Source organism: Saimiri boliviensis, chromosome 16 (assembly GCF_048565385.1).
Source record: "Saimiri boliviensis isolate mSaiBol1 chromosome 16, mSaiBol1.pri, whole genome shotgun sequence".
Lineage (NCBI taxonomy): Eukaryota > Metazoa > Chordata > Mammalia > Primates > Cebidae > Saimiri > Saimiri boliviensis.
The window spans coordinates 64208150-64269097 of record NC_133464.1 but is presented as its reverse complement, the minus strand read 5'-3'; the positions used below and the strand labels follow the sequence as shown (position 1 = coordinate 64269097).

At 45.0% G+C, this 60948-nt stretch overlaps 1 protein-coding gene across 1 annotated transcript; it reads right to left on the bottom strand.

The window, feature by feature from the left end:
* Positions 1-497: 497 nt before the first annotated feature.
* On the bottom strand, positions 498-58106 carry ERICH6B (glutamate rich 6B). Its single transcript, XM_074387350.1, has 13 exons — positions 57446-58106; positions 52014-52065; positions 48450-48616; positions 42046-42113; positions 41378-41414; positions 36577-36665; positions 31631-31767; positions 26940-27001; positions 24655-24812; positions 9741-9826; positions 9405-9557; positions 3616-3841; positions 498-692 (listed from the first exon to the last, which is right to left on the bottom strand). The coding sequence occupies exons 1-13, from the start codon at positions 58104-58106 to the stop codon at positions 498-500; spliced, it is 2091 nt and encodes a 696-aa protein (XP_074243451.1).
* Between the last annotated feature and the right edge of the window lie 2842 nt (positions 58107-60948).

Below are 60948 nucleotides of genomic sequence, written 5' to 3'. Positions count from 1 at the left end.
TGTGCGTGCATTAACTAATTTAATACTCCCAACTCTGTGGTGATAGTTGCTATTTCTAGGCCTATTTCACAGAGGAGGAAACTGAGGTAGAAAGCTATTTGCCCGAGGTCTCACAGCCAACAAAAGACAGAGCTTTGAGCACAGTCGTTGTTCCAAGGCCGGTTCTAAAAGCCACATAAGAACTTCTGCAGAGCGAGTGACTGTGGGAGCAGGCAGGACAGGCATTGACATGTCACTGAAATGACAACTTGGGTCCGTGCTGTTGATCAGGGCTATGAAGCCTTTTCTGTGCTCAGCCAGAGATTCTGTCAGTGCCCCCTGCCAAAAACGTTTATTTCAAACCAAGGAGCTATGACAGGTCCCAAATTACAAACCCCCCAACCCTCATAGCATGTCAACAGGTTTTTGGGGTTTTTTCCCTGGAGCTCCCAAGGTCTCCACCTTCCCAAGACATTTGCCAGAAAAGCTCCGCCCTAAAACTAGGGTTGAGAGTGCAACTACTTCAGGCACTTGTTGTCCATCAGCGATATCTTGACGGCCTCTGTGAAGTTTTCCAGATCAGGGATCGTTACGTAATTCAGGAGCCTGTTCACTTTCCCTAGAAGGACCCGGATCTTCTGGGCCGTTGGGCCGGGTTCCGCCTCCAGGATGGCTGTCTTCTTCATTTCATTCAGCACCTCTGGGATCACAAACTGTGGGGATTCACAGAGGACTGTTGCGGATCCACGCTGCCTGGGTACCGTGCCCTCTCCCTCCCCAGGCCAGGCCTCCTGCGGCCAGGACCAAGTGTTCCCCGAGCCTTCACCCGAGAAAGCAGATCTGTGTTCCCAGCCCTGCCACCTGCCGCCTTCTTGCTGCTTCCAAATATACTCACTTGGCTGGAGTTGTGGTCACATGGACCATGGTCATGTGGGCCGAGGCCACACCCACACCCGGCCCTAAACTGGAGGGAAAGCAGCTCCAGTGCCCTGGCATGACATGTCCTCCAAAGGCCCTGCTCTCCTGGGGCAGCCGGGCTTCTCCCCATGGGGTCCTGACCATGGGACTGAGCTGGGGCCCTGGGAGGGCTGGGATGCCTCACAGTGGCTTCCTGCAAGTCCCGCCTCCACCTTCAGCTCCTTGGGAGTGTATCTGAGTTTTGTTGAGAGGAAGGCCTGGCCCAGGGAGGCCGCCTCTGTGCTAAGTTCTGCCTAGGTCTGCAGCCTGCAAAAGACCAAGGATGGAGTCTCCTGGAGGGGATCATACAGGGCGATACCCGTGTGCTCCAATCCTATGACTATGAAATGTCTTCACACAATATTGTGATTGTTTTAGCCACACAGTAACCTATGTCCATCTTATAGAAGACTGTGGGCTCAGACCACAGGCCAGTGTCACCCAGGAAGTGGAGAGGCGAGGCACAGAGGGGCCTGTTCTTCCTTGGGCATGCTGCTGCCCGCCTGGGCTGACCCTGCGCCAGGCTCTGTCTCTTTTCTTTGGCTCTGATTAGTTACATTGGTGCTGATTTGCTTCATCTGGGACACGCCCTGTACAGGCACAGCTGTCCCTCCCAGGGACGCCAGCCCTCCAAGGTGTTAGGCTCCCTGGTCTCTCTGTCCACTGCAGCCCTTCATGCACTCTTGCTGGGCACCACCTTCCTGTCCCCACCCTCCTCCCTCCACCATTCAAAGGCTGGTGCCCCGGGCCCTCATGTTGTCCAGCCCCAGCAGGTCCCGGCTGTGGCAGGAGTACGATGCTGGCATCTTCACTGGATTGGCTGCTCTGAGAAATCCAGGCTAGGCAAGGACGCTGGGATGCCATTATTCACCTGCAAAATAGGAGGCCTTGGCAGGCAAGGGAACCTAGTGGGGCCGGCAGGCCAGACCTGTTTGGAACTTTCCCAGTTTTAGCACTCAAAGTCCCATATCCCAGAAAACTCCTCCGTTCTGGGCAAACCAGGGTGGCTGGGCACCCTAAACCTAGCAGACTCCCTCTTCTCTTCTCAGATACTCTGTACACAGCTGCATCTGTTCTGCCACAGTCTGCTGTTACCAGCTTGCTGCTTCAGCTGCTTCACTCCCAGGGGCATGTCTGTCCATCTGTTTGCCCAGGCAGTCCTGCTCCCAGGGGCCTCTCTGGAGGGGGGTCTGTAAGTGGAGCCTTCCATGTGGATTGGGTTGGGGGAGCTGAGAAGGAACAGAACCTTGCTTAGGCCTCATTGGGAGAGCCAAAGACACCCTCATTCTGCTCCTTGAATCTGGTACTCAGGAAGGGTCTCAGGAACCTGCCTTCTTCCCCCCACCCCCCACAGTTGGAGCTCTGGGGGTCCAGCCTCAACATTTCAAGTAGATGGAACTGTGTCCCCCAAAAGCGATGCCTAAGTCCCAACCCCAGTGCTGGTGAACATGACCTTATTTGGAAACAGGGTCTCTGTGGATGTGATTAAGGCTCCCAGGATGAGCTCCTTCTGGATTTAGAGTGGGCCCTAGATTCAATGACTGGTGTCCTTTTAAGGAAAAGGAGAAGGAGGTTTGACACAGACACACAGGATAAGGCCACATCAAGGTGGAGGCAGACACTGGAGTGATGCCACCACAAGCCAAGAACACCAGGAGCCACCAGAGCTGGGAGAGCAAGGAGGTGTCCCCCAATGGAGACTCCAGAGGACGGTGGGTCCACGGACACCTTGATCTCAGACTCGCCACAGAGTCAGAGAGAATAACCTCCTGCTATTTCAGGCCTCCTAGTTTGTGCTGATTTGTTCTGGCAGCCCTAGAAAAAAAAGACATCATTGCTCCTCTCCTGCCTGCCTGGGCAGGTGCCTCGGATTTCCAGGGGACCATCTGTTTAGAGATGAGCGTGTCCTGGTGGGGGAGGAAGAGGACACAGCAGCAGGGCTGGGGACACAGATTCCCGCCCTTGTTTCTGGCCCTGACTTCTGACACGGCTGCTGTGTCAAGTGAGATAATGCATGTTGACAACTTCTATTGTCGGGATCATATGCTTGGCTCAAGTGACCCTCCTGCCTCAGCATCCCGAGTAGCCGGGGCTACAGGTGTGAGAGCCACCATGCCTAGTTAATTTTATTTATTTATTTACCTATTTATTTTTTGAGGCAGGGTCTTGCTCTGTCACCCAGGCTGGTGTGCACAGGTGTGATCTCAGCTCACTGCAACCTCTGTCTCCCAGGTTCAAACAATTCTCCCAACTCAGTTTCCTAAGTAGCTGGGATCAAAGGTGTGAGCCACTGGGCTCAGCTAATTTTTTTAATGTTTTCAGTAGAGATGAGGTTTCAACATGTTGGTCAGGCTGGTCTCAAACTCTTGGCCTTAAGTAATCTGCCTGCCTTGGCCTCCCACTGTCCTGGGGTTACAGGTGCAAGTCATTCTTCCCAGGCTAGCCTGAGTGTTTTGATGCGAATTTCCTCAGAGCCTCAGGCCACAGTGCTGAGAAGTTGCATGAATGCATTTGTATGTACTTAAACATCAGGCAAAGCAAAGTGGCCTTGTTTTTGTATGGGTTGGCATATATAGAACAAGCCTGGAGACCCATGGCATGGGCCAGTCCAAGCCAGCAGTGGCCTTTGTACAGGTGAGCACCCTACCTGGTGGAGGGTGTAGGGAGTTTTGCCCTTACCTTGTACCTGGTGCCCAGATTTAAACAAATCCGCTTCTGTTCATAGGTGAAACAGAAGATGATCTTATCCTGGCTCCGTATTTGTACCTGGATGTACTCATTGATTTTCATGGAGATGGGCCAGACAGGGGGTGCGTGGACATGGATGTTCAGGTTCCACCAGTTCCAGGCCTTCTGGTGTTTGTCTTTGGGGAAGTAGTAGCCCAGGTTGGAGCTCAGGTTCAACCTGGACCAAGAGAAAGCACGTCAGGCAGCCAGGGCGCTTGGCCTGGGCTGCTGCTCCTCCTCTCCTTCCCTTTCTTTCCCCCGACTTGGCCGCAGAAAGACTGACAGGGACTTGATGGGTAGGAGAAGCTCCAACATGGACAACCAACCCAGCACCAGGCGCTGCCCTCTGCGCTGGCCTCACCGTACGGCCCCGCCCCGCCCTCCTTCCCTCGCCTTTAGTTTCTGGCACATGCAGGCTCTTCCTGCTCACAGCTTTGCCATGCTGTGACCTCTGTTTGCAAAGGTCCCCTGCCTCACGTGACATGGCTGGCGCCTACTTGTAGGTCTCAGCTTAGATGTCACCTCTTTGGCCTGAGCAGCCCCCCATTCCCTACAGGACTCTCCGTTGCCATGCCTTGTTAGTTTCCGTCATGTAATTTAGGAATAGTTACGGTAAATTCTCGTTCACTGAGTTAGGTTCTAGAAAGCCAGTGATTTAGCAAATATTGAACCAACCCATAGCTCCTAGGGAAAATACACACACACACACACACACATGCACACACACGCACACACACATCTCACATAGGTTATCATCTTAAATCCTGAAAGCAGCCCATCCTGCTAGATACTGCTTTTCTATTTATTTTGTTTTTTGAGATGGAGTCTCACTCTGTCGCCCAGGCTGGAGTGCATTAGCATGTAATCTCGGCTCACTGTAACCTCCGTCATCCAGGTTCAAGCAATTCTCTGCCTGAGCCTCCTGAGTAGCTGGGATTACAGGTACCCACCACTACACACAGCTAATTTTTGTATTTTTTAGTAGAGACGGGGTTTCACCATCTTGGCCAGGCTGGTCTTGAACTCCTGACCTCGTGATCCACCCACCTTAGCCTCCCAAACTGCTGGGATTACAGGCATGAGCTACCACACCCAGCCCGAGATACTGCTTTAAAAAAAAAAAAAAATTCTGCCGGGCGTGGTGGCTCAAGCCTGTAATCCCAGCACTTTGGGAGGCTGAGGCAGGTGGATCACGAGGTCAAGAGATCGAGACCATCCTGGTCAACATAGTGAAACCCCGTCTCTACTAAAAATACAAAAAATTAGCTGGGCATGGTGGCACGTGCCTGTAATCCCAGCTACTCAGGAGGCTGAGGCAGGAGAATTGCCTGAACCCAGGAGGTGGAGGTGGCGGTGAGCCGAGATTGCGCCATTGCACTCCAGCCTGGGTAACAAGAGTGAAACTCCGTCTCAAAAAAAAAAAATTCTATTTTACAAAAAAGAATAGGAGGCTTAGAAGTGTCATGTGACTTTCCCGAGGATATCCCAGTAATGGTGGGATGCCGGAGCTGGGATTCAAACCCTGTCCCACCAGCCCCAGAGCTGCAACTTCTTGCACTACACTGTCCTGCCCCCCATACCTCTGTCCTCTGTTTGTCTCTGCAGGAGAGCTGAGCAGGAAGGCAGAGCCTGGCCTTGTTCAATCTCAGCCGGCAGTGTGCACACTGGGAAACTCAAACTTCCCCCTGCTCTGGGCACGCTGTTCCACATGAGTGACATATATATATATATATGTGTGTATATATGTATGTATTTCCCCTAGGAGCAAGGAGTTCCGTTCAGTGTCCTCAATGACTTTATAGACTATAACTAATACGAATCATGAGAACTAACTGTATTTGTCCATCATGTGTTCTCTCTCACTAAAACACAAACTTCTGAGGGCAGGGACCTTGTCTGTCTGCTGCCCTGCTGAATTCCTGCTGCCAGCCCTATGTGGCACCCACATCCATAGGTACAAGGGAATGGAGGGTGGATGGGTTCCTCTCTCATTCATTCCAGATCCTACTCTCTTGGGCTTGCCTGCCTTCTGAGCCATCCTCTCTTGACGTTTCAAACCCACCGTATCCCTCTGGCCCTGGCTTCTGCTTTTCCAATCCCAACAGGGCACGTCCTAGAATTGGTGCCCTTGGGGAAGCAGCATCTTCGGGGAATGACATGAGGAAAGGAAGCGATGCTGAGGCCTGGGTTAGTCTGGAGAAGGAGGGCTTGGGGAACTTGGGTTATTCAATCTGCCAGGCCTTGTTTGGGCTGTCCAGGGCGTGGCGATGTACTATACTTTATCTAGAAATACCTATTCACTCTAAGTTTTGCCTTTCTTTGAAAACAACTCTTGATGTTGTTGCATACATGATAGGCTTTGACGCCCATAGCTGGGCTACACATTCCTTCCAGAGCATGTGTACTTTTTTCCCCAAGATGCAGGGCCTGGGTCCGGGAGGTTTTGATGTGGAGATCTACCTGTCTTGCATCCACCCTGGACCGTAAGTCTGTCTGTAAATTCCCTGGGAAATTACCGTATACAGACAAACTGGATTTGTTTGCCTCGTTCTTTGGTTTCTCAGCTCCCTCTGCATTTGGGGGTCACTTTGTATCTGTGAACCTTTACAGAACAAGGGGCGTCACTGGAGTGAGAAGGTGGCTCCGAGGCCTGCTGCGGGCAGCCTTGCTCACCTCCGGGGGGAGCACTTCCCGTCACTCAATCCCAAGTCTTCCTGTGGCTTCCCACTGCCCGTTGAACAAAAGCAAACCTCTTAGTCCTTCCATCTTGAGGCCCCAGTCTCTTCAACCTCATTCCTCCTCTAAATCAGAGGCTGTGTACACAGTAGCGAATTAAAAACCTGGGCTCTTTGGTACCAAAATTATAAAAATAGCAAATGAACAGACAAAAACCTGGGCTCTGGAGCCAGGCTCTCAGTTCAAAGTCCGGCTGTGCCACTTGCAAACTGTGACCATGGGCCAGTCACCCCACCTCTCGATGTCTCTGTTTCCTAAACTGTAAAATGCAGATCATAACAGTGCTTTGTTCAGAGGGCTGTGTAGGGATTAAATGTCTATACACGGCAATAACTGAGAAAACATGAACATTTCCTTGTTATCATTGATGGAGAGGAGAGCAAAGAGAGGAATCCTCTTCACTTTGGGGAGCAGATCCTGCTAGCTTTTAACCTTTTAAATGGCTCCCATCAGAGTTCTCGGAGATGGGCAGGCTGCTTGGTTCCCAATTTTAAGGTGGTCTGGAAGAAAAGAATAAAAGCCCCTCTCTCAAGCTCTAGCTTAGCTAACTCTTAACCAGTCAGTAACAAAAGACCAAGAAGCTCCTATTTCGGGTGGCTATGGACTTCCCTGAAGCCCTTAGACTTAAACTCCAACTTACAGTTAGCCTTTCCTTATTTTCCTGCTGAAAAGCACACCTGGGTGGGAGATTTAAAGTGCTAATGCTACCTCAGGTGAAGGAAGGAGCATGTTGAGCCACGGTGGCAAGCACTAGAAAAACTGCCCCTATACATGCCCTGTCATAACCCTTCCCTATAGACAGACCCTAGAAAACCAACCCACACGTTACACTCAGGGAGTAGCCCATTCCTTTTCTTAGTGCTGGCTCCCTTGTGCACAAGCTGAAATAAACTTTCCTTGGCTGCTGTGTTTGGGGATCTCTCTTGATTTCTATCCTGGGAAACCCAAAGAACCTAGGATTCCAGTAGCAACACTAGGCCATTCCCCACTCCCTAGGAAATAGATAAGGCAAATTCTCATTGCTTAGGAATAGATATGGTAAATATGGGTGCCCAGCTCTGGGCTAAGTCTCCCTTAGGAAGATGGGGTCAGAAACATCTAGGAATGGTCAGAATTGGGAAGTTCCTGCTCAGGGGGTGAAAAGATCCTGACGTGTGGAATGAATAGAACCCACCCACTGAGGACCCTGGGTTTGGACAGGTCTCAACACTGTGTGGGATCCTGAACCCAGGTAGGAAGCCTGGCCTGAGACCCCTTGGGCTGGGAGTCAAAGGCAATGCTGAATTTTAGTTTCCACACACCTGGCAAAGGAGAGCCACGGCTTCCATATTCCCTGAGGAAATGAAAATCAAAAGTGACCTAAGAAGTATTCAGCTCTTGAAATAGTTTGGCTCCAAGACCCTCCCAGTGCCCGAGGTACCACGGAGAAGCCCTGTTGGTGCTGAGGAAATTCTAGCAGTTAGGGTCGGGGCCCTGGCCAAGTGGCTTTGTGTTGACAAATGACTCTGAGAGGCTTTGCCATAAAATCTAGTGTCGATGAAACTGGAGTTTTGCTGAAGAATTCCCTCAGAGACCAAGCTCTGTGGGTAACATTTTTCTCTGGAGCAGCTGCCCCTGGGGAAGGAATTGGTTTGGGTGGGGCAGCCTATTCACAGAGGCTGGCCCTGTGGTTTGACTTTTGCGGGATGACGGGTGCCGTGAACGGATACACAGGGACCATCTGTCTGTCATCCAGATGCTCACGTGCAGAGGTGCCGAGACGTGCCGGCAGGACTGAGGGGGGGGCCCTTCCCTTCCCGATGTTGGCTTGCTTGATGATCTGTACCAGATCCTCTCTGAGGTAATTAATGAGAGTTTCTTGCCCCGACTCCTTTGTGCTTTCTGTACCCAAGATTTTGGTCCACTTCTTAAAGAGCATTTTTTATATACAGGGCGTTCAGGGGAGGGCAGATACTTCCACGAACAAGACAATCAGGAAACGGTGTGTAAAAAGGCTCACAGTAGAGAAAGTATTGTTAAAAACCAAACTCTGCAGCTTGAAAATCCTTTTTTTTTTTTTTTGGAATTATGTTTGGCTTTGACTAGCAAGAAGAAAGTATAAAGTTGATCCAAGATAGTTTAAGTCCCTTTGGCTGGGCGTGGTGGCTCACGTCTGTAATCCCAGCACTTTGGGAGGCCAAGGCGGGTGGATCACCTGAGGTCAGGAGTTCGAGACCAGCCTGGCCAACATGGCAAAACCCCATCTCTACTAAAAATTCAAACATTAGCCTGGAGTGGCAGAGCATGGCTGTAATCCCAGCTACTCAGGAGGCTGGGGCAGGAGAATCGCATGAACCCAGGAGGCGGAGGGTGCAGTGAGCCGAGATCATGCCACTGCACTCCAGCCTGGGTGACAGAGCAGGATACCATCTCAAAAAAAAAAAAAAAAAGTATATATAAATCCCCACACCATGACCACTTAGAAGAGGAAGGGAAGGAGAAAATCCTGAAAAGAGAGTCCTTGCCTTAAAGAGATGGGGAAGCATTTTGAAGTGACTGAGCTGTCTTGAATTGGTAAGATGGTTTTCCACCATTACTGAAATGGGAGCTTAAGAACTAAGTTCAGTTATAGTGAAATATTTGGAAGTCACCTTTTGGACCAGGGACTCTATGCATGTGTTCAAACCCCCACCAAACCATCCTCTCCGAGGCACCCAGAACAGGGAGGCACTGGGTCTTCCTAAAGTAATTCTCCCAAGGGTGACTCTCAAAAGGTGCTTAGGAGATGCAACCCATAGAATGTGGTTGCTGTGGAGCCTTGACTGCTGTTTCACCCACAGGGGAGCAATGGTGACCTACTGTGCAGTCAGGGACCTGACAAACTGGTCCATCATGGTGCTCATTCTCCCATTTCCAACACGTGGAAGTCAGGCATGGAGAGAGGAAGTTCATCCAATCTGGGGCCTCAATTTTTCCAGCTGCTGCTCCATGGGCAGGAGTATTAGGGACTCATGATCCAAGCTTACCAGATGTCTCTATTTTCATCATAGAAGGTGGCATTGCCTGAGTTGTTGATAAGGGCCCGGATCCGCCCTTTTAGACTGTCTTCCAGAATGATGTATGTGAACTTTTTCTTTTTCACATGTAAGATGAGCATAGCCAGGTTTCCTGATGGATAACTGGGAGAATGTTAAGGCACAAGCAGTCAGTCCTTGTGATTCCCTAGAAAAGGAAGGGCCCTGCAGATGATCCAGGCCTCAGTCAAAACTCCCACCTCAGTAGTCAAACCCCACGCCCTGAATCACAGACATTTTAGGTGCCAATATATGTCAATACAAGCATTCCTGTGCTTCTGTGGATACTATATCTGGCCTGTCCCATCAGGAAACAAAATCTGATAGATATTCTCGTTGGGGTAGAGAATCAATTTTCCATCACCTTGATGCACCTGGGAAGAAAAGACAAGCCTATGAAAAGTGGGAAAAGTGCATGGGGACCAACTGTCCTACTGCAGAGCATGGTGTGGACCACATTGGCTTGCTCCCTGATGCCACATGCTACCTCACCAACTTTCTGGGGAGCTGTGGGGCTTTCGTTTACTTGTCTAGACAATGGGGAGGCTGAACTGGATCTGTGTGTGTGTTTAGGTTTTAAACTGCCATTTCAGTCACCCCAATGATTATTGATTGTATTAGTTTCCCAGGGATGCTGGAACAAAGTCTCACAAACTGGGCAGCTTAAAACTACAGAATTTTTTTTTTTTTTTTTTTTTTTTAACGATGGGGTTTTACCATGTTGGTCAGGCTGGTCTTGAACTCCCGACCTCAGGTGATCCAAAACTACAGAAATTTAATCTCACTGTTGTGGAGGCTGGAAGTCTGAAATCAAAGGATCCCCAGGGTTGGTTCCTTTAAGAGGCTTTGGGGAAGAATCTCTTCCATGTTCTCCCTTAGTTTTTGATGATAGACAGAGATCTTTGACGTTCCTTGGCTTATAGATGCATCACCCCAACTCTGCCTCTATCTTCATGTAGTGCTCTCTGTAGCCTCACGTGGCAGACCTCTTAGGAGGCCACTATATTGCATTAGGGGCACACCTACTTCAAGGTGACCTCATCTTAGCTAATGATATCAGCAAAGACTATTTCCAGATAAGGTCACATCCTGAAGCACTGGGGGTTAGAACTCCAACGTCTCTCTTTCAAGGGAACACAATTCAACCCGTAAAATTGGTATACTCAAGATTTTTATTTCTTCTTTAATCAGTTTTTGCAAACTATTTTTCTAGAAAATTGTTCATTTTATGTAAACGATCAAATTTATTGTCATAACAATTTTAAATTGATACTGTTTTAAAGAAATCTCTACTGTCTCTGTCCCTGTCCTCATTTGCTGTATTATTTATACCTTCTTAATCAACCTTGTCAGAAAGTTTGTCTATTAGTCTTTTCAAAGAACCAAGGTTTTTTTTTTTTTTTTTTTTTGTGGTATGGTCTTATTAAATTTTCCTTATTTAATACCCTCCTTTTTCCAGTTTAGATTCTGGATTCTCCAAGACTGACTCTTCCTCTGAAATCCTAAATTCAACCTTCCTACACTCTGACATTTCTTATTCTTTTAACTTTCATTTTATTATTGCCACATCTATTATTTAACATTATAGAAACATGTTCTTCCACTTATTCTCCCTGTTTCTCACAATCAGTACTTTCAGTTATGTCATTTCCTTCGTGGCTCATGACTTCAACCACTCTCTTGCTAATGAATTTAACTTCCTTGCCTAGATGACCTGCTATCACATTTTTCTGGCAAAAACCCAGCCCAGGCTTGCTAGGCCAAGCAGCTTAGCACTACTCTAGCGAATCACACAATTGTACATATTGGTGCCACTACAAATCCATTTGTGATTTTCTTTTTTTTTTTTTTTTTTTTATAAAGAAGAGGAAGAAAGAGAAAGAGGAAGAGGGAGAGAGGATGGGGGTATTGCTTTATTGCCCAGGCTAGAATGCAGTCTAAATATGGGTATGCCTACAATTGTCCTCAATAATGGTGACATGAAAGAAAATGAGGGAAGAGAATAACAAACAAGGAGCCAACCAAGATTTCATTTAAACCTCTAAATTGATATGATGTGGTACTGATGAGAGTGTATATTTTGTATATTTAAAGTGGAGAGTTCTATAAATGTTAATTACATTTACTTGTTCCAGATCTGAGTTCAAGACCTGAATATCGTTGTTAATTTTCTGTCTCATTGATCTGTCTAATATTAATGTTGAAGTCTCCCACTATTATTATGTGGGAGTCTAAGTCTCTTTATAAGTCCTGTATGTCTGCGTATTCCTGTATTGGGTGCGTATATATTTAGGATCTTTAGCTCTTCTTGTTGTTGCATTGATCCTTTTATCATTATGTAATGTCCTTCTTTGCTTCTTTTGATCTTTGTTGCTTAATTGTAACTTCTATTTTTTATTTATTTATTTTAGCTCTCTGTTTGGTTGGTAAATCTTTCTCCATCCCTTGTTTAGAGTCTTTGTGTATCCTTGAATGTGAGATGGATCTGGATGCAGCATACTGATGGGTTTTAGTTTTTTATTCAAATTGCCTGTCTTTGGATTGGGGGATTTAGTCAATTTAAATTTGGAATTAATAATAATATATGTGAGTTTAATACTGTCATTAGCTGGCTATTTTGTCCATTAGTTGATATAAATTCTTCATTATATTGATGCTCTTTTTGATAATTTTTTTAGAAAGGCTGATACTGTTTGTTCCTTTCATATGTGTAGTGGTTCTTTCAGAAGCTCTTGCAAAGCAGGCCTGGTGGTGATGAAATCTCTGAGTGCTTGCTTATTCACAAAAAACTTTATTTTTCCTTCGCATGTGAAGCTTAGCTTGGCTGGATGTGATATTCTGGGTTGAAAGTTCTTTTCTTTAAGGATGTTGAATATTGGCCCCCACTCTCTTCTGGCTTGTAGGGTTTCCGCCGAGAGATCTGCTGTGATTCTGATAGGCTTCCCTTTGTGGGTAACCTGACCTTTCTCTCTGGCTGCCCTTAGTATTTTCTCCTTCATTTCAACCCTGGTGAATCTGACGATTATGTGCCTTGGAGTTGCTCTTCTTAAGGAATATCTCTGTGGTGTTCTCTGTATTACCTGGAGTTGAATATTATCCTGCCTTACTAGGCTGGGAAAATTCTCCTGAATAATGTCCTGAAGCGTATTTTCCAGCTTGGATTCATTCTCTTCGTCACATTCAGGTACACCTATCAAGCGTAGATTAGGTCTTTTCACATAGTCCCATATTTCTTGGAGACTTTGCTCGTTCCTTTTTATCCTTTTTTCTCTCGTCTTGTCTTCTTGTTTTATTTCAATGAGTTGATCTTCGACCTCTGATATCCTTTCTTCTGCTTGATCAATTCGGCTGTTAAAACTTGTGCATACTTCACGTAGTTCTCGTATTGTGTTTTTCAGCTCCATCAATTCACTTATTTTCCTCCCTAAATTTTGTATTCTTGTTGACATTTCGTCAAACCTTTTTTCAAAGTTCTTAGTTTCTTTAGATTGTGTTATAACAAGTTCTTTTAATTCACTGAAGTTTCTTATTATCCACGTTTTGAAGCCTGCTTCTGTAATTGGAACCAACTCGTTCTCCATCAAGCCTTGTTTCGTTGCTGATGAGGAATTGGGATCCCCTGCTGAGGAAGAGGCGTTCTGATCTTGGGTATTCTCAGCCTTTTTTGACCGTTTTCTTCCCTTCGTTGTAGATTCATCCATCTGTAGTCTTTATAATCACCGTCTTTGTAATTGGGTTTCTGAGTGGACGTCCGACTTACTGATTCTCAGCGCCGAAATCTGAGCAACCCACTGCACCGACTAAATCAGCGGCGTTAAGATTGATGGTGCTTTTCCAACTCTGCACCGAGAACCGACGCTCCGAGGCGCCGGCAAAACCGCCTCGCCGGTCACAAGAGTCGCGCTGGCGACCCGTGGGGCTCCTCCGCTGGGAATCTCCTGGTGCGTAAGCAACAAGAATTCATGTGAAGGTGTGGCGTCCTCTCCTTCTTTGCGCTTTCAGTGGGAGCTACAATCCCGAGCTGCTAGTTATCAGCCATCTTGGATCTCTCTGTTTTTGTTTATTTCATTATTCCTTTGTTTTCTATTTTATCAATTTCTGCTCATATCATTATCATTTATATCCTCTGCTTTCCGTGGGTTTTCTGTTATTCTATTTTTCTAATTCCTTAAATTGAATACTGAACTCTTCTGCTTTTGTCTTTCTTCTTCTTTAAATCTTCCTTCTCCTCCTCCTTCACCTCCTCCTCCTCCTTAATTAGATAAAGCACTTTAAAAAAAGCCTCTGGCACCCAATATTCCCAGGCGGTCTTCCATCCAAGTAGTAACCAGGCTCAACTCTACTCAACTTCTAAGATTAGACAAGATTGAAACCATTCAGGGTGATATGGCTCTAGATTTTAACATGTGTGATTAAAGCTGTTATGATTTGAATATGTTCCCCCAAAAACATGTTGGAAATTTAATCCCCAATGCAACAGTGATGGGAGATGGGGGCCTAATGGGAGGTGTTGAGGTGATGGCACTGGGACCTCATGAATGGATTAATATCAATTATAAAAGACCCTGATGGCCCAGCATGGTGTCTCACATGTGTGATCCCAGCACTTTGGGAGGCCAAGGTGGGTGAGATCGAGATCATCCTGGCCAACATAATGAAACCTCATCTCTACTAAAAATACAAAAATTAGCTACGTGTGGTGACACATGCCTGTAGTCCTAGCTACTCGGGACGATGAGGCAGGAGAATTGCTTGAACCTGGAAGGCGGATGTTGCAGTCAGCTGAGATCATGCCACTGCAATCCAGCCTCGTGACAGAGCGAGACTCCGTCTCAAAAACAGACAAACAAAAAACAACAACAACGAAAACCCCCCACCAAAATAATAAGATAAAAGGGCTTGAGGCTACGAGTCTGATCTCTCGCTCTTGTTCTCTCTCCCACCCTCGTTTTGCTTTTCCACCGTGGGATGATAAAACAACCCCCTTGCCACATGTGACCCCTCCATCTTGGACTCTCCAGCCTTCAGAACAATAAATTTCTGTTCACTGTAAACTACCCAGTCTGTGGCACCTGTTATAACAGCATGAAACAGACTCAGAAAAAAGCTGTAACATTCCCCTCAATTTACTGTTTTAGCTGTTTCCCTTAAGTGTATTTACCTTTCATTTTACTCCATTCTAAATATTTTCAAATTTGACACATAAGTTATTTATAAGGATATTCTTAAATTTGCCAATGTATAAAGCACTTTTGGTTATGTTATTACTATTCTTGATTAAAAGTCACTGGGGCAAGGAAACATAGGCTGTACAGAATCAATTCTTTTGTGTTTGAAGAGATTTGTTTTGTGACCTAGCATGTGATCAGTTATAGTAGATGTGCCGACCCTCTGGCTCACACTTGTAATCCCAGCACTTTGAGAGGCCGAGGTGGGCAGATCACCTGAGGTCAGGAGTTTGAGACCAGCCTAATATGGAGAAACCCTGTCTTTACTAAAAACAAAAATTATCTGGACATGGTGGTGCATGCCTGTAATTCCGTCTACTCAGGAGGCTGAGGCAGGAGAATCGCTGGAACCCAGGAGGTGGAGGTTGCAGTGAGCTGAGATTGGGCCATTGCACTCCAGCCTGGGCAACAAGAAATTCTGTCTCAAAAAAAAAAAAAAAAATTATAGTAGATGTTTTGCATGTACCTGGAAAGTGTGTGTGTCCTCTAATTGTCCCCTGTCCCCATGCTGGTGTTAAAACCCAAGCCCCTGGATTGTCAACAGCCATTGTTCCCCTGCTTCCCCGGCACACACACCTGGCTCACATGCTCACTCTTCTGGTTTTGTAGTTTTTCCATTTCTGGCACTGGCCATTTCCCTTACTTTCTTATATTATCTGTTCTGCATTGAAAAGGATACTTGTGAAGTTTTATTTCAATTCCCAGGTGTTTGAGGCAGGAAGGCTTTGCAGACCATCTGCTATCCCACGTTAATCTAACTAGAAGTCAGATTAGGGATTTTCAAGCCATTTTTATTTTTTTCAAAGAAACAATAGTTTATTTTTCTAATCAAGTGGCCCAGCTACTGAATCTTAAGGCCTCAACAAATGTTGCCTCTTACTGTCATTGAGCAATAAGGACTCCTATTTTGATATTCCAGGGAAATAGAGATTTTTGTCTCCAGTGGTTTTCATTTGCCAAACAGTCATGAGAGATGGTTTAATATGGCAGCTACCACTTTCAGGGTATCTTATCAGATGAGTACTCATTTCTAGTGCAATAGTTATTGGGAATTTTTATTGAAAGTTCATCAGGACTTCTCTATTGTGGTTGGGCATGGAGTCCTGTCTGGCTACTGAATGATATTCCTGAAATCTCACGGATATTCTTTGCATTATTTAAAAATATTTCTGTAAGCAATGTTCTGAGCAGGTGGTCTCTTCAGGTTTTACTTCTCTTGTGAAGTCTCTAACTCAGTTAAAAAAAGCAGTTTTCAATAAATTTCTTGTAGTTACAAGGCATTCTGTAAACTGTTTTATCTGATCAGATTCTGGTATTTGTGCAGCCATTTTCTTTTGGTATGTTTATTAGTCACTGTTTTTGACACGTGAGTTTCCTTTGTGTTCTGGAAAGGTAGTTGTCCAATCTTTGCTTGAATGTCTCCAGTGAGACCCGATTTCTTAGTCAAGTGCTGACTTTCTCTTCTGACACTGGTTTGAAGCTGGGGACCGCACTGCCAGCGGCATTTAGGGATGGAGGGTTGGGGTTATGGTAAGCGCTGTGGTCACTGGGTGGGCTTAAATTATTATTGTAAGAAGCTGAATAATTCTTTGTCCAAAGAAAGCTTCTAGCAGAATGCAAAATTTAAGGTGATAAGAGACAGAGATGCAGTTGTTTGAGAGAAAGCAGTCTGTTGGCTTCCACCTAGACATCAGGTAGAAAGCACTCCTCAAGGTGACGATGATGATGTAACCAACATACAGCGGCTATGTCCTTATGCCCAGCACTGCACTAAATACTTTAATTTCACAGTATACTGGCCTTACAAAATATGCATTATCATTTATTCCTGTTTGAGAGGCTACCTGACTTACACAAAGTTATGTAGTGAGAAGAGAGCCGGGCTCTAGCAATCTGACCCTCAGGCTTCATTCAGATTTATCTGTGATGCTGCCTCTAACCATTTAGCTCCCAGCCATCTGGGACATTTGGTCTACAAAGCACTGGTTTTTTCTTTAAACCCAAAAGCCCTTTACACGTTTTTCTTTCTTTAATTGACAAATAAAAACTGTGTATATTTATGTTGTACAACATGATGCTTTGATAAATTTATACATTGTGATTGGCTAAATCAAGCTATTTAACATACGCATTACCTCACATAGTTGTTTTCTTATGGTGAGAAAACTTAAAATCTACTCTCTTTCACAAATTTCAGGTGTATTGTTACTAGCTTTAGTCCCCATGGTGTACAGTAGACCTTTTAAACTTATTCCTCCTGTCTCGTGGAAATTTTGTATCCTTTGATCAATACCTCCCCATTTCCCTACTCCTCAGCCTCTGGCCACTCTCTGTTTCTATGAGTTTGAGTGTTTTTTTTTCTTTTTTCTTTTTTTTTCCCTTGAGATGGAGTTTCACTCTGGTTGCCCAGGCTGGAGTGCAATGGTGAGATCTTGGCCCACTGCAACCTCTGCCTCCCAGTTTTAAGCTATTCTCCTGCCTCAGCCTCCTGAGTAGCTGGGATTACAGGCATGCTCCACCACGCCAGGCTAATTTTGTATTTTTATTAGAGACGAAGTTTCTCCATGTTGGTCAGGCTGTTCTCGAACTCCCAATCTCAGGTGATCCACCCACCTTGGCCTCCCAACATGTGGGATTATAGGCATGAGCCACCACACCCAGCCCAAGTTTGGTGTTTTTAGGTTCCACACATAAGTGATGTCATATAATATTTGACTTTCTGTGCCTGGCTTATTTCGCTTAGCATAATCCCTTCCAGGTTCATCTATGTTGTCACAAATGACAGGATTTCCTCCTTTGTTAAGGTTGAGCAGTATTCCATTGTATATATAGACCACATTTTCTTTTTTCATCCATCCTTCAATGGATACTTGGTTTAAAAAGTGCTTTGGCACCAACAGCTGATTTGCCTTGGTAACCTGTTGGAAACGTCCAGATGTTTTTCTTTTTTTTATTTTTATTTTTGTTTTTTTTTGTTTTGTTTGTTTTTTTTTTCTTACGTCCAGATGTTTTTCATGGGTAGAGGGTATTGTCACTTAGGTCTTATTTTCAAAAGCTACCCAAAAGCCAGAATTTCTTGAGATGCTTTCTGCTTGTCGAATTCACTTGTCATGTAATGAAATTTTTTCTGATGATAAGGACCCCATGGGCAAAGCACAGTTTCTTACACAGAGCTGGAGTTGGCATAAGTTCTCTCAATGGGAAATAGATAACAAAGGGCATGTCTGAGCCTGAAGCTCATCAGCATTTGCTTGGGGACAGAATATGAGGCAAGAGCTTAAAATGCAGAGGGAAGATACTTAAAATGCAGAGGGAGCGGGGGCTGTGTCTCATTTGCTCTCTGGCCTTTCCTGCAGTCCTGCTGGAGGAAACACAATGTCTCAAAGGCGGGACCCCGAGCTGCGCCAGAGCTGTTCTGCGAGCTCGCCATGGCTGCTGTGAGGTCTGGGGTCCTGGGCTGGAGGGGTTGGATTCAGCCTGAACACCAGCACACACAGAAGGTGCTACTGCACTCCGCATACAGCTCGGGATTTATTGCCTGTTTGTAAAACAAAACCAAATGTGCCACTCCCTGCCATACCTCATGGGTGCTTGGTGCCACCCAACATGAATGGTAGATGAGAAAGGATCCTCTGCTTAGAGATCTTGGTGAGACTCTTCCTCTTGGCTGCAGGGAGGACGTTTTCAGTGTTAGTGGGGAGGGGGTGCCGTGGAGGGTGGATGGTGCCAGAGTTGGTGAAGATCTGAGGCAGGGTAGGGTTTGGAGTGTGGAAGAATATGGAGTTATATAGCCTAATCAGAGCAATAAGCCAAGTATGCTTTCTTCTATTTATTAGGAGAAGTGAGGCCAGGGATAGGAGGAAGCTGAAGACTGTATAACAGCTTCCAGCATCCTTACCATTGTCTGCTACAACTTGGAGAGCCCCCGTCTTTTGTCCATAGGAGTTCTGACGGGTCCCACAGACTTCCCTTTTCAATGCAGGACAAAGAGCTGAAGGAATACTGAACTTCTCATTCCTTGTCTGGAGGCCAAAAGGGTCCACATCTTGGTTAACCACGTTGCCTTCCTATTCTCTTCCACTTTTGCCACTATTGAGGCCACAGTCATGATGTAAAGATGTCCTATTGCTTTTCCTCTTAGTGCAAGCCGTTCCATTTCCCCCACGACACACAGCAGGAGTACATTTCCCAGCTCTCCTGCAGCTAGCTGCGGTCATGGGACTCAATCTGGTCAGTGGAATTTAAGCCTGGTCCTTGGCTTCTCTTCTTGTTCACACAACTGGACTTAGATAGCTCCAAGAAGGTGAAGACCTATGATGAAAGGACCCAGATCCCTGAGATGCACTTTGAAAGGGAGCCACTCAAAAGAGCTACAAGGCTTAAAATAGACATGACACAAGAAAGAAATACACATCTGCTCATTAAGCCACTTGGCTTTGGGAAGCATTTGCTTCAGAAGCTGGTGAGCATTGTCCAGACGAATACAGCTTTGTGTCCTTGAGGCAGTGGTTCTACCTGACCTGGGCACCCAAGCTAATTTTCTACTTCTTTCCCACTTGCTTATTGCTGTCCTTGAAGCAGAGGCCTCAGGCCTTTGCACTTGTTGGTTCTATCTAGAATGCCCTTTCCCCAGGAGTCTCCATGGCTCATGTCCTCATTTCATACATGCCGAGGCTTAAATGGCACTCGTCCCAACTGGCCTTCCCTGATTACTCTATCGGCATGAGAGCAACTCCTCTCAGCTCAACTGGAGGGCCGCCTCTGCTGTTGCTTCCTTATGGCTCCTAACAGTAGCCGACATAGCACCAAATAGTACTTTGGTGTATTGACTCTCTCCTCAGCCGGAACAGATAAGCTCCCTGGGAGCCGGGGCTGTGTCTCATTTGCCTCTGTATCTCTAGCACAAAGAAGAGTGCCTAGGGCACAGTATGTTCTCTCCTATACACCAACAGCAACCAAGCTGAGAATCAAATCAAGATCTCAACTCCTTTTATAATAGCTGCAAAATAATAATAATAATAAAATACTTAGGAATATACCTAACCAAGGAGGTGAAAGATCTCTATAAGGAAAACTATAAAACACTGCTGAAAGAAATCATAGACAACACAAACAAGTGGAAGGAAACACATCCCATGTTCATGGATGGTTAGAATCAATATAATCAATATTGTGAAAATGACCACACTGCCAAAAGCAATCTACAAATTCAATGCAATTCCTATCAAAATACCACCATCATTCTTCACAGAACTTAAAAAAAAAAACAAAAAAAAAACCTAAATTTATATGGAGCTTATATATCCTAAAATTTATATTTACTCAGGACATGAAGTCTATCATATCTTTTAAATTCCCACCTTGATTTAAATGAGGGATTGCTGAAGGGCATTTGGGTTGCTTCCCTATTTTTGCAATTGTGAATTGTGCTGCTATAAATATGTGTGTGCAAGCATCCTTTTTGTATAATGACTTTTTCTCTGGGTAGCTACATAGTAGTGAGGCTGCTGGATCAAATGGCAGTTCTATTTTTAATTCTTTAAAAAATTTCCACACTGTTTTCCATAGTGGTTGTACTAGTTTACATTCCCACCAGCAGTGTAGAAGTGTTCCCTGTTCACCACATCCATGCCAAAAATCTATTATTTTTTGATTGTGGCCATTCTTGCAGGAGTAAGGTGGTATCTCATTGTGGTTTTGATTTGCATTCCCTTGATGATTCATGATGTTGAGCATTTTTTCATGTTTCTTGGTCATTTACATTTCGAGAATTGTTTATTCATTTCCTTAGCCCACTTTTTGATGGTATTGTTTGTGTTTTTCTTGATAATTTGCTTGAGTTTGTTGTAGATTCTGGATATTAGTCCTCTGTCAGATGTATAGATTGTGAAGATTTTCTTCCACTCTGTGGGTTGTCTGTTTGCTCTGCTGACTGTTCCTTTTCCCATGCAAAAGCTCTGTAGCTTAATTAAGTCCCAGCTATGTATTTCTGTTTTTATTGCATTTGCTTTTGGGTTCTTGGTCATAAAATCCTTGTGTAAGCCAATGTCTAGAAGGGTTTTTCCTATGTTACATTCTAGAATTTTTATAGTTTTAGGTCTTAGATTTAAGTCCTTGATTTACCTCGAGTGTATCTTTGTATAAGGTGAGAGATGAAAATCCAGTTTCAAATCCCAGCACCATTTGTTGAATAGGACGTCCTTTCTCCACTTTATGTTTTTGTTTGCTTTGTCAAAGATCAGTCAGCTATAAGTATTTGGGTTTATTTCTGGGTCCTCTATTCTGTTCCACTGGTCTATGTGCCTATTTTTATACCAGTACCATGATGTTTTGGTAATTATGGCCTTATAGTGTAGTTTGAAATCAGGTAATGTGATGCCTCCAGATTTGTTCTTTTTGCTTAGTCTTGCTTTGGCTCTGTGGGCTCTTTTTGGTTCCATATAAATTGTAGGATTGTAGGATTTTTTTTTTTTAGTTCTCTGAAGAATGATGGTATTTTGATGGGAATTGCATTGAATTTGTAGATTCCTTTTGGAAGTGTGGTCATTTTCACAATATTAATTATATTGATTCTAACCATCCATGAACGTGGGATGCGTTTTTACTTGTTTGTGTGGTCTATGATTTCTTTCAGCAGTGTTTTGTAGTTTTCCCTATAGAGAGCTTTCGCTTCCCTGGTTAGGTATATTCCTAAGTATTTTATTTATGTTTTTATTTTTTTGCAGCTATTATAAAAAGAGTCAAGATCTTGAATTGATTCTCAGCTTGGTTGCTGTTGGTGTATAGTAGAGCTACTAATTTGTGTACATTAATTTTGTATCTGGAAACTTTGCTGAACTATTTTTATCAGTACTAGAACTTTCTGGGAGGAGTCTTTAGGGTTTTCTAGGCATGCAATCATATTGTCAGCAAACAGTGAGTTTGACTTCCTCTTTACCAATTTAGATGCCGTTTATTTCTTCTCTTGTCTGATTGCTCTTGGCTAGGACTTCCAGTACTATGTTGAAGAGGAGTGGTGAGAGTGAGCATCCTTGTCTTGTTCCAGTTCTCAGAGAATGCTTTCAACTTTTTCCCATCGAGTATTATGTTAGCTGTGGGTTTGTCATAGATGGCTTTTATTACATTGAGGTATGTCCCTCGTATGCCGATTTTGCTGAGAGTTTTAATTATAAAGGGATTCTGGATTTTGTTGAGTGCTTTTCCTGTGTCTATTGAGATGATCATGTGATTTTTGTCTACTGAGATGATCGTGTGATTTTTCTGTGTCTATTGAGATGATGTATCACATAATTAAAATCCCTGGCATGAAATCCACTTGATCATGGCAGATTATCTTTTTTGATTTGTTGTTGGATTTCATTAGTTAGTATTTCGTTAAGGATTTTTACATCTATGTTTACCAGGGACATTGGTCTGTGGTTTTCTCTTTGGTATGTCCTTGCCTGATTTTGGTAGTAGGGTGATACTGGCTTCACAGAAGGATTTTGGGAGGATTTCTTCTTTCTCTATCTGTGGAATAGTGTCAATAGGATTTGTACCAATTTTTCTTCAAATGTCTGGTAGAATTCAGCTGTGAATCTGTCTGGTCCTGGATTTTCTTTTGTTGGTAATTTTTATAATTACCATTTCAATATTGCTGCTTGTTGTTGGTAGGTTCGGGGTATCTAATTCTTCTTGATTTAAGTTAGGAGGGTTGTATATTCCAGGAATTTGTCTGTCTCCTCAAGGTTTTCTAGTTTATGCACATAAAGGTGTTCATAGCAGCTGTGAATGATCTTCTGTATTTCTGTGGTGTCAGTGGTAATATTTCCTGTTTCGTTTCTAATTGAAATTTTTTGGATTTTCTCTCTTCTTTTCTTGGTTAACATTGCATATGGTCTATTAATTTAATTTATCTTTTTCAAAGAACCAACTTTTTGTTCATTTATCGTTTGTATTTTTTTGTTTCAATTTCATTTAGTTCTTCTCTGATCTTGCTTATTTCCTTTCTTCTACTTGGTTCGAGTTTGGTTTGCTCTTGTTTCTCTAGTTTCTTGAGGTGTGACCTTAGGTTGTCTATTTGTGCTCTTTCCGCCTTTGTGATATAGGCATTTAGGGCTACAAACTTTCATCTTAGCCGCTTTTGCCATATCCCAGAGGTTTTGACAGATTGTGTAACTATTGTCATTCAGTTCAAAAATTTTTTTAAATTTCCATCTTGATTTCATTGTGGACCCAGTGGTCATTGAGGAGCAGGTTATTTAATTTCTATGTATTTGCATGATTTTGAGTATTCCTTTTGGAGTTGATTTCCAGTTTTCTTCCACTGTGGTCTGAGAGAGTGCTTGATATAATTCCGATTTTCTTAAATTTATTGAGACTTGTTTTGTGGCCTATCATATGGTCTATCTTGGAGAAAGTTCTATGTGCTGACAAATAGAAAGTATATTCTGCAATTGTTGAGTAGAAGGTTCTGTAAATATCTGTTAAGTCCCTTTGTTCCAAGGTATAGTTTAAACCCATTGTTTTTTATTGACTTTTTGTCTTGATGACCTGTCTAGTGCTGTCAGTGAAATATTGAAGTCCCCCACTATTTTCGTGTTGCTATCTCATTTCTTAGATCTGGTAGTAATTGTTTCATAAATTTGGGACATCCAGTGTTAGGTGCATATATATTTAGGATTGTGATATTTTCCTGTTGGACAAGGACTTTTATTATTATATAATGTCCCTCTTTGCCTTTTTAACTGCTATTGCTTTAAAGTTTGTTTTGTCTGATATAGGGATTGCTACTCCTGCTTGCTTTTGGAGTTCATTTGGATGGAATAAATGACTTTAATATTTTGAAACTAGTTTTCATTCAGATCTTTGTATAATAGTATCAGTCTTTATAAATACTCCAAATGATTGATTTTCTTATAGGCTTCATTTGTTTTAGAGCAGGTAATGGAAAAATTGAGTGGAAAGTAGTTTCCACTATGCAATATAGTAGTTTTCACTTTCCAATATGCACAGCCTCCAAACTATCAATGCCCCCCACCCCAGAGTGGTACATTTGTTATAACTGATGAACTACACTGACACACCATTATCACCCACAGCCCAGAGTTTATATTAGGGTTCTCTCTTGATGTTGTATATTCTGTGGATTTGGACAAATGTACAGTGACATGTATCCACCATTGTGGAATCATAGGGAAGAGTTTAATTGCCCTAAAAATCCCGTGTTTCACCTTTTCATCCTTTGTCGCTCCCATCCCCTAGCAACCATTCATCTTTTTACTGTCTCCATAGCTTTGTGTTTTCCAGAATGTCATATAGTAGCTATCATAATATGTAACCTTTTCAGATTGATTTCTTTCACTTGGTAATATGTGTTTAAGTTTCCTCCATGTTTTTTCATGGCTTAATAGCTCATTTCTTTTTAGTACTGAATAGTATTTAATTGTGTGAATGGATAAATAACCACAGCTTATTTATCCATTCACTGTGTGATTGATTTTTGATATGGATTCTAATTTGTTAGGGGGATGGATCTCTATACGTCTTTTTATTTTTAGACACAGGGTCTTGCTATGTTGCCTGGGCTAGAGTACAGTGGCTATTTACAGGCATGATCATAACACACTGTAGTCTCAAATTTCTGGGCTCAAGTGATCCTTCCTTCTCAGCCTCCTAAGCAGCTGGGACTACAGATACATGCCACAGTGACTGGCTGGGGCCTATTTAATATACATTTCCTTTATTCCACTCTCAAACCCATCCAGTTGCCTAATACAGACCTGCAGGCAGAAGACTCTCAATAAATCTTAGTAAAATCCTCATCAGTCTGCCAATAACCCACACACTCAGGTGTACCTCTGATATCTTGGATGCATTTTTGCATTCACATTGTGCGTTATTCCTTACAGCTCTCTGATGGTATGTGCACACCTCACTGGAGCCAAAAAAAAGTCCTGTGCAAAGCAAAAACACCAAGGCACTGCCCCTCTTACCACTGTCTTCTTCTGTATCCATTCCTTATCTCGTTCTAATTTCTTCCTACGACGAACAACACGGCGAGGCTTTTGGATTTTTTCTGTCTCAGGCTTCTGAAGTGTTGGTTGGGTCGATAAAGTAAATGTGAAAGTGGTCGTCTCTCCTAACTTTAGAGCTGCTATTCAATCCAATGATTGCATTGTGTAAGATTTTGGTGGAAAAGAGAAAGGAAACTTAGATCTGTCTCTCTCAAGATGCCAGAGGGGTTTGAGGGTTTGGGAGATCTGCCATTTTATCCCAGTAGGAAGGCTGTCAGGTAGTGGAAAGATTAAGGCCTTTGAAGAGAGAAATGTTGGAGCTGACATGCCAGCTCACTCCGTTTGGTTACACATTCACTCAACATGTACTTATCAAGTGCCTAGTGTGTACCAGCCCAGTGCTAGATGCCTGAAATGACAGTGAAAGTCAACCTGTACAGATGAGGGGGGCATGCGTGGGCAACACAGTGCTATGCCAACTACAGCATAATGACAGGAGCACTTAACCCACTGAATGGTGTGGCTGCTAATTGAAAAAACAGGCTAAAGTCAGAGAGTCATCAGAAAAAGGAAACACACTATAAACATGTTATTGTTACTTGAAACAGAGTGTCTATGAACATGTCATTTCAAAGGTAAGACAAGACGCAGGTCTGATGACTGGGCTCTGTGATCATTTGTGTTCAAATCATACCAGTAATTGATTGACTGACTGAGTGAGACAGAATCTTGCTCTGTCACCCAGGCTGAATTGCAGTGGCATGATCTTGGCTCACTGCAACCTCCACCTCCTGGGTTCCAGTAATTCTTGTTCCTCAGCTGGGGTTATAGGCATGTGCCACCACACCGGGCTAATGTAGAGATGAGGTTTTGCCATGTTGGCCAGGCTGGTCTTGAACTCCTGGCCTCAAAGGATTATCCTATCTTAGCTTCCCAAAGTGTTGGGATTATGGGCATAAGCCACCACACCTGGCTAAGTGTGTGTGTGTGTGTGTGTGTGTGTGTGTGTATATATATATATATATATATATATATATATATATATATATATATGTGTGTGTGTGTGTGTGTGTGTGTTTTAAAGCTTGCAACTTAGTTTTTGTTTCATAGCAACGAGTTTCTTTTTATATTCATTTTGTCCATTTTTATAACAATTGAATTTTGGAACTAGCAAGGACAACTGGTAAAATAAGCCTAGTGCCTTTTGATAAGTGTTTAATACAACAGCGGGAGCCGAGTGGCTGGAGCCATGGTGAGGGGCTTCCAGCTGTGGTATCAGCCAACACGCTCTTGGTGGGAGTGAGGAGTCCCAGCTCACTACCTAAGGAAGAGGTCAGTTAGGAGAGTGCTGTGTGTCCCATCATTGAGGCCAACACAGCCTGCCATGAGAACTCATGCGAGGGAACTTAACCAGGCTTTGATGCTGAGAAGACTTCCAGTGGAAGATAAATCTCTAGCATGTGATGGAGGAGTCCCAGAGTAAGCGCTGTGTAGTTGGAGGCTGGAGTGGGGATGGGTTAATGCTGACACAAGGTTCAGGAGAGGCAGGCAGGGCCCGCAGCTGCTATTCCGTAAGAGTTAGGTCAGGGGCATGAATTGGTACTGGGGGTAAGAGTACTCTCTTGAGAGGGAATCGAGACGAGACAGGGCTCAGCAAGAAAAAGTACTGTGATTGGTTAGCTATGTCTCCCATGAATATTGCTGTCATTTTCAGGTTGGGTCCAGTCACCTGGAAGATATTGCATATTGTAGTTATGAATTTTTAAGTGAAGGCAACTTAGTCCCTTCATTGAATTCTTCCATGATTAGATCCATGAAGCTGGCAACCTCCATGATTTGCAAATCTTAACAGCTGGACACAAATGCCTTTAGTCTCTTGGTAAAGGAGCTATTTCTTTCCCAATTTTTGCATTAATATTCCCTTCCTAGAGTACCCCACTCCTCCAAATCTGTGTTAGATCCCTTACTGTATGGTCCCACAGTGTCCTCTTCCCACAGTCCATGTCACCGAAATGCGAGGTGACTCACTCTGTTTGGATCGCCCACCTGCCCCTGCCACCAAGAGAGAAACTCACTGGGGCCCTAGACTGTGTCTGTCATGCTCGGTATTTCATCCCTGGCAGCCAGGACTACATTAGACCTGTAGGCACTGAAGCGAGTGAATGAGCCCTTCCGTCTCCTCTAGAGTACATGCAGAATGGGAGAGGTGATGGACACGGACAGGAGAGCTGGCACTGAGTGGAAAATTGTGGTGTGGTGCCTACCTTCTCGTCTCCTCTTAATCCATAAGATTGTTTCCTTGAACTTTTCATAATTTCTCTTCAACCTAAAAGTAAAGTGGATCATCTTTAAAAGCCAAGACTAGGTTCATGCATACATGCCATCACACAGTGCAGATGGTACTGGGACCTGCCAAGTCTCTTACGCAGGTAGAAATGGGGCCAATGGTCTCTGTTTCCTTCAAGTCAACGCCCAGGAGTAAAGGGTTGGTTCCTGATATCCACTCAATGCTTCCCTCGTGGTCTAACTGACCCACAACCTGGGCACGTGGCCAAATCCTAAACCCTTTGAAACAAATTCAACAAGGATAATCTTGGGGGCAGTTTACAGGGCAGGGAGGCCCAAATGCAAGTATGGCCCTAGGAGTTAACTCACACAGCTGGATTTGATTTTCTGTGGCTTGTCTATATGCCAGTGAGGGCTATGCCTGGAAATAGCTTGGAAAACCAGCCTCGCCTGTGAACTGGACAGAACCACCTGAAACCCCTTTGCATTTAATAGGACATTTTCAAATAGCCTTGCTCAAAAGGACTTATCATAAAAGCCACACAAGTCACAGCTCTTCAACGTGATCAAGCCCTTTTCTCCCTCTCATGTCAACACACAGAGCGAGTCATCCTGTTCTTGCAGTGGTGTGGACTGTTTTCCTTCCAAATAAGGGTGCTCTCCAGGGCAGCTGTGTTTTCTAGTTCTCAGATCAGAGCCCCTTTGAAGGGGAATGTGCCAGAAAGAGTGAGCTTCCCAGGCTTAATTGGATCTGAAAAGAAAGCCTTTGCCATTGCAGATTTTAAGTCCTTAGATCAGATTCCTTGAAGAGGGCATACTAGTTTAGCCCAGAGTAACTCCAGGAAGCAAACATCCTTTGCTGGAAAGGGCTGCACTATGTTACCTAGCACAGAGCAATGGTCCCCTTATTCATACCCAAGAAGCAATAGGAAAATTTGAGAATGAGTCCATGGTCCATTTGTACCAAATGTTATTCATTTTATATGCAAGGCCTTTTAATGGAATTGAAGTGGTTACCTAGCCTACTGGCACCTGTCAAAAAATAAGGGCCCAGGAATGGGTGGAGTGGGGGCCTATCTTTTAGGCTCAGAGCAGGAAACCAAACACAGACATGAGTTAAACTCCAGTGATGGGATCTAGCCGAGGCACCCAAGGCCCTTTTGGGAAGACCGGCTGTTCCTCTCTTAGTTTTTTGCACACCTTTGCAAGTGAGTGGAATTCCCATCAGCTGGCTCTTCAATACCAGAGACTGGAGTACTCGCTAGTGTATCCCTAGAGCCTAGATTAGCACATAGTAGATGCAGAGGAAATAGCTGTTGAGCAGAAGAAATAGCTGTGGAATGCAATCAGGTTATAATCAGCCTTTGATACAGGTGTAAATGGGACAAGAGGGAGGAAGGGGCACACAGGCAGTGGAATAACGCATGGAGGTGTTGTCTGGTGTTTTTGCTCTTCTGAAAGCTTGAGAGTTCTTTGTGTCTTGCCTTCCCCTTTCCTAAGAAGCCCTGGAGGTCTCTTATCCCATGCCTCTATTGAGTCCACAGTAGAAGTTGCTAGCAGTCAATCGCTTCCTGATTCTTGTGAACACCTGAACTTGCCCACATGATTAGGTAGGGCACCTTGTTCCCCACAGCCTGTACCTGGTGCCACTGCTGGAGACTCTGTGACAGACCCATGGGGACCCAAAGGCATACCTGGCTCTCCAGGTTTCTGACAGTGGATAAAGAAAAGACCAGGCTTCCATGCTGAGAGCATGTCTACACCACAGGTTGGGTGTATGATATGGTTTGGCTGTGTCCCTTCCCAAATTTTATCTTGAATTCCCATGTGTGGTGAGAAGGACCTGATGGGAGGTAACTGAATCATGTGGGCAAGTTTTCCCCATGCTGTTCTCTTGATAATGAAAAGTCTCAAGAGATCTGAATGTTATTATAAAGGGGAGTTTCCCTGTATGAGCTCTCTTTTCTTGTCTGCTGCCATGTGAGATGTGCCTTTCACCTTCTGCCATTATTCTGAGGCTTCCCCAGCCATGTGGAACTGTAAGTCCATTAAATATCTTTCTCTTGTAAATTGCCCAATCTTGGATATGTCTTTTTTTTTTTTTTTTTTTTTTTTTTGAGACGGAGTTTCGCTCTTGTTACCCAGGCTGGAGTGCAATGGCGCGATCTCGGCTCATCGCAACCTCCGCCTCCTGGGCTCAGGCAATTCTCCTGCCTCAGCCTCCTAAGTAGCTGGGATTACAGGCACGCGCCACCACGCCCAGCTAGTTTTTTTGTATTTTTAGTAGAGACGGGGTTTCACATGTTGACCAGGATGGTCTCGATCTCTTGACCTCATGATCCACCCGCCTCGGCCTCCCAAAGTGCTGGGATTACAGGCTTGAGCCACCGCGCCCGGCCCTTGGATATGTCTTTATCAGCAGTGTGCAAAGGGACTAATACAGTGAATTGGTACCGGTAGAGTGGAGCACTGCTTAGACAGCTGAAAATGTGGAAGTGACTTTGGAACTACGTAACAGGTAGGTGTTGGAACAGTTTGGAGGTCTTAGAAGAAGATAGGAAAATGTGGGAAAGTTTGGAACTTCCTAGAGACTTGTGAATGGCTTTGTCCAAAATGTTGATAGCAATATGGACAAAAAAGTCCAGGCTGAGGTGGTCTTAAATGGAGATGAGGAGCTTTTTGGGAACTGGAGCAAAGGTGACTCTTGTTATGTTTTAGCAAAGAGACTGTCAGCATTTTGCCCCTGCCCTAGAGATTCGTGAAATTTTGAACTTGAGGGAGATGATCTAGGATAGCTGGCAGGAGAACTTTCTAAGCAGCAAAGTATTCAAGAGATGGCCAGGCCCAGGGTCCCTGTGCTGTGTGCAGCCTAAAGACTTGGTGCCTTGCATCCTAGCTGCTCTAGCCATGGCTGAAAGGGGCCAACATTGAGCTTGGGCCATGGCTTCCGTGGGTGCAAACCCCAGGCCTTGGCAGCTTCCACATGGTGTTGAGCATATGAGTACACAGAAGTCAAGAATAGGGGCTTGGGAACCTCCGCCTAGATTTCAGAGGTGGTATGGGAATGCCTGGATGCCCAGGCAGAAGTTTGCTGTAGAGGCAGGGCCCTCATGGAGAATCTCTGCTAGGGCAATGTGGAAGGGAAATGTGGGGTGGGAGCCCCCACACAGAGTCCCCAGTGGGGCACCGCCTAGTAGAGCTGTGAGAAGAGGGCTACCATCCTCCAGACCCCAGAATAGTAGATCCACTGACAGCTTGCACTGTGCATTTGAAAGAGCCTCAGGCATTCAATGCCAACCCGTGAAAGCAGCTGGGATGCAGGCTGTACCCTGCAAAGCCACAGGGGCGGATCTGCCCAAGAACATGGGAACCTAACTCTTGTATTAGTGTGATCTGGGTGTGAGACATGGAGTCAAAGGAGATCATTTTGGAACTTTAAGGTTTAATGACTGCCCTATTAGATTTTAGACTTGCATGGGGCCTGTAGCCCCTTCATTTTGGTCAATTTTTGCCAGTTGGAATAGCTGTATTTATCCAATGGCTGTATCCCCATTGTAATTAGGAAATAATTAACTTGCTTTTGATTTTACAGGTTCATAGGCAGAAGGGACTGCCTTGTCTCAGATGAGACTTTGGACTGTGAACTTTTGGGTTAATACGGAAATGAGTTAAGACTTTGGGGGACTGTTGGGAAGGCATGATTGGTTTTGAAATGTGAGTACGTGAGATTGAGGGGGGTCGGTGACAGGATGATATGGTTTGGCTGTGTCTCTACCCAAATCTCATCTTGAATTCCCACATGTTGAATTACCCCATGGGAGATAATTGAATCATAGAGGCAGGTCTTTCCTATGCTCTTCTCATAATAGTGAGTAAGTTTCATGAAATCTGATGGTTATGATAAGAGGGAGTTTCCCTGCACAAGCTCTCTTCTCTCGTCTGCTACAATGTAAGATGTGCCTTTCACTTTCTGCCATGATTGTGAGTTCTCCTCAGTCACATGGAAATTTAAGTCCATTAAATCTTTTTCTTTTGTAAATTTCCCGGTCTCAGGTCTTTATCAGCAGTGTGAAAATGGACTAATACAGTATACAAATGGCATTCTGGAACATTTTGTGATCTGGGGCCTTGCCAGCTAGAAAGATCTGGTGTCAGCGATACAGGTCTACAGTAACCTTACAGGGGCCCTGGCCATGACCCCAGATCAGTGAAGCTCAAGGCTCTCCCTCCTTCAGGATGCATGGAAAAGCATTAGCTCACCTAGCATGAAGCCGAGGAATTTAGTGGGAAGATGTCCCAGGTCTTGACTCCCCAGTGTCTTCTTAAATGCCAGGGGTCTGAACGTTGCTTCCTAGACTTTTGTGCAAGTTCATGGTCCCTGCAAGACATTTTCTTGCCCTGGATTTCCAGCCTCTGCCACCGTCTGCCTTGATCCTATCCTGCACCTCCCATGCTTGCAGAGTCCTTGCTCTTGAGCTCTGATTTTGGTCTGGCAGCTGGATAATTCTGCCCATCTTACCCTATCCCTGTGCTTGGCCTGTGCCTGCTCCTTGACTGAGGGGGACCTTCCTGGCTCTGACTTTGCTCTTTTTCATGGTTGCTCTCCCTGCTGCCACCTCTGGAATACCCAAATCCACTGACAAACCACTCAGCCTCACCAGTTACTTACATAATTACCAGTTTCCATCTGTTTTCACTTTCCAGTAGCCTAGTTACGGGAATGTCGAAATCCTCTTCCAGTTCATTGCGATCAGCCATTTCTTTGACTATTGCTTTAAACACTGCCTGATAGGAGCTGTTCAAAAACTACAAAAGGACCAAAGAATGAAATATTCAGAAAATAGAAATTAATGATTTATTATTATTTTTCTGACTCCCAAAGGTACTGTGTGACACTTCAACATATTCAAAAAACACAAAAATGGGAAGAAGGGGGCAGAGGGAGGGACAGCATCAGGAAGAAAAGCTAATGGATGCTGGGCTTAATACCTAGGTGACGGGATGATCTGTGCAGCAAACCACCATGCACGCGTTTACCTGTGTAACCAACCTGCACATGCTGCACATGTACCCTGAATTTCAAAGTTGAAGACAGAAAACGGGAACCAATGAGTGGTTAGCAAGAATTCCTTTAAAGAGTATTTCCATGATCATCATACCCTCTTCTTACTCCTCTGTTTCCTTAAGAATTTTTTAAAACATCAGTATGCCAAAAGATCTTTGGGGAACATACAATTATCTTCTTTCTCCAAACATGGAGAGATGGGTATGGAATGTAAAAATGCTTCCATGCTTTAAGACCATAATAAGGTTTCGTCATTCTGCAAATGGCCAAGCTCCCAGTGGTGGTTGATTTATTCAACGTGAAGACTGAGTCTTCAGGAAAGTAGCATAGTACCTTGTGCATCACTGTATTGGGCAATTCTGCTTTTAAAGATTCTTCCAGAGTAATGACATTATAAGCTGCCTTTTTTTTTTTTTTTTAAATGGAGTTTTACTCTGTCGCCCAGGCTGGAGTAGAGTGGCATGATCTAGGCTCACTGCAACCTCCACCTCCCAGGTTCAAGTGATTCCTATGCCTCAACCTCTTGAGTAGCTGGGATTATAGGCTCGTGCCACTATGCCCAGCTAAGTTTTGTATTTTTAGTAGAGATGGGATTTTACCATGTTGGCCAGGCTGGTCTTGAACTCCTGGCCTCAAGTAATGCACCTGCCTCGGCCTCCCACAGTGCTGGGACTACAGGTGGGTGCTGCAGCACTTGTCCACAAGCTGCCTTTTTATTTGGCCACTTTGATCATTCCCTCCCATGTCTGTGCTGCTGACCAGGACTGACCCATCGGTGGGTCTTCACTGGAGTTTCTGTTGTGGATCCCTTTTGATGGAAAGTGAAGCTGGCTTCTTGGAGAGGACAGCCAGGGATTGGTCGTGTTTCCTGTTCTTTGCTCACCAACAGGTTGAGATTGCTGTTGTTGTTCAACGTGTGATTGTGGAGAATATACCATTAACTCACTCGCCTCTTACAGGCAAGTGGAAGACCAACATATCCGACGATGCACATGAGCTGGGACAGATAGAAGGATATGACATAGCTAGCCGGTGTTTCTAGGTTGGGGAGAAAGCTGGGGTGCTTTAGGTCCGGTTTGCCTGACTCCTAGCCCCTGAGCCCTGTCTCTCTCTATTTCTCGGGTCAGTGCTTCTGGACAGGTCGAGGAGAAGGACTTTGCTGCCCACATTCCTGCTTCTAAATTCCTCATTGTTGACAATCCCTCCTTTGGGATGAAGTGATTTTCTGTTTGCTTAGGCCAGCCATCTACCCCTATTCTGTCTGCATTTTATGTTCTGTACTCCAGAAAATACAGTATCTGTTGTGGCCTGCTAGATGGCTGACCACCTGGGTGGGTCTAGTTGAGGTTATCTAGACTGTGCCACCCCAGTCTATGAAGCCAGCATATATATGACATCTTATGGGGTTTATTCCATTTGCTTGCCCAGCCTACAGAGTGGAACTACCCCCATCATCGTGGAAGGTGTATTGGGCACCTCAGTGATGAGGTCTTTCATGCCTGGAGACCTCTCCTGGGTTAATATCTGGTTCTTGCAACCAAAAGAATTTTCACAGCAAGGTTTGTGATGCATGAGTGTATCATTGAAATAAGAAATGAAGGCTGGGCATGGCAGCTCATAGCCATAACCCCAGCACTTTGGGAGGCCAAGGCAGGTGGATCAGTTGAGCCCAACTCTGCCAACAGCTTGATTTCATATTTCAAGTCTTCAGAACTGTGAGACAGTAAATTTTGTTGTTCAAGCCACTCAAAGGTGGCACGTTGTTAACAACAGGCCTTAGCAAACTAATACAGATTCCAAATCAAAATCTTTAGCCAACAGCTTTCTCCCAGGACCTAGATTGTATATTTTGGTTTTCAATTGAACTTTATCTGGATATCTTATGGGAACATAATACTGAGTGTGTATCAAACACAACTTTCTACTTCACCCTGCAAATGTACCCTTCTTCTCTTCAGCTTCCCAGCCTATAGAGTATAAATCTACACCAACTGATAGCAGCTGTTCTGGGCACTGCCCTGAGCTGCCAGGCTTTCCCATTTATTCATCTGTACTGCTACATATTACTAATCTTCCTGCCCTCAGCCTCTCCCCTCCAATTTATTATCCACAAAGCCACCAGGGTGACCTTTAAAAATGCAAATTTGATCCTGTCCGTGGAGAAAGAACTCAGTATTGGTGGGGGCTTTGGCTAGATCCCCTATGCCATATTCTTTCCCCCAAATAAATTCCACATAGTTTTAAAGAGATCCCTTGGGGATTTAGAAGAAAACAATGAATGAATTATAAAAATTCTCTTGAAGAGTGAAAAGACCTCTCTACACATGAAACAATACTCAGTAAGCAGAAAAGGAAGCATTGCTACATGAGACTACCTGCATGTAAAAAATGATCACATCATGAAAAATACCAAGAAGAAGTTTGGAAAACAAAATGCAAACTGGAAAAAAATGTACATGTATGCCTGAAAAAGAATTAAGGTCTTTCATATATTAAAAGCCCTTACAAATCAGAAAGAAAGAGAAATAAGCAACATGGGAGAAGAGAAGGCAACACCAACTGGCCAGTCACAGAGAGACACAAATGACCAATAATTGTGAAAATGCCCAGCACCTTTCATAATGGAGGACATGCAAGAACCAATAGTGAGATGCTATTGTCACCCTATCAGATGGGCCAGAATTATGACCCTTGGTGGTTGAGGATATGATGAAGGAGGCATTCTCAAGCCCTCTAGGTGGGAATAGGAAAATGGTACAACGTACGGGAGGTGCCGGGGGTGGAATTTGTCAATGTTTTTTGAGCTAAAGATGAAGATAGCTCTGGGCCCAGCATCAACTGCTAGGAATTTATTCTTTAGATTCATTTGCATTTGTATGTAATATCGATAGAATTCATTGCATTGAAAATTATATATATATATATATATATATATATATATATATATATATATATGTGTATAAACCCAAGCTTTCCAAAATGTTATTAAGGGAAAAGTAAGTTATAGAACAGAATGTACATCATGATTCCATTTGTGGATATGCATTTTTTTTTTTTTTTTGGATATGCAGGTTTTTAAAAGACATATATATGTGTATATGCGTTAAAATTTCCAGGATACATAAATAGCAGTTATTTCACTAACATAAGGAAGTAGAGGCTTGAAACATTTATAGTCTTTTTTACTACTACAATATTTTAAAATGGTGTGCACATGGTAGCTTCCCAATGCAAAATCTAGGTAGTTTAGGTTGTTTGAATCAAAATACTTAAAAAAAAAAAATTGAAAACAAGTCTGATAGTGTCACATTCTTGCCTAAAATCCTTCAGTAGCAAAGCCCTGAAATGGCAAGGTGCTTGTGATGACAGCTCCCTTGCTCAGCCCACCTGTCCCAAGGAAAACTCTGGAACGCTTCCAAATCTACCATGTCCTTCCAGAATCTACATGGAGGATATGACTGTCACCTGAGAATGCAGTGCCACCGGATATAGCAAAACATCAACGGACAGGAGCCTTGAGGCTTTCTGAGTAATTGTGTCTAATTAAAACAAATCCTTGAGGTTTCAACTCTAGTTGAAAAATTTTTCCAAAATGCCCAATTTTACTTTCCTGCCTTTGTAAATCCAAAGCAGTAAATCTAAATTTGTCATTTCCCCGCCCCCCTTCATTGTAGTATTTTAGTATTCAAAAAGTAAATCTTAGTAATACAGTGCTGTGTAGAGGCAAGTATAGAATTTAGGGCTAAATATGAACTGAGATGAGACAATTTCTCAATTAAAAACATTAAAAAATGAAATATCTAGTTTTTTTCCCTTTTATGAATTTAGGAAAATATATCTGCTTAATTTTGGGTTTCAGAGACCCAAGATTGCACTCTTAGGGTTGTAGTCAGTACGTACAATGTGAGAAGTCTTTTTAGCAGTCGAAGACAGGATGAACAATAATGCTTCCCCTCGAATCAGCATGGGGTGTAAGCCCTACAGGTAAATTGATGCAGGAAATCTGAGCCACGAGGCTGCCCCTGCAGGCAAAACATTCGTGTGGCATATTTACAAAATCATAATAAAATTTTTCTTTTAAAGACAAGAAAACATCCAGTGGATGTAAGGCTTATCAAAACCATGATGACGTCCCAGCTCCTCTCTGGTGATTGGAAACAGCTGGGGAGAGCACCCTGTTGAATGTCCAGGGCTGATTGTGTGTCCCTCTGCAGGGTGGTGGTTGTCACAGGCCTGCAAAGATGGGAGAGAAACACCACAATTTGTTGTGTCTACCTGGAGTAAAGAGGTTAGTGTCTGGCGTTGTCTGTCTTGCCAGGTTGCCCCACCTCCACCGAGGGAGGAGGCTTTCCTTGGGGCTTTTCCGTCTGTGTGTGTTGGAGTTTCTGGGTTGCTGTCTTCTCTAACACCCAGTCTGGGATATATGAGGCAAAAAGAAAACCCAGGTCCTTAGACCCCAAGTCCTCAGCCAGCCTGTCTGGGCTGGGGCCACCTTGGTCCAACATTTGGAGGAAGCGGGGAGGGGGGTCTCAGGTTTTTATCCGACTTACATTTTCATCTAAGTCCTCCACTTCCAGCTTGTCAATGGCCTCATCTGTTACACCATCCCAAAAGTCCTCCGTAGAAGCATACTCCGTGTCTTTCAATTTTGGAAGGTGTGTCGAAAGGAAGGGCACGTGGAAAGAAAATCAAAAGTATAAAAAATTAAGAAAAATAGAAATAGATTGATGGTATTTAGCCTTGTCCTTCCAAAAAAAAAATGCAAACATCATCAATGAGATGTTAAATAAGTTAATCACAGGACCTAAAATTCAACTTGGGGTTACTAATAGGAATAAGAGGGTTCGCTTCAGTGGCCGACTTAAGAAAGCGAGTGTGTGTTCCTGGTGGCTGGTGAGGGTCAGTCTGACAAAGTGGTCTTTGAATGAGTCTCAGGTGAAGTAAGGGAGTGTGCAGGCAGAAGGCCATGGATGAGCATTCCCATGTATTCCGGCAGAGGGCTAGGAGGTGCGAAGGCCCTGTGGTTAGTGTGGGAGGGGTGTGTTTGATTCATGGCAGGGGGAACCATATGATATGCCCGCAGTAGAGCAGACATGAAGTTGCACAGCCTGAGGGGAGGTCAGAGAGGAGTCGGGGGTGACTGGGGCAGGGAGGAATAGGTGAGCAGGTGGTGGGCTAGGGCCAGCTTTCAAAGGACCTTGTAGGCCATGGGAAGGACTTTAGATTTTGTTCTGAGGGAGACTTATTCTGAGTGTGATTTTCACTTGGAAATTTCAAGAAACATATCTGTCTTCCACCAGGCTTGTCAAAATTTGCCAATTTCTACAATTGCATGATTCATAATTACTAATCAGAGCATAAGAGATGAATCCCCAAGCCAGTGAGCTGGATGGAGAATGTCTTCCAGAGACAGTGAATGCCTCTGTTCCCAAAGGTCAGCTGCAGTCTGGTGGCTCTCCGGGCCAGGAGAGTGGCTTCGAGCCTCTGGGGAGCCTGGGTGCAAACTGAATTGTGGAATTGATCAGTACAACTTGGGTCTCTCCATACACCTGGGAAGGTGTGGATTCTGAGAGAAGAGCTCAGAGGAAGTGGCTCTGGAATGATAATTGGGCCCCCTGGAAGATGATGGTGGACAATTGTCTCAGCTTCTGGATGACACCAGCCCTTCCCAGCTGGCTCCTCTGGAGAGCCTGGGAACCCTACCAGACTGACTCTGGACTGACATCCTGTTTGATTTTGTGTCCTTATTATGCCTTTGGGGACAGAGATGGGATGTTCTTTGTAATCTCTACACATTACTTTTGTTCTTCTTCCCAGTTTTGCCTCCGTAGCAAAAACTCTGATTCATTCGGGCTCCTCCTGGGATGGAGAATTTTACTGAGCTTGGGCTGCCTTTACCCACACAGGCCTGGAGCCTCTGCTTTCAAACTTCCTTCTGCCGCCTTGGCTTGTGCCTGACAGACTTGCCATGATGTGGTGGGCCCCATGCTTCCAGAATTCCCTGGCAATTCTTTTTCATCACTTCCCACAGGTGCCCACAATGCCACCACCTCTGGGGTACCCACAACAGGGCAAAGGCAAGGGCATGCTCCGCTTGACTCTAAAAACACTGTGTGTTCCCAAACTGTCTGCCGTGGAAATTACCAAGGAGGTTTTAAAAAACCATTCAGGAAAACCGAGCAAGAATCCTTGGAAATTCAAGCAAGCACTGGAGAAGCTCCGTGTGGGTGTCATTAGAGAGGAGAAATGAATGAATGGTAGAAAATGGGCCTGGGAGACCAAGGAGCAGGCTGTCGTGTAAGATGCTCTGAGCCTGCCTCAAATGTGCCTGCCCAGGATGGAGATGAGGATGGCTGTGCCCCTGGTAGCTCAGCAACGCCCCATCATTTGCATTTGCCTTATTTTAGTAGTCTTTTTTTTTTTTTTTTGAGTAATACATAGTTAATTTGATGTGGTGAAAAAGGGGGTATTTATCATGGGAAGAAGGTGAACTTGACAGCACTGAATACTCAACAAGCGTGCTCAGCAACATTCAATTCAACGTAATAATTAAGCTTATTAACATTGCTGGGCACTGTCAACATGTCAGGTGTAAATAAGCGGTATCATAGCTGTAACTGGGGCTGAATGAGAAGGGAAAGCCTTATTTCTAATTAACTTTCCGTCTGGGGACATCTGTCAACCTCTACCTCTCTTCTAGTGAGATCATGATCTTCTCCTGAAGTCACTCCACGGGAGGATGGGAAGGGCCGGGGGGAATGTCAGGCCAAGTTCGAGTGGCAGCCCTGTCATCCGGAACCAGGGCCACCTCTAGCATGTCCCCCTTGCATCCCAGCTCCTTATATGTGCAATGGGACAATAAGACACATCTTGAGGGTGGCTCAGAGGGGCTAATGCAGGTGCCAATGAAGGTCAACGCCAGCACATTCCGTTCCCCGGGTGAAGCATGTCTTCCCTGGTCTGGTTAAGAGCAAATCTTAATTGTTCCTTACTCAAGTGCCTCTCCTCTAACATTTTTCTTTTTTATTTAAAAAAAAATTTAGGGACAGGGTCTCTCTCCATAGCCCAGGCTGAATTGCAGTGTTGTGCTCATGGCTCACTGTGACCTGGAATGCCTAGGCTAAAGCGATCCTCCCACCTCAGTCTCCTGAGTAGCTGGGACTACAGGCACACACCACCATGCCTGATTAATTTTTTAAATTTTTTGTAAAGATGAGGTCTTGTTATATTATTGACCAGGCTAGTCTCAAACTCCTGGCCTCAAGTGATTCTCCATTTGTGGCCTCCCAAAGTGCTTGGATTATAGGCATGAGCCACTGCACCCAGCCTCTTGATATTTTTGTTGACAGAACCATCATTCTTGAATTTGGGATAAATGAGCTTTGTGTATTTGACCTGAGGGCATATACATATATACATATACATGTATGTGCGTGTGTGTATTTTCCACGTTATGTGACATAGTTTCTTTGCTTGACCAAACTTTAGTTAGGCTTCCAAATCTTCTCCTAGGCCCATCTGTACACTTCTTATAAAATCCAGTTTTAGCAAGAACCTGCTAAGTTGGCTAACAAGAACCCCTACCCTTGATATCTGATCTCATTCAATATCAAATGAGGTTCTTCATCCTCCATCATCACCTGGGTAATATCTGATCCCTGACCCATCTTCAGCAAGAATCCTATTAGGTTGGTTTATTCAGAATCCCCCATGCCCTGATGTTTCCTCTTAGTAATTTTCTCTCCACTGACCTCTACCCTGCTCCTTGGCTACAAATCCTCACTTGCCCATGCTGTATTTGGACTAGGGTCCAAGCTCTTTCCCCTCCTGCAAAATCTCATTGCTGTGGTCTCTAAACTTGTCACAGTGGCTCTGAAGAAAGTCTACTTATTGTGCTTTAACAAGTGTCAGTGAATAATTTTTTCCTTAACAATAGATGAGGAAAGGGAGAGAAAAGCAGTAAGTGACTAGCCCAGGACCAGCTCTGAGAAATGAGCATGCCAGTGCCACTGACTGATAAGCACACAGGTGACACTCAATCCTATTTTCACCTCCTCCATGCTTCACAGTAATTCCCCACTATCCTAGGCAGATGGCTAAAGAGCTGGGTTGGGCTGGTGGCTGCTGTGGGCGCAAATCTATAAAGTGTTCTAAAATCTAGCTACTCAAACTGTGGTCCATGGATAAGGGAGCTTGTTAGAAAGATGACAGCTGGCCAAGCATGGTGGCTCACGCCTATAATCCCAGCACTTTGGGAAGCTGAGGAGGAAGGATTGCTTGAGCCCAGAAGCTGAGACAAGCCTGGGCAATATGGTGAGACCTGGTCTCTAAAATAATAAAAAAATTAACCAGGCATGGTGGCATGCTCCTGTGGTCTCCGCTACTCAGGACGCTGAGATGGGAGGATCACTTGAACCTGGGAGGTGGAGGCTGCTGTGAGCTGTCCTCATGCCACTGAGCTCCATTCTGGGCAACAGAGCAAGAAACTATCTAAAGAAAAAGGAAAGGTCAGATTTCAAATCTCAGATCTGCTGAATGAGAATCTGCTTTTAAACAAGATTCCAGGTAGCTGTCCCACACATTAAAATTTGAGCATCACAGCTCTAAAATGCCCATGGAAATGGAATAAGATGGAGAAAACTGCTTACCAGTACCCTTCTGGCGGTGTGATGGGGTGGGTGGGATGCATGCTCTTGAGTTCACAGGAGTTCATTTGATAAGCCATGGTGTGGGAGTGGGGGTATAAGCAGCTGTTGTGTGTGTGTAAGACCTGATCTCTTGCCTGCTACTCCATGTTCAAGTAAAACAGATCTTAGTCCTTCAATTGTGTTCTAATGAGGATGTGTCTGGTTAACTTCAGCCTTTTGTTTTGTGGAGTGGTACTCGCAAGTTGGGATTCTGCTGCCCTAAGGATTCTCCTGTTCTTCCCCCTCGTAGGATCCAACCAACCGCCTCTTAATAAACATGTAATAAACCTCCAATTCGCTCACTGCCAAGATGCCATAGGACCCTGAATCTACCTGGGGAGGTGCCGGAATCCCAATGAAGCCCTGCTCCCAGGCCTCTGGGAATCCAGCAACCCACTGAATGCTCTTTAATGTGGTCCCTATCCCAAGCTTTTGAATAGGAAGATGGACTTTCAGTCCTGTCCCTTCAGAAACCTTCTCTGTTTCTTGTGTTAGCCTCCTCCTTGGGGGGGTTCAGGGGCTGTGTGCCCAGCATGCCCCTCAGTCCCCTCTGGGCCCTGGGACACACTGGATTGGAGAGGGTGCCACCTGCCAGAGGCACCCTTCCCCACAGGGCATGCGGCAGAAAGCAGGGACCTGTGGATATATTATGTGAGACGCTCACCATCTTCCTCTTTTTGCTGTACTTTAGTGTCAACATACTCAAAAAAGAACAAGAAAAATTATCAGAAGGATATGGTATGGTGAACTAGTCTGGACCTTTTAATCCCTGAGGGAATCAACTGAAAAAAATCACCTCCTAGGTAGCTGGGAAGCCTTAGGGTGGAGGGCACGTGTTTTGGGATAAGAGGCTTCCTGATCTTCAGCAGTTGGAGGCCTGCAGCACGTGCTCACCAAATGCTGATTTCCCCCCCTTTTTTTTTGGTTCTCATCTTATCTTGCTCACTAGAGTTTAGGTTCTGAGAGGGCAAGATGGGTTTTGTCTACTTTATATCCTGCCTCATATACAGTAAGGATATAGTAAGTGTCATTGTATTAACTAAGTATGGGTAACACTATTATCTTCCCTCCTAATTGCAGGGATAAATATTGTTTCCTCTCCTTTCAAAACGCCACAGTGCTCTACCCTCTGGCTCAGTGTCTTACCTGAGCCTGGTGCCTAGACATTAAATTCCAGAAATAATGCCTTGGTCATTGGCCTCCATTAACCCTCTCCATTCTAAAACGGCCAACAGCATGCTCTGCTTGGCTGGAGGCAGGCTAATTCTGTACCTCTTACCTTCTCCACGATGGATGACTCACTTCTACAGATCATTTAAAATCATCATAAACTTTACCTCTCAAAGCAGGCTTCTTGGTGGTTTCTTGCTCTGTTGTTGATTTTGATTTTAAAGATTTTACTGTTAAAAGGCGGAAGAGAGTGGCCATTAGTGATTGAAACCTCACATTTTCCAATGGGTTCAGACTGGGAGTTTGGGGTCTCAGGTTCTTTCTTGGCACCCAAGGCTGGTCAACAGTGCAGGGGGTGGGTATCTGAGGCTGGCGGGCACATCCAGCACATATAGATGCCCCACTGCACCCCACCCCCTTTGGCCTTGGTAAATCACTCTAGGATTGCAATAAATTAGAGGTCGGAAAATGTAAACTTGTTGTGGCCTTCTCCTCTGGTTACCATAAGGCTAGTTTGGGTCCTCAGGATAGATGGAAGGGCTGAGGCAAGGTGGGAGGAAGGTTTTAGAGGTACCCCTCCTGCGATGGGAACCATAGAGCCAAGTGGCTCCAAGGCCATGTAGACACACAGTGCGTGTGCCTGTCACTGTACTAAGTAGCATGTCTGTTCGTTGCCAAGAGGTGTGTGATGGGGACTGGATGGGAAACATGGGGACTGTCTAGAATAGATCTGCTGAGATTTGCAATGGGAAGCCACTGTGTGTGTATATACATGCATTTAGGACTTTTGTAAGTTCTTGATCATCCTTGTTTTCTGTCTTTGGAACTTTATGATCCCCGTTCGTTTTTGCCTCTTACCCCCTGGTGTTTGTCTTCCTACTCCTAAATACTAAACCCATGTGCACATGTGTGTGCACACACACACGCAGACATGCACACATACATGCTCTACATTCCATTCTTTTTTTTTTTTTTTTTTTTTTTTTTTTTTTTTTTTTTTTTGAGACGGAGTCTTACTCTGTTGCCCAGGCTGGAGTGCAGTAGTGCAATCTCAGCTCACTGCAACCTCCACCTCCCAGTTGCAAGTCATTCTCCCCCTCAGCCTCTCAAGTAGCTGGGACTACAGGTGTGTACCACCACGCCCAGCTAAGTTTTGCACTTTTAGTAGAGATGGGGTTTTGACATGTTGGCCAGGCTGGTCTCGAACTCCTGATTTCAGGTGATCCACCCACCTCGGCCTCTCAAAGTGCCGTAATTATAGGTGTGAGCTACTGTGTCTGGCCCATTCCATTCTTAATAGTGGGGACTAATAGGCCCATGATGAAAAAGCCAAGTAAACTGCTCCATTAGCTTATGGGAGTGTCCTAAATTCAAGATGGACAGGGTACAAAACCAAAACCAAAACTTGTATGTGGCCTGTGGCATTAAGAGGACTTTGAACACTTGCCATCTCAGTGCCTAATAGTTCTTCAGCAAGAGGCTGGCAGTGCTACAGACAAGGAGCTCTCCAATTTCAAGAAAACTCACTGTTCCATGGCATAGTTCTGATTGTAGGGAATAATTTTCTTTCTTAAAATATTTCCCTTGGATTGCATTAGTGTCCTATTCTAGCCCTTCAATCTGGAGTCTAAGACCCAGGTCTTGGTTTTGTGTGGCCGATTGTCAAATATTTAAAGTCAGTTTTTACATCTCAGAGTCATGTGTCTTCCAGACTTAACCTCCTCCTTTGCTTCAGCAGGTCTTTGTATGTCATAGTCTCCAGGACACCAGCCCTTCTTCTGAGCCCCCATCAAGCTGATTCTAGTTCTCAGAGTGTGGTATCCCCTAAACTGAACGTGCCATTCTAGGGATGGCTCCCCAATGCAGAGCAGAGCAGGGTGAAATCCTCTTTACATAACCCTTCAGTTGCATCTGGTTATGTTAACTTTTCCGGCAGTGACATCAGTTATACTATTGACTTACTGAACTTGAGGTTGAAGAAAACATCTAACAGCAAACAGGGCTTCATCACTCTGCACTTCTCCAGCCTGCTGTTACTGGGGGCCTGATAGCAGGATCTAGTGTCAATGACCAATATCTTTTATCCAGCTAATTCTGGTCTGATGTTTCTGCCTGCCAAAATCTTTTAGACTCTAATTATGTTATCCTCATTATTCAACAGCTTCAGGTTATCTACAAGTATAAATATCCCTTCTAAATCTGCATCTAAGCCTATCATAAAAAATGTACTGGACAGAGCCCCATGGCTCTCTGCTGGAAACCAGGTTGCCTCTGATCTATAAAACAGCATCTCGGGGTGCTGTTCAATCAGTTATTACTGATGACGTCATCTTACAGTAGCACCCAGCTAATATATCTATATCTTGTCCAGGAACATCAGGAAGCCTTTGGAAATAAAATGTCTTGCAGAATTTTGCCCTGTGGGGTTTCCACAGTTCCCTGATCTAATAACCTTGTCAAAAAGTGACCTAAAAGCCAGTATTACGTGATTGACTTCTATTGATCTTAGGCTGGTTTCTTGTGGTGATTTTGCTCTCCATATTTGCCTCAGATTGGTCAGACTAATTTCACCAACTTCCCACAATTCCTCAAAGACCAAAAGCAGGATTCTCTCACTATGTACACATTCCGGAGTATATTTTCTCCAGCAGTTACCATTCTCTTTTGATTTCTTTTCACCAATCTTTAGTTCCTGCTCTTTCTTACCTAATTTTGTTGCACTCTTTTCAGTTTGAGGATAATTTTCTTTCAGAACGGTGAAGTCAAAATTAAATAACAATTGCAGAACTTGACTCTTCCCTGAATCGTTCATCAACACGACACTAAACAGCACTAGCCTGTCTTGATCTTTATGGCTCAATTATTTTTTTAAATGGGCCTCTGTCTTTTGTTGCCGCCTGTATGATCACTATCATTATTATTATTATGTTTTGGTAAGAATGTTTATCCCAGGATTGATTCAGCTTTCCTGACACTATTCTTAAAGTTCACAGCCATTTTCCTATATTTATTGTTGAGAACATCCTCATCTTTTTAACCTCTGCATGTGATCTTTCAAAATCTGAGTCCACGGAAGGAAACGCCAGTTTGCATTTTTGAGAGCTTTTGATCCTCTTCTCCATCTGATATGGTTTGGCTGTGTCACCACCCAAATCTCATCTTGAATTGTAGCACACATAATCTCCATGTGTTATAGGAGGGACCCGGTGGGAGATAACTGAATTATGGCGACAGTTTCCCCCACACTGTTCTCGTGGTGGTGAATAAGTCTCACGAGATCTGATGGTTTTATAAGGGGAAGCTTCTTTCCTTTGAGTCTCAGTTCTCTCTCTTGCCTGCTGCCATGTAAGATGTGCCTTTTACCTTCCACCATGATTGTGAGGCCGCCCCAGCCACGTGGAACTGTGAGCCCATTAAACTTCTTTTTCTTTATAAATTACCCAGTCTTGGGTATGTTTTTATCAGCAGTGAGAAAACAGACTAATACACCGTCTGACCTCTGCTTACACCTCTGCGTATCCTCACTCACGTTTCTACACATACAGTGTCTCTGTGCATATTTCTATCTATAGGGCTCCTTTCCTACTATGACTATTTTTTTTATAGCAGGATATACCCTTTTATTACCATGATCTGACCTTGAATCAGATGAGGGTTCAACAACAATTTCACAAGAATTTAATAAATATTCATGGGTGCTTACTGTGTGCCAGGCACTAAGTCTGGAGGATTTCTGTGAGCATGGATACCATGCTCTGTGTTAGAATTTCTGGCTGACTTGGTTTATGATTCTGCTCTGTGCCTGGATAGAGAGACACATGAGGCCATAACTAGTGTTTCTGGTCATCTGGAGTGTCTCCTCATATAGATCATGAAGCATTTCCTGTGCCAGTTGCAACCTGTCCATGTCAGTCCTGCCACCCTCTGGAGTCACAGGTCTCGAGGATCTGGGTATTTTTCCTCCATATTTGGCCAAAGTCCTGTTTGTCAAGAAAGGCTGTGCCAGGTGGAACACCATTTTTGACTCACTGTGGTTGAACAATCCCATAAGAAAATCATGCTTTAGAAGCAGAAGCCTGGAAACCAATTCATCTTTAACAAGAGGTCCTCCGGTTGCTCGTCGTTCATGTACCTGAGCATCCTCTGGGGATCTGGTTAAGAATGCAGATTCCAGGCTGTTTCAGGCAGGGATTCTGATAAGAGCTGGAAAGCCACATCTTCACAAAGTGCCTGGTGACAGGGACCCAGTTTTGGGCCTCCTGGAGCAGCAGTGCCCACACCTGGCCACCTCTTTGCTGGCTCCTGCTGGCCTCAGCTCCATGTGCCTAGCTCTTTGGGTCAGGTTTGCCACGGTCACCTGTGTTTTCCCAAGTAGCTCGGCAACTTCTTCTCTGGGCTGAAAGCTTTGCTTGTCTTCATCTGCCACGCTTGGGAATCCTTAGTAACGTGTACCTCACCTGCAGGAAGGCCGTTTCCGCTCCTGCACGGTTTTCCTGCGTCCCTTTCCTCCACCTCCTCTTGACTTGGTTTTGCACCTCCCTACCTTCCTGGAGTTGCGTGCTTCCTGGTTCCTCTTTGTCACGCTCCTCAGGCACGTGGCCAGCCTGTGTTTCATACCAAGCACGGGAAGGTGGACACTCCTCAGTGCTTCCTGGTTCATCTGGGACTTGCACCAGAGTAGGTGCTTGTTTGGAATGAGAACTGGAGCATTTCAAAGTCTGTTCGCAGGATGGCTTGGCAGAAAGCATGGGGGCTCACAGGACCGGGGCTCCTCTGACCCTAGAAGGCTGCCATTGGAGGTGGATCTTTCTGTGGCTTTCTTGGTCACTGACTGGCTGTCTAGCTCATAAACATACTTATGACATTTCGTGGTTACCCAGAGCCCAGGAGCTGCTAAATCTACCTATTCTTTGTCCCTGTTTGTCACACTTGTGCTGTTCCATTGGCTGGACGCAGTCATATACCTGTGCTCTCCAGAAAGATAGATTGGAAACTATAGTTAGAAGGGGAAAGAAAAACCTCCATAAATTTTTAGGGAATTGTGTTTCAGTCTTTGTGATAATGACCATCCTCCCACCCCAAGTAACTGCAGGAACCTGGGGTGTCACTGAGCCTGGCTTGGAGGCTCCAACACAGCCCATATCTTTGGCTCAGGCCACCAATGTCACAGTATTTGATCAGTGGACGTTTCCTGTGGGTGGTCAGACTTTTACTAAACGCTCAGTAATGTTGGCTTTAAGGAACTCCATATTGGAAAGAGACATAGCTGCAAAACGTGCCCATGCAGAGCAAATACACATGGTACTTCTAACCCCGATGAAACAGACGTAATTAGCTATGTTAATAAAGGCAATGAAGGGCAAATGAAACCATGACTTTGGTGGGCCCCTCTGTGGGGTGGGTCCACGTGGTGTGAACAGGCTCCCGTCCCCTCTGCTGCATACTCCAGCCTTTCCCACTGCCTTTCTCCTCTCCCACATCCTTTCAAGCTTAGCACTGGCACTTGACTGGCAATTACCCAGTAAATGACTTTCGGAATCCTTCTTATGAATATTTAATAAATCCTCAGATTTTCTCAGTGGTCATGCTTGCTGACTTTGAGATGATTGTGGTTCGTGGGGCTCCGTGGGAGCACACATGCTGAAAAAAGTCCCCAGTGAACCGATGTAGCCTGTGAAACACTCCTCGGCACGTGCTGGTGGTGTGTGCCTGTCCTCTGCCTCTCCCTTCCCCCTAATGGGGTTTCTGGCTCCTAATTCCATTTAACCACATTTGTGCTACAAAATTTAGCAGCCATGGAGAGGGGGAGGGAGGGGAGATGATGGGGGAATCTAATTTACTGCTGCCATGACTACAGATGTGAAATAAATCTGTGAATCAGGGATGGGTCAATCCCACTAAAGCTGAATTTAAATCATTAATGATGGCAAGAAATGCTAATCAGTCTGCCACCCCCAGGCTCCCAGAGTGAGGATTTGGGGGCTTAATTGGGTAGAGAATGAAGTTCCTTAATGCAATTTTGCCAGACTCTCTCCTGTGTGTCTTAGCTGTCGGCATGAAGGTTCACTGCATGGATAGTATCGGTGGGTTCTGAATCGGGGCTGGCTTCGACCCCATGCTGAGACTGTCTGAGGTGGGCCCATGTCCCATTTTCCATTTTCCACATGATTATCTGGATATGGCCCGTCACCCCAGGGAGCCAGTGTGTAATCTGGGAATAAAATGGCCTGCGTCCCTGAGGGAAATTGTGCCTGTGCTCGTATAGAACAAGACTAGGAAGACGAATGAAAAACAGGGGAGGAGGCGGAAAGATGGAAGAAGCTATTTGCTTCAGCACTTCGCTGATGCTCTTTCTCTGAGGGGGGTCTGGGATGGGAGGAAGCAGGAAGCAAGGCTCGGAGAGGAGTTAACATCTTATCCAAAACCAGACCTCAGAGGGCAGTGGAAACAGTAGGGTATCATTAGCCTGAGAGACGATACGCGTCACAATATTGGCCATGCACAGAATGCTGCCAGAGCTGTCCTCCCCAGCCCCCAGAGCCGCTGACAGAGCGTGGCTCCCTCACCGGCAGTCCCGTCATAGTGCCAGTCTGTCTGACTGGCCTGGCTCCTCCTGTACAGTGTACGTAGCGACTCAGAAGACGCCGTGGCAGATCCGGAGATGGGAGAAGGAGCAGTAAAAGGCAACGGGACTCGCAGGAAGGTCACCTGAGAGGGGCCAGCGTCTGGGCTCCTGTCGGAGGGGAGAACAGGAAGGTCAACTTCCAGACAAGGGCCAGGTCAAGAATCCCTTCTAAGGCACGCTGGGGGTTGACGTCCAGACCCAGACGGTGGACATCTCGAGGTTTGAAGAGGCCACCTGTGAATCATGAGTAATAGGCCAGTGTGTCGTCACTCTGGGCAGCAGAGCCACACACTGCCACTGCTGCTTCACGACACCATGAGAAGATCTGTGGGTGCCTTCAAAGGCCACCGGGCCAGGTGATCGTAACTGACAGACATTCCAGAAGGTTCTCCTTCCTTCCCGGCACACAACCCTGCTTATTCTAGTGGCTCTCCCTGCCTCACAGTTGTTTTGGGCAGAGTGGAAAAGATACTGAATGAGATGCTGCAGCAGTTTAAAATCAAGCACTGATGTCTGTCACTGCAGTGGGCTCCCCACAAGCACTACCACCATTAAGAAGGCTTTCGAAGGGCCTGGTGGCAGGGCACTGGGTGCGAGGTGCAGGCCCCACTACCTGGCAGCTTAGGATCAAGAGGGGTGACCCTGAGACATCAACCCACTCTATTTTCTTTATCAGGAGTCTCTGGCTTTTAACTAGGGGCAAGAAACTGTAATTCAAATGAATGAGACAGGTCTTTGGGGTGTTTTGGCTCTGGTGTTATTTCATGTCAACTGGTCCAGTTGGCAGTGATGGGCACAAGAAAAATGCCCAACATACAAATAGAAAATGCCCAACATATAAATAGATGGTGGCTATGGTTGATAGAAAAGGTATAGAGTTTGGTGTCAGCTCTTGACGCCTGAGCTTACGTGTTGGCTCTTGCAACACAGCAGAGGTGCTTGGGGTAAGCGACTTGTTTGCTGTTGCTCTTGCAGGGGAAGAAAGATTGGCCTGTCCCCATCTGCACCAGGGAATTCAGTGTAGGGGCAGTGGGTGGGGTAAGGGCAGGAGTCTGGGTAAGGGCTCAGGCAAAGAGGTGGAGGGAGGGAGCAGAAGGCTGCTTGTTCTCACAGCTGGGTGCCCTGGGAAGGCTCCCTTCAGGGTCTGTAGGAGTTACAGGCAGATCTTGTGGGTGCCTCTGAGGGACCAGTAGGGGAGCTTGGGTCTGTGCCAGTCTTGCAGGCTGGGGCAGAGCAGCTGTGTTCTCAGGACACACATCAAGAAGGGGCCCTGGGCAAGTGGCCAGATGTTTGGGTCCTAGGTCAGGTGCCCGAATGGATGAAGAACAGGCAGATGCAAGTGAGTTCTTTAGGCCTGTGTTAACTCTTGCCCTGCTGCAGGCCCCCAAGGCCAGGTGAGGAGTCTCTCCAGGGCCTCAGTTTCTTTATCCTTCTAGCAAGATGATGCCTGTCATATATCACTCACCTGGTACCCACGGGGACCCACAGAGGCGATGCTAGTCCTCGTGAAAGGACTTGGAAAAGTCAAATCTGCCTAACAAACTTAGAGAGTTATCTCAGAATATTAGCCTCTCTGGTCATTTCTACCATGATGTACATTTCCCCACTACCGTTTCTGGGGTTCCTGCCAGGGCTCACCTCCCGGGAAGCAGAGCGGGTTCCTAGGCTGAATGCTAGCTCCATGTTCCATTGCAGTGGAGACGCCACAGGGAGGAGCTGCTGGATCCTGGGTCCTGGGGAGTTGGACCGCTTGAGGCCTGCTTCTGCAGTGCTTTAGCAAGGGGAGGGCCGGGCGTGGGCCTGGAGGACCTTCAGCAAGTGGGGAAGGGGGAGAGGGAGCTGCTCCCAGCCTGGGCTGGCGAATAGCCTTTCTGTTTATAAGGGACGCATGGCACGCTTCCTGTACCTGCTATCCTTCCCCAACTCTTGCCTCTCGCACACGTGCACGTGTGAATGTAACACTTGTTGCTTAAAGGAGTCTGTGGAAGGTTTGGGTCCTCGGCTTTCTTACGTGAAGAATATCCTGGGCCTCTCTAAGAACTTGGAGGCCCAGATCAGGCCCCTGGGGGACCCAAGCCTGGTGTGGACACCAGGAAGCCTCCCCAGGGCCTCTCTGATCCTCACAGCTCTCCATGGGCCCTGGGAGCGCATTGGAAACCCTCCTCAGCTAAAATATACAGAGGATTGGCCAAGTGCGAGTGTTTGGAATAAAGCTGACCGGGAATCCTGACTCTTGTTTCAGGCATGCTAAGCTTTCTGCCCGGTGGTTTGTGGGGTGCAGAACGGAGGGTGACACGGATCTGCGGCACTTACTGAGAGCGTGCTGTGTCCTGGCCACTGTTTAGCCTCCCTCTTAGTAAATACATATATCATTCTCACCCAAACCCCGTGAGACTGGAACTCTTCCTCTCCCCATTTTACAGATGAAGAGACTGAGGTACAAGGAGATTAAGTGGCTGCCCTGTAGATGCTTGGTGGAGGAGCTGTTTCAAACCCAGACGGTCTGGCTCCAAAGGCCCTGTTCTCAATATCTTTAAGGTGGTGACATCACTGTTGGGCCCCTTCCCTGTGTCTGGCCACATTGCTTCACTTGCTTTGAGTGTCAGCGCTCGGGGTGAACAGGGGTCTTTGGAAAGCCACTCCCTGTCTGCGCATCGCCTGCAGTAGAGTTAGCTGTCAGAGGCCTTGCAGCGCCCCTGGAGGTGTGCAGTGGGGAATAGAGTGGCCAGTGCAGAGCTGAAGTGGGGGCTGCCTCACCAGCTGAAGTGGCAGGCCCGTGTGGGAGCCCTGTGCCCACAAGTTGTAACTTATGGGTTCCCTACATGGCAAAACTGGGATTTCGTTCCTACTTCTTGCCATAACCCAACTGGCCCTCTGCTTTTTTTTTAGATCTAGTTTTAACCCACTTCACCAGTGGAGAAAAATCATCCTTTGGGGGCAAATTGTAGGGTATAAGACACAAAGCCAAGGACAAGGCTGGTGTGCCCCTGCGGTGGCTTTCCAGAGCTGGGCACGTAGCAGGCCCAGCATATTCCACAGAGGCTCACTTATTCCACAGAGACTCCGTCCACCATCTTAGCGTGTGCCAAGTCCTGCCACAGGATTTTAATGAGTTTTCACTGAATGAGAATTCAGACCTTGGAAATATGCCTGAGCTTATTCTCTTCCTGGACAGACTGCACCATCCCTTAGGGGAAATCATTCATCTGCTCTCCTGAGAGGCCTGCTAGGGAGCCCTCTGCAGTCTCTCCTGGTTGAGACCTTTCCCCAGACTCAGAAGATCTCTGCCTCTTTCATCTCTAGTGGTTCTGAGTACCCAGGACTCTGATCTTAGGACCCACCCCACTCAGTGACTGAGCGGCAGACGCAGGCAGGGTTGTAACTTCTGGGAGCCCCCACTAAACTCCTTCCTCCCCTACTCCATGCTGTGCCCTGCCTTGGGTTCTCCAAGGGCTCCTGAAACTCTGGAGTTTCCATCTGATTTATCCCAAAAGAAAACGATTACCTTGTATCACGAAGAAACATGGTGTGTGATGAATAACTTGCCTTGGGTTCTACTGAAAGAAAGAACAACAAAAAAAAAATTGGCAAAAAAGCATCTTTCTATTTAAAAATGTGTTGTTAAGTACGTGACACTAGGGTTGGGGTGGAGAGGGCCCCAGTCATAGAAATTTTCTATTTTTACTTTAGTACTGTCTCTTAATGGTTTCCTTTAAAAATTACTAGGTTGAAATTTTGTAAAATTAGAACTCAAGCAGATACTTTTCAGGCAATCATGGATTTTGGAAATTCGAGTTTGCTTTGCTTGTCTCTATGGTTATCCGGAAGTCGCCTCTGTCCCGGGATGAAGGGCGTCTGTACAGCAGAGGTGACTGAGGTGCAGGGATATAATGTATTTTAAGAATTATTTTTAATTTTAAAGGACCTGCTTGTGTCACGTAATCACCTGATTGTTTGCCTTGAATGATATGGCATCAAGAATTTCTTGTACACTTGGGATAAAATACGCCACCAATTCTAATAATACGAAGTGGCAATGGAGAAACGGAAGCAATGGAGAAACGAGAACCAGAACATTTAAATTGGGAAGGGAAAGGTGAACACTTGCACTTATCCATAGCTTACCCATGCAACAAAACACCATTGAGGAATATCCCTTGCCTATTAAAATGATCTCTGTAAAAATTAAGCAGCATGGGCAAATGGCGAAGTTAGAATACTAGGTTACAAACGTAAAATACTAACTTGTATAGAGAGCATGTTTAAAAAAGTAAAAACCAAACCACACAACAAGGGCCATCACTATCAAAAATGCAAACAATGCCAGCAGAAAGACAGAATACCGATCACTTACGTGCGCATTAGCTTCACTTACATGTGAATGTTTGCAGGTTGGGGGACATCTTTCTACTTTTTACTTTTCAACTTTTCCATTTTTTTAAAGAAAGGAACAAGAAGAGATTTTTTTTTTTGATGGCACTTTTCTAAAATTAAAATAGGTACACAACTTATGAAAAAGCAGAAACAAAGCGTGAAAGGAGGAGAGGAGGAAAGGAAGAGAAGCTACTGGAAGGGAAGAGAAAGTCTGGGAGCCTGTCCTGGCCCTTCTAATGCTTTTCTGTGACTTCGGAGTAGTCACATACTCTATCTCTAGCTCCAAGTTGCTTATCTGTGAAATGGGCATGGAGAGAATGGTTGGGACAATTAAAGGAGATAGAGATTGTGAAATAGACAATATGCACCCTTTGCCATTGGACTATGCTCCTTAAGGGTAATTGGGACAAGACGCGTGTAGAAAATGATTCTGTTTGTTGGGAGCACAGTGGAGGCAGAAGCAACCGGCTCTGGGGCTCAGCATCCCCCAACCCACCAGTGGCTGACTCAAGGTCACCAGTGGCTGACTCTATGTCTCATCTCTGCCTTGTTAGCATCTCTTGCACCTGTCTTCTGAAATTTCCAGAATTGCTAGGTTCCCTGTTGAAAATGGTAGTTGGGACACCAACTCTCAACTGGAAACGGCAACTGAATGACAGCATTTAGGTCAGACGGCATTCCGAGCTGCTGAGGAGGAACTAGTGGGGTAAAGAAAATAAAATCCAATGCATTATGTGCATCAAAAGATTAGGCAAGGCTGAGCGCTGTGGCTCATGCCTGTAATCCCAGCACTTTGGGAGGTCAAGGTGGGCAGATCATGAGGTTGGGAGTTCGAGACCAGCATGGCCAAGAGACCAGCCCGGCCAACATGGTGAAACTCCATCTCTACTAAAAATACAAAAATTAGCCAGGCATGGTGGCAGGTGCCTATAATCGCAGCTACTCAGGAGGCTGAGGCAGGAGAATCGGTTGAACCTGGGAGGTGGAGGTTGCAGTGAGCTGAGATTGTGCCACTGCACTCCAGCATGGGTGACAGACTGAGAGAGCAAGACTCTGCCTAAAAAAAAAAAAAAAAAAAAAAAAAGGCAAAAACATGATGAATCAATGTACTGGGACATATCTACAGCCATAGGGCAGAATTATTATTAGGAATGTCTTAAAAAAAATACTAAAAGGAGGTCTCATTATCGGGTGGTTTCACTCTACAGTAGGTTCTATTGCAGCAGGAGAGCAATGTAGCCTGTAGGCCCTTCTAGCACCTTTCTTGTTGTAAGATTAGAAGAGTATTTTATACCTTACAGTTGTATGGTCCAGGGGAACTTTCAAAGCAGTTTCAGATATGTTGCAACCCATTGTGAGAAAGGTGTTTTGAAACATGGGAAAACTGAGACCTAGACATCCCCAAATCTAGGCCCCACCACGTGCTGGGTTTTTTGAGTTGGACACCACAGCACTCACACTCATGTTATACGTCCAAAATCTGAACTCCCATAGCAGGCCAGTCAGATGCAACTAACTAATTATTCACTGACAATTGATGCCGTATTTATATTCAAGTTGCTCACCTAATTTTACTGGATTTCCCCATAAACTCTGGGGAGAATCAACCCTTTACGGAAGAGAGGTGGGTGGGGGTTGTTAGTCTGATGTAACCAGATTTGTCCAGAGCTATGGGAGTCCCTGAAGTTGACTGGCCTGTAGGGTGGCTGAATGGAGGGTACAGATCCCTCCCATAGCCTGGTTCATTGCATTTTTGTCTTTTGGTTATGTCCGTTTCACAAAGCAGGTAATGTGGCCAGGGGTGTGTGTGGCCAGGCACAAGTCAATGGCAAGGGAATAATAATACATCATGTAATATAATGATACTTATAATGGCTAACACTTCGTTAGGCCTTAAATGCTATGTGCTTGGCATATCGCTTAATCGTTTACCTAATTTAACCTTTAATTTTCCTACATATCCTATGAGGTAGATCTCGTGCTGTTCCTATTTACAATAAAGACAACTAAGACATGGAGAGGTTAAGTCACTTGCCCAAGCTCATGCAGCTAGTGAGAGGGAGAGAGCTGGCGTTCAAACGGAGGTAGTCAAGCTCCTGAGAGAAAGGAAAATGTGCTCTTGTGACAGACTCCCATCTGCTGTTAAGTAGACAAAGAAATGGCACTCAGGCACCCGCTTCCCTGTCTGCTCCTGTGGCAGACATGACTAGTTGATCATAGCACTCTTTGCTGCTGAGCCCAGACAAGGCCTCAGATTTCTTCTCAATGTAGTTTTTCACTACCAACCTCTAGTAGTTAATGCATCAGCATGAGAGATAAGCCCATTTGTCATATCTAGGGCTCATTTTATAGATGCCAATTAACGGATAAACTTTAAATAAATGCGTGTGTACCTATGTATGTATGGGTGTGACTGGCTTTAGGAAGTGAATATATGATCACTTGATTCAATTTACATGTACTGAGCATCTGCTATAGGTCAGGAAGGCACTCTTGCTACTCACTGAGGTTCAATACAGGGGTAAACAAAGTTATATCTTAAGGGTATTAGCAGAATATTATACATAAAAATATTGATATATTTTTAGAAACATTAAGAAATTTTTTCTTAACCTGTTTTGTACAATCTGACTTGAAATCCTAGAATTTCATAGACCAAGATATTCTTCCATGAGTTTTGAAAGGCATTGATTTCAGCATCTCCCTAGTGTTTCTTCAGTGCCTCTCCAATTTTTGTTAGCAAGACATTTATTTTCAAAGTGTTTGCTTTATACACAGTTCCATTCCCTTGACAGCATTGTATTTATCCTACTCTGGTGGGTACTATATTTACAAAGATCCAGCACATAGAGGGGACATGTTAAGAATGCTTGATTCATACTGTGCAAGAGAAAAAGCCCCGAATGCTATTTTTCAGTATTAGAATTACATTTGATACTCGAACAGCAGGGATATTAGGATTCCAAGAGGGAGCTTAATGGTAGAGGCACACAGAAAAGAGAGTTTCCCAGCAATCGCGGAATCATCTCTTCAATGCAACAACTAAATTTCCAGGAGAGGAGTAGGAATCAAGGATGGTACATCTGATTTGATGAAGAGGGACGTAAAGGTAAAATGCCTGAGTGGTTGCAGAGAATACCCAGCTTTTAGGATGTAGGTTGTGTGTAATCAGATTTTTAGGAATTTAAAAATGCAGACTGTGTAGGATACTTGCAGTTGGTAGCAGAACTGGATCCAGGAAAATAGTCTAGTTCTACTTAAAAGCCAACATGAAGATGATGTGGGTGACCTGAACCTTTACCTTTCTGTGCTAGTTGAAAATGGCGGTGCTGTCGTGACAACAAGAGAGGACACCACAGGGCCATATGAGCGAATGCATGAGTCACTGCTAGCAAACAGCACAAGGAGGCTGCTGCCGAATCGTAAAACCCAACATGAGGAAGTGCTGCCAGTTGCTGGAACAGTGTTGGAAAAACATTAGCCCTTGGATGAGAAAAATCACTCCAAAGTCAAATACTTAACCACAGACTGAAATGATTCCTTTAAGGGGGCAGAGTGGGTATCCTGAGGTGCATATCAGTGTCTGTTGACCTAGCAACAGAATGTAGGCATGGATTCCAGGAAGTAGAGATCTCTGATAAAACAGTTCACCGAATGGCATTTTAAAAAAGTAACAAGAAATTGGAAGTAATAAATGGTCAATGCTAAGAGATGGATGAAAAATATTATAGCTTCTCAATACAACGCAATGTAATGAAGTCATTAAAAATTTTTTTGAAAGCTTAACATTAAACATGTACAGTATTAAATGATATATCAGTATACATGTTTAATTATAATCATATAAATATATAAGTATATCTTTGAAAGCAGGCTACAGACATATAAAGCATGATCCTTTTATAAAAGGGATGTGTGTGTATGTGTATCTATATGTGTATATGAATATATGCATGTGTGTGTATATATATATATAAAATATACATCTGGGGAAGACATCAAAAGTGTAGAAAGTGATTATCATCTCTGATAGTCAAGTGGTGGTGATTTTTGCTTTCTTCTTTTTGCTTATATATAGTTTCTTTCTTTCTTCTCTCTTTTTTTTTAATAGATGAGCATTCTGTCACCCAGGCTACTCAAAATCCTGGGCTCAAGTGATCCTCCCATCCCAGCCTCCTCGGTAGCTGGGACCACAGGCATGCGCCACCACACCTGACTCAATTTTAAAATTTTTTATAGAGACGAGGTGTTGGCATGTTGCCCAGGCTGGTCTCAAACTTCTGGCTTCACGCTATCCTCCTGCCTTGGCCTCCCAAACTGCTGGAATTGCAGGTGTGAGCCACTATGCCTGGCCTACTTATATATAGTTTCTAAAACATCTGCAATGAACATGTATTACTTACGTAACATGAAAAAGGAAAGATACAAACAATAACCCTTATTACAAACAGGTGCTTTATGTTTCTGAAGCCCTCCTGCCTGCTTTGCTGGTGCAGTGCTTTAGGGCAAGGCTATTGTATTACAGTTGTGAGCAGAACTTGGTCAGTAAATGCATCTTCCTACCTGACAGCACCATGTTTAGGGTTGCCAATTTTCGCTCTGGATCTTTCTCAGGTTTGTGCTTTTTTCCTGGGCATCGTAGTAAACTAGAGCTACCATCCTTTGGGAGGCCCTCCTCCAGATACTCATCCCCTTCCAGATACTCTTTCTCATCCAGACCCTCTTTCCCATTCAGATACTTTTCCTCCCAGAGATGCTCTCCCTCCTCCAGATATTTACCTTCTTTCAGGTACTTTTTATACAAAATTTCTTTTCCATTCAGATTCTCTTTTTCCTCTAGAGCCTCTTTCTCCTCCAGATTCTCTTCCTTCTCCAGAACCTCTTCCTTCTCCAGAGCCTCTTCCTCTTCTGGATACTCTTCTTTCCCCAGATAGTCTTTCTCCTCCAGATCCTGTTCCTCCTCCAGATAGTCTTCCTTCCCCAGATACTCTTCTTCCTTCCCCAAATAATCTTCCTCCTCAAGATCCTCTTCCTCCTCCAGATCCTCTTCATCCTCCAGAGACTCTCCCTCTGTAGAAAATGAAGATTCATCCTGTAGACTTTCCTCATCTAGTTCTACTTCAGTATCCTCGTTTTCTGAAGATAAAGTCTGTGTGGAACACTGGGGAGATAGGGGAGGGCGAGGAGGTGATGCTCCTGGTGACTGACTGTTTTCAGCAGACATGCTGGGGAAATCGTAGGCAGTGAACTCCTTCCACAGGAGCCAATGTCACTTCATCATCCTGTATCCAGGAAAAGAATAAAATCCTATTAGCCAGTAATAGCAATTGCATATTGATTTAAACCCATTTTTGTTCACTTATTCAGTAGTCTTTGGAGAGCTCTCAAGTATGCAGACCAGTACATAGTGACCAGTGAAAAAGGCACAAGAAGAGGAAATGGAGGCTTACCCTCAACACGCTGGGTGGGGAGACCACACCTGAAGGCCAGGCCTTCAGAATTGCTTGCTGCACAATATGAAGTCAATGGGTAGGGTTGGAAAGTAATCATTGTTTGGTGGTGCTATCACTAGAGAAGCTTTTTATTTTTCATTAAGTATTTATTGCCACAAAATATAAGACAGAGACTGTCTTCCAGGAGCTGGAAATCTGGAGAGAAAGGAGTCACAACAAACAGAGTGACCAACACGATGGAAGGGGTGCCCATTGAGTGGGATGGACACAGCAGCTGGGGCTTCTGGTCAGTTAAGACCCCTGTGGCCAGAAGTCTGTGGGGCACATCCTCATGGCTGCCAAATGCACTGTCAACCCTGCCCGCAGCACCATCCACCGTCAGCTCACTAGGCAAATGCTACATATGTTTTAACACTGAGCATCTTGACGCCTCCTGGAAGGCTTCCAGGCTCCCTTTTCTGCTCCATCCATGTCTTCTATATTTTTTACTAAAGTAACTATTTTGCTATATTAAATTGTTTGCACGTTTGTCCTTCCAACAGTGTAAGCTCCTTAAAGGCAGGAGGGGGCAGTATCATTCTTTTTCGAAAATAGATTTTGAATCCTTCCACTGCCCGCCCCCCCGCCCCGCCCTTCTGCTCTGTGGCCCACTGTGGTTCCCCATGGTGAGCACGACATCTCTAGACTGACTTACCGGCTTTCCTGAGACCCCTGCCACTGCCCTGCTAGTCATTTACTGCAAAGAGTGTTCTTGTAAAAATATAAATCAAATCAGGATTTCCTTTGCTTAAAATCTCCCAGTGGCTTTCTGGTGTGCTTAGAATACGATGTCAACTCCGTTCCATGCCTGCCTGTCTTTCTGGCCTTATCTATCCCCATCCCTCCTCCCCTGTCCCCACCGTGTTACTATCTCCTACAGCACTTATCACTGTGGCTAATTATGCATCCATTTCTGTGCATACTTGTTCAATTTTTCTCTTCCACTAGGTGTAAGTGTCTCAATGATAGTGACCTTTTAAAAATCCGTTCCCCACTGTATCTCCGATGGTTAGCTTGGAGCCTGGTGCATAATAGATGTCCAGTAAATATATGGCCAGTGACTGAATGAAGGGCCAGGAAGAGGTGGCTCTATAGCAGTGCACCCTGAAGGGTTGCAAATGACATTTATTCTGCACAATAGGACACACTGGGGAGGCAACTGGTCCAGAATCCTTCTGCTTGCTCTGGGGACTTAAGAGATAGATATCTTGGCCTGCATCTTTCTGGGTATCTGAGTGGGCAGCTCTGTTCTAGGGAACCAGCCAGATGAGACCACCAGGATCAATGATAGCAAATGCAGCATGATGTCCAAGATGAGGGGTGTGATGGACAAGGCCATTCATCACGGGCAAACGGCACACTCCTCCACCCACATGACTGTTGGAGACCCTGGACTGCTGGATTCCGATAGGATTAGCCTGGGCAGTGAACACAGAAATGCACTACCCAGATCCCCTTTTCAAAGAAGGACTTGCTGCCCAGCTGTGAGGTGGCCCCCAGCTGCCAGCTCCTTCAGGATGTGCCTCAGCTGCAGAGTCCTTTCTAGTGATGCCCTTCTCGGGATAACCTGTATCTGAGGCAAGGTGAGGGTAAGAAAGCCCAGTCAACTCCAGGCAGCACACCTCTGAGAGGCCACATTCACCCCGGAGCTCTCCGGCAGGCTGACCGAGGCTCACCAAGCCTACTCCACAAATGCCATCTCCATCTGGCACAGGCCTGCTTCCTTCCCCGTCTTCCTTCCGGGGTGGACCCCAGGAAATGTTTTGTATCTCAACAGTTGCATCTCAGCAGTTTGCATTTTAGAGTCTGTTTCCAGAGAAACTATCCTGTGATAGCTTCACAAAATATCAATCTGGGAAAGAATTGACTGAAAGAGTTGGAGAGAAAAACAAGACCTCACTGGTGGATTGAGTGCTTAAAAGGTCAGTGGCTGAGGGTAGGGCATAACTGGATCTGTCTGGGGCAGGGAATGGTGGCCTTGCAGAGAGATGACAGTGTAGTGGCGAAGGGGGAGCCCGTACATAGAGAGTTTAAAACCCATCACGAAGCCTTTTGTGTTGGGTGGCATCAAAAGAGAAAATTGCAACAAATTTAGTTATTAATTGAATTGGATTTTATTCATGATTCATGAATAGAGCAGCCTCCATTCTACAAACAGAATGAGTCCCAGCAGGCAGTAGCAAAACAGTGGGTTCGGTGAGGTGGGAACACAGAAACAGAGCAATCAAAAAAAAGTAGATTGGCTAACATCAGGTTACTTTTCTTGGTAAGGGTTAAAGCGGAGAGAGGATTTGCTTATTATTCTCACTCAGGTAGACTGGAAGCTCCTGTTTTCAGGAAAACCTGCGCTGTTTTGGGATCTGTTTCCTTGCAGTTTCAGTTTGATTATGTGACACTTACCATGAGTAACCCCATTCTGGTTTGGTCTTGTCTCCTGGGGCCTAGTGCAGGAACTTGGTCCAAAACAATGGCTTCCCATAAGTGCTGCTGCACAGTGGTGATGGCGGAAGTGTTAGGATTAAAGCAACTCTGGAGCAAGATGATTCCCGTGGCCATTTGCCAGACAGTTAAGAA

Excerpts from the sequence above, each read along its gene's own strand:
- ERICH6B (XM_074387350.1), bottom strand. The coding sequence starts at position 58,106 with ATGTCTGCTGAAAACAGTCAGTCACCAGGAGCATCACCTCCTCGCCCT. Across the intron at positions 42,114-48,449 it reads GCACTATGACGGGACTGCCG|TAAAATCTTTAAAATCAAAA; the intron begins GTGAGGGAGCCA and ends GCCTTTTAACAG. Across the intron at positions 36,666-41,377 it reads ACAGCAAAAAGAGGAAGATG|ACACGGAGTATGCTTCTACG; the intron begins GTGAGCGTCTCA and ends CAAAATTGAAAG.